Genomic DNA, 61,747 nt, shown 5'->3' on the forward strand with positions numbered 1-61,747 from the left:
TTGAGTCCCCTGAATTCTTATAAAGGATTCAAGGTGATATATGTGGACCTATTCATCCACCATGTGGATCTTTTAGATATTTTATGGTCCTGATAGACGCATCTTCGAGATGGTCACATGTGTGCTTATTATCTTCTCGAAACCTAGCGTTTGCGAGATTACTGGCTCAAATTATTCGATTAAAAGTACAATTTCCAGAAAATCCAATCAAAGCAATTCGTCTTGATAATGCTGGTGAATTTATTTTCCAAGCATTTGATGCTTATTGTATGGCTAATGGAATAAATGTTGAACATCCAGTAGCTTATGTTCACACACAAAATGGGTTAGCAGAATCACTTATTAAACGCCTCCAATTGATTGCTAGACCCTTACTTATGAGAACAAATCTCCCAATTTCGGTTTGGAGGCATGCTATTTTACATGCCGCAGCACTTATTCGTTTGAGGCCAATGAGTTACCATAAGTTCTCTCCTATGCAATTAGCTTTTGGCCAGCAGCCAAATGTTTCCCATTTAAGAATATTTGGGTGTGCGATATATGTTTCCATTGCACCACCTAATCGCACCAAAATGGGACCCCAAAGAAAATTGGGGATATATGTTGGATATGATTCTCCCTCTATAGTGAAGTATCTTGAGATACAAACTGGAGATGTATTTAAAGCCCGGTTTGCAGATTGTCATTTTGATGAATCAAAATTTCCAACATTAGGGGGAGAGAATAAGTTTCCTGAAAAGGAACTTAATTGGAATGCATCATCGTTGATGCATTTAGATCCTCGATCAGGGCAATGTGAACTAGAAGTTCAAAAGATTATACATTTGCAAAGAATAGCAAATGAATTGCCTGATGCATTTTCCGATACAAAGAGGATAACCAAATCTTATATACCAGCGGAAAATGCCCCAATTTGAATTGATGTCCCAGTAGGACAAGTAGCCACTGAAACAAATTCACGCCAGAAGCGTGGCAGGGCAAAAAATGCCCCAATTCGAATTGATGTCCCAATAGGACAAATAGCCACTGAAGCAAATACACGCCAGAAGCGTGGCAGGCCTGTCGGTTCCAAAGATAAAAATCCTCGAAAGAGAAAAGAGGTAAATACTATTCCTGTTAAAAAAGACATAGTAAAGATACCTGCAGTTGTCCAAAATTCTGATATAGTGTTAACGCCAGAAGACGTTCAGGTACCTGAAAATTGTGAAAATGATGAGATCTCAATAAATTATGTCTTTACAGGAGAGAAATGGGACCGAAATAAGACAATTGTCAATGAAATATTTGCATATAATGTGGCATTGAATATCATGCATGAAAATAATGATCTTGAGCCAAGATCAGTCGAAGAATGTCGACAAAGGAATGATTGGCCAAAATGGAAAGAAGCCATGAAGGCTGAATTAGACTCACTTACAAAACGTGAAGTCTTTGGACCTGTAGTCCGTACACCTGAAGATGTAAAACCTGTTGGATACCGATGGGTATTTGTGAGAAAACGAAATGAGAAAAATGAAGTTGTGCGCTACAAAGCCCGACTTGTGGCACAAGGTTTTTCACAAAGGCCCGATATAGATTATGAAGAAACGTATTCTCCTGTAGTGGATGCGATAACATTGCGTTATTTGGTCAGTTTATCTGCATATCATAAACTGCATATGCATTTAATGGATGTGGTAACAACCTATTTATACGGCTCATTAGATCGAGATATCTATATGAAAGTCCCTAAAGGACTAAAGATATCTAAACCATCCAATGAATATTCACAAGGGTTATACTCAGTTAAATTGCAAAGATCTTTATATGGTCTAAAGCAATCTGGACGAATGTGGTATAATCGTCTTACTGAGTATCTGGCCAAAAATGGATTCAAGAATGATGATATCTGCCCATGTGTTTTCATAAAGAAAACTACATCTGGATTCCTTATAATTGCTGTGTACGTTGATGATTTAAATATCATTGGGACTCCTGAAGAGATTCCAACAATTATAAAAACTCTAAAAGAAGAGTTTGAGATGAAAGATCTTGGAAGAAATAAATTTTGTCTCGGCCTGCAGATCGAGCATATAAAAAATGGGATCTTTATTCATCAAACAACATACACAGAGAAGATTTTGAAAAGATTTTATATGGATAAGTCACATCCATTAAGTACCCCAATGATCGTAAGATCTTTGGATGTGAAAAATGATCAATTCTGTCCTAAAGAAGAGAATGAAGATATCCTTGGTCCTGAAGTACCATATCTTAGTGCTATTGGAGCATTAATGTATCTTGCTAATAATACGCGACCCGATATATCATTTGCTGTGAATTTACTAGCAAGATATAGTTCCTCTCCAACCAGAAGACATTGGAGTGGAGTTAAACAAATCTTTCGATATCTTCATGAAACGGTTGATATGGGATTGTTTTATCCCTATGGATCCAAGTCACAATTAGTTGGCTATACAGATGTTGGATACTTGTCTGATTCACATAAAGGGAGATCTCAAACAGGATACCTGTTCACATATGGTGGTACAGCTATATCATGGAGGTCCACGAAACAGACGATTGCTGCAACATCCTCTAATCATGCTGAAATACTAGCAATACATGAAGCTAGTCGCGAGTGTTTTTGGCTGAGGAGTGTGATCCAATATATTCTGTCATCATGTAGACTGATTGATCAGAAAATAGCTCCAACTGTCCTGTTTGAAGATAATACAGCATGCATTGCTCAGCTTAAAAACGGATACATCAAAGGTGATAGAATAAAGCATATTTCTCCCAAATTCTTCTTCACTCATGATCTTCAAAATCAAGGGATAATTGATATCCAACAGATCCGCTCAAGTGATAATCTGGCAAATTTATTTACAAAGTCACTCCCAAAATCCTCCTTTGAAAGATTGGTACATGAGATTGGGATACGCCGATTTCGAGACATCAACTGATGTTGACAAGAGGGGAATACTGTACTCTTTTTTCCTTTGTCAGGTTTTTTCCCATTGGGTTTTTCTTGACAAGGTTTTTAATGAGGCAGTCCCTATCACTAAATGATGTTGTACTCTTTTTTCTTCACTAAGGTTTTTTCCCATTGGATTTTTCTTTAGTAAGGTTTTAACGAGGCAATAATCCTAAATGGTCATCCAAGGGGGAGTGTTGTGATAAGATAGCCTGAGGTGGATGCCCATTTTCCACAAGGCTCATGTTTCCAAAGAGAATCTTATTTAATGTAGTTTGAAAAACTACTATCATATATGCCTATAAATAGAGGCTTATGTCTCTCATGATAACACATCAATAAAAAGTATTTCTTTTCTCTCTCTACGAAGCTTTTCTTTCTCTCCATATTACAAATATATTATTAATATATAAATCATAGTTATTATAGTAGAATTATATTAATATTAATGAATATTAATATTAGAGTCTTTCATTTATATTTCTTTATTTTATCTTTCTTATTTAGTTATTTTATAACAAGAATGAAAATTTTGACATGACATTTCTATATTTTACTAAATCTTTTAATCGAATTAGAGTTTTTATTAGGGCTGTCAAAATGGGCTAAACCCATCGGGCCAGCCCGTTTACTCATTTAAATGGGCGGGCTTTGCCTCTAAAATTAAGCCCGTCTAAATTTCGGGCTAAACGGGCTGAGCCCGATTAACCCGAAAAAAATGACGGGTTAAACGGGCTAGCCCGCGGGCTAAACGGGTGGGCCGTTTAAATTTTTTTTAAAAAAAGTAACACTTTTAGCTAATAGTTCTTTCGATCCGACCCGAAATCCGACCCATCAACTAAAAAAAATATTATTTTTAATGGTTTTTGACCTAAAAGTAGTATTTTTTATCAAAAATATTTTTCAAAAATAAAATAAAATGATAAATGGACTGGCCCGTTTAACCCATCGGGCTTACCATAAACGGTCCGAGCTAGAAAATTCTAGTCCGCGAATAAAGCGGGTTTAAACGGGTTAGCCCGTTAACCAATGGACTTAACGGACCGAGCCTAAATGGGCCGGATTAGCCCGTTTGACAACCCTAATTTTTATAGGTGATACTTACACTACTCTACAATAAATGAATTAGTTGTTTTGGCTAAGAGTAACACCATGCTTGCTTGTTCTATAAACACAGTTAGTCCAAAGCAATCGGTATAATAAACACACCATGATTGAACCCACATTTCTCTTGTATTGTGCTTCCTTCGTCATCAGCCACCACCAGCACCCATCACCACGTTTCTGACTTTAATTTCATTCTAGCTGCCAATATATACAAAAAAAAAAGGAAATAAATATCACGAGTGGTTATTTGCCCAAACAAATATATATACTCCATTAATTATTACACTTAGACAAGTTAATTAAACTATAGTCTATATAATCGAAACAGATGTTGGGCCACAATCATATTCATAGGGTTCAAAGTTGCATGTGCAACCTTGGACCATGGCCTGGTTGGGAGACATAACAGTTCACTAACAACTGTTTTGATGTTGGGAAGTCCAAGATTCGGAAGACATTGTGGTACGCAAAGATATCACTTCATGCACAAAGAGTCATTACACACATGCATGATGCACAAATTAAATTATATCCACACTTCGTCCACTAAATATTGAAATGTCAAATTAATATATTAGTTTTGAAACTCTGTTATTTGATTTTATTTACTTTTAATATATTTTATAAACCATCTCTGCTACTTGTCTACAAAAAGTAGTTATTCATATAAAATACACGTTGAAATATAAAATATACATTAAAAATAAGTTAACAATAATTATCACTAGTTAAATTAAGACATAAGATTCATATCGTATTTAGTAGTAAAATAATATATGTTAATTACTAAATCAATTATTATATATTTGTGTATAAATACATATATTATTTAATTTATTTTTAATTTATATTTTAGTTTAATTACTCTATTGGTCCTTATAGTTTTGCAAAATTTTTAATTAGGTTCCTATACTTTTTTTTCCTTTTAATTGAGTCATTGCACCAATTATTTTTTTTAATTGAGTTCCTATACTTTTTTTCCTTTTATTTGAGTCCCTGCATCAATTTATTTTTTTTAGTTAAGTCCCTATACAATTAAACCAATTACTACCAAGAGGGACTTAATTGAAAAAAAAATTTGGTGCAGGGACCAACTAAAAAGAAAAAAAGTATAGAAATCTAATTGAAAATTTTGCGAAATTATAGGAACCAACAAAGTAATTAAACCTTATATTTTATATTCTAACATATATTTTACACGAATAATAGATATAATAACTAAATTTTTGTGTACACATTACACGATTGAAAAATTTCCACCGTTGCTTGATTGAGATCTATCAAAACCAATCTATGATTACAAAAAGCATGAATAATAATGAGAATTGGGGCGAGAGCGAGGGATATATATTTAAATGAAAATTTCTCTTAAAGTGGAAGGCAAGGCTTGGGTGCAATGACTACCAAGTACTTATTTATTCGTCAACTTTAGTGTAATATAGTTCTCATTCCTCTGAAATGATTTTCATGGCGCTACAATTATTCTCTGCCATGTTTTCCCTCTAAAAGCTTCATCACTTTATATAATAAGAGCTGCTGATGAGGGGACCCTCTCTGTTATATAACCTCATTCTCAGTTTGGCTAAATGTTGGTTTTTTTTCTGTACTAGTAAATATTATTATTTAAGGACCCATTATCACATGGATGAAATGTACAACCATTTTTTGTACTAGTAAACTAAACAACAAATATAGTTGCATCTATCTCTTGGCAATTATATATGATGATGAAGATAAGGGTAGTGAATCCCTGGGTTTGAGGTCCCATCTCCATGGCAAAGACACAAGATGTATATGATTCCATTCGAGTCAACTTTATTGGTTGATGGAGACCGTTGGATCAATACGGTGGTTGAAGCAATGACAGCAAACAATGTATTAGTGGGTATTATATATTATATTCTTGAAAATTAATATTATGTAATGGCCTTCAAACACTAAAGGATAATATAATATATCTAAACACGTGTTATATGATATGGTCAATGATATGTGTAACTTCACACATTTTTTTTTGTTAGTGTAGCAAATGTAATGTATTTCTTCTTATTTGTGTCAAATCTACACAAAAAAGCTGAAATTGGTGAGTATCATGAAACTTTTAACATTCATCATGCATTGTTACAAAAAATTAATTAAAATAACATTGATAAATGTGAGAGTTTTATGAAACCGCCGTAATTTTTACTAATTTTGGCGGTTTTAGCTCTTGTATGAATGAAGGAAGACATTCAGGGCATCCTTGTTTTCATATTTTGTTTAGTTAGGCAGTTAGGTTTGGTCTGATAGATGTACCATTTATTGAGCATAAGTGGAAGAAAAATGGTATGTGTAGAGAATTAGAGATACTATATAGCCTATACCCTACTATATGCTTCAACAAGTGGGGATGAGTTCTATTTTAGTAGTTTCCAACAAACATTCTTGTAAAACTCTTAATTCATAAAAAGTGCATTGACAAAAGTATATTCTATATAACTTAAATCTAAAAAGAAAGATATTAGTATATAGTATGGAGAAATTTTAAATGTTTTTAAAACACTAATATTCCAATGATTTTAGCCATTGATCTTAAGTATAAAAAATATATATTGAAATCAATATTTAAAATTATTGAAATATCATTATTCCAAGAACATTTGAAATTTTTTTCTATGGTATATGTTGTGATAAGAATGAGTATGTGGATGCTATTTATTATGGGCGGCTCATGTTCTCAAGGATAAATGCATTAAAGAAATTTAAAAATGTAAATCTTCCTTCGCCTATAAATAGAGAAGCAACTGAGGAAGAATTATACATATCAATAAACAATTCTCTCTCTCTTTATATTGCAATACTTCTTTCTCTTTTTATATTTCTTTATATTTGTTACCTTTTCTTTTATTTATTTAGTTATTTTATAACAGTATATACTTTTAATGATGGAGAAATGTTGTGTGTTGTAATATAGGCATAGCATTATTGTTGTTGTAATTCTTTGTTGACCATTCAAATGGGTCAACCAGCACCATTTACTGTGAAGGAAGCACAAAATCTAAGGTGAGAAAATGGGTATGAATTGATGTTTGGGATTTGAAATTTCAGGCATGGAATAAGTAGTAACATTGCGCCTGTTGATTGTGAAAGTGTGTTATCTGCCATTGGAGCCTCTATTATTTAATATTTATTTATTTCACAAGGAGGTTATTTATTTATTGTAGCTGATGGGGACAGACAGATATATGAGGTAAAAAAAAACAGAGCAAAAGTTTCCATTTCCAATAATAAATAGTTTGAGAGAGGACAAGTATGCGTGATGCAACCGTTCCCTTCTTTAAAGACTTCACATGAATTCACCCATCCCTCTTTCCCTTCCCTTCATTCTACTATTCTATAACACTATACTAATTTTTTTTTCCCTCTTAAATCTTAATCAACCATCAGTGTCCTTTTCAACCGTTTTAGTAATATCATAACATAATAAATGAAATGTATTTATTTCTAAATACTAACAGGTTTATACAATTTCCCCTGGTGTCTCCAACATAGGACCATGTCCCTAAAAACAGTACTCTAATTACTATATACTATACAAATGTGACACATATAATTAATCAAAATTAAAAATAATTAAATAGGAGGGGAGGGTATGAAGCAGACAGTGCTGAAAAAGTGGTGTTCCAATTGAGTTGTTTGATGGTAGGAACATTTAATAACATTGAATTTTATTAAATTTTGACACATGAAATGCACCTACCAAAACCCCATTGCTATTGCCATATTCTCTTGCCTCCATAGCTTTAAATACAACCATTCTGAATTCATATTTATTACTCACCAACATTCACATATCATAATACCCTTAACCCCCTTTTTTTTTTCTTTCTTAACTTTCATTCAGAAACAAGAAAAAAAAAAGAGATCTAAATGAGAAAGAAAGCACTAATGAAACTGCCACTATCTCTATTCAAAACCAAAGAGGAACCGCCACAAAGAAGAAAGCATCATCATCATCATAATGTTCTTCCATGGCAGAACTTGTTTCCATCTTGCGGCGGAAACTACCCGAACACACTCTCTTTTCGCGGCGGAGACGGCGGGGATTTCTTCAAGACGGTGAACTCTGTGTTCTTGGATCCTGCAGCTACAACCATTGAAGCAAGCATGACGGAGACACCATCAGCAGAATCATGGTTTTCATCGGAGTCGGCAAGCGCGGTGAGCTTGTCGACGGAGTCAGAGGAGTACGACGGCGAGTCTCTGGAGATGGTGGTGCGCGGCGTGAAGAGATCGGAGAGGCTGTTGTTCGAGGCAGGGGAGACAAAAACAAGCTCCATTTTGGAGATGGCGAAAGCAAGTAGTAGCTTGCCGTTCAAGGAAAGTGTGGTTGTGGCTATGGAGTCTGAAGATCCGTACAGTGATTTCAGGAGGTCAATGGAGGAGATGGTTGAGTGTCATGGAGTGAAGGATGATTGGGAGGGTTTGGAAGAGCTTCTTTGTTGGTATCTCAAGGTTAATGGTAAGAACAACCATGGATTCATTGTTGCTGCTTTTGTGGATTTGATTATCACCATTGCTGCTTCTGCTTCTGCTTCTGTTGCTGCAGCAGCTTCTTCTAATAACAACTCAACTTCTTCTTCTTCTTCCTGTTCTTCTTCTTCTTCATCTTCTGATTCTACAACTACTACTACTTATTCTTCTGCTGTTTCTTCTTTTCCTTCTTCTCCCTTGTGTTTATCTCAGGGACACAATGACATTGTTCATCATAAACACCATCATAATGATACTGCTACTACTAGTTAGTTAGTTAGTTGTAATAATAATAATAATCTAAGTGTAGTTTAGTTTAGTTTCATTTTATTTCATTCTCAACCTCGTGTGTATATATGTAGTGCAGGTTAATTACAAAGAAATTTAGTGAGAATTAAATTTTTCAGAATCTTTTTTCCTTTTCATTTTTGAGGAAAAAAATTAAGTAGAAATATAAGTTTAGGCGAAAATTCACGCGAAGTTCTTCAGATGAAATTGATAGTTAAAAACTGTTAAATCACAAATCAGTCAAACCCGTCATATAAGTAAAATATGGAGTATTAATATTATTTTAAAACTTGTCTTAATCCACACACTTTAGTGTCGCTCAATCGATGTGAAGATATTAAATGTAAGATCATTGTTAAGAGTAATTAATAATGAGATTATTCAAATGTGGTTTTTAAACCTATTTATCTCAATTCTATTGTAAAAGCAAAATGCATTCCATAATCATAGATTCAAAATGTGATAGCAGTCGGTTCAACTGTTCAAGAACATCTCTCTCTTTCTTTTCTTTTCTTTTTTTCCCCTTAAGAAAAGGTTGCTATAGCAAAGGGTGTTAATTCAACACCCTTATTGCTATGGGTACATTAATTTGCATAACAATTTCAATGTTTTAGAGTACTGTTAAAAACAATTTATTTTCATGTAAACTAAGTTTTGTTTTTCCTTCTTTGTAATATTGAACTAAATATTTTGATTTGATGCTACTAGTATGTTAGTATGTCCAGTGGACGGAAGCTTCTTCAGTGTTTCCTGGGTATGAGAAGGTACGATGGAGATTGGTCAGGATAATGGGCCCATCAGGCCTGTGGGGTTTCAAAATGGTCCATCTCATCATCTCAGAATTGGGTAAGTTTGTTCGAGATATAAGCCCATTTCCCAACTTGGATGGCTCAGCCTGTTGATTTGTTTTCTTGGGCCATACTTAAAATCATGGATCTCGGCCCCATGTTTGTTCTGATATATCAGGCCAAATATTTGGGCTTCGAATATTTCCGTTAAATAACTAGCTTATTCCCAATTGGGCTTATACGTATGGTACTGCTGTTCTTCATTATTAATCAAAGAAAAAAGAATGTCCAAAAAAAAAAAGGAAAAAGAAATCCCACAACCAAAAACTCAAACAAGTCCAAAAAAAAAAAAAACATCATAATTACACTTTAATTAATAATAATTATGGTTTGTTGAATGGTCAACTCACTTGTTCGCTTAAACAAGTGTCGAAGTTCGAATTATGCCTTGTGCATATAGCAATCCATTGGCTTGGCCAGTGGCAAACCCTTAAATAAAATTTAAATTTGCGATGAATTAATTACTGACCTGTTGAACTAAGAGATACCGACAACCAATAGATTAATTTGAATTATGTATCTAGAAATAATGAGGTTCGGTGCATTTATATTTTGGAATTAAAAGGGTTATTCTCCACAAATCACAAGTTGAAACTATTTTAAATATGTGTCACTATGTGTCACTTTCAAACATAAACAGCCAAAGATCATATATTATTTATTTATAAAAAAAAAATATTCTATTGCCAATACATTACATCACTCTACTTTTTTCCTTATTACTCTTGTATTTTTATAGAGATGTTGCTTACTATTAATTGCATTTTTTCGTTACTAAAAGTATAACTCGATTGAATAAGAACTAATGTGCGTTTTGTAACCAACTTTGTTGTAAGCATCTATTTAATTTTTAGGTAATTCTTCGTTTGTTAGTTTGAATTATGATGGAGGGATCAAAACTCATTACCAAAATTGAAGCCATGATTGAATTGTACTGCGAAAGTACTTTTAATTTTAGGAATGAAGTGATTGATTATTACTACTTAAGAGTTTCATTTGGATTCTTCAAAGCTGTAGTGGCATTTGCTTTAGTTGTTGTATAGAGTAGAGTAGAATAGACTAACGCATTTGGTTTCCGAAAACACATGGCTTCTTCTATAAAGTTAGAGATACGAATCGAACCACATTGTATATAAAGTCACAAACACATGGACATGGCAATTGCCCAAGACGCATTTCTAAACATATTATGATGCTCATATGGTAATTTTAAATTTTTAATGGCGCTACAAGTGGCTGATTTTTTTAGTTATTGACGTTTAAAATGTGTTATATTTAATTATGGAAAAATAGTGTATTTTTTATGGATATGGAGATAATTTTTTTTTAAATTGAAATTCACAAATCGGAGATTCAGTTTTATTTTTGGAAACAAAACTTAGGGTTAGATTTGGGGTAATAGAGAAATTTGAGCCTTAGATTTGTGTGGACTGAAATTTTTTTTTAAGTAATAAGCAAATCGGTGGGTCAATTTTGTGGAAAAAAAATTATAAACCACAAATCTGACCCTCAGATTTGTAGTATAAAAAAAAAATTAAAATTCACAAAACTGTGCCTCAGATTTGTGATCATCCATACAAAAAAAATACACAAACTCTCCACATTATTTAAAAACACTACCACAATCTCAATAATAAAAATAAAAAGTTCGCTACACGTAGGCTCAATTTTTTGTATATTATAAACTAATGTGTGTTATTCAATGATATTTGATTGGTATTGTATATTACTCTGCTATAGGCCTGCTTCAACTTTTTGAAAGAAACAAAACGTCTTTAATGTTTTATGGGAGAGTGACTTTTTTTTTTAATAAACAAAGCAAAACGGGAGCAACGGATTGCACAAATTTTTTCTTTTTTTTTTTTTATATTTTGCATGAAGAAAACGTCAACAATGAATTGTAAGAATTTTTTTTATTATAGGCAAATTGTCGGTGACGTTTTGCTTGAAGATATATTTTAAATTATTTTCCGGTCAAAACGTCGTTGATGTATTGCTTAAAAAGTAAAAATGTTAGTGACGTTCTCTGAAAACGTAAGCGATGTTTTGTGTTGGGGAATAAAAAAAATATAAAAATAACTATAAAAGAAGTTTTGGATTGTGTTAAAACGTAAAAATAGAGTATGAGACTAAAGTTTAAGTGAAGTAATGAGAGCTTTGTTCTACAAAATGTTCTTAGTTTGAGAGAATGAACAAAATTCGTGAGTGAGTGAGTGTGATGAGTGTATAAAATAGAGGGCTATATTAGTTTAAAAATATATTACAATGGTCAGATTTTATCTCACACACATGAAGGTGTGAGTTTTTTATGTGAGAATTCATGTGTTATTGTTGTTCCTTTTTCAATAACATATGAAGGACTTAAGAGTATACTTTCTCAAAGTGTAGATCATCAAGTGCAAAAAAGAGTTATAAATATTCTGTATAGGCAGTCTGTGCTAGTATTTGGTAGTTTCGGTCAATTTCAAATAATGCATGTGACTGATGAAGCTAGTATGCAAAGAATGTTTTTTACCTATCATCAAACTAGAGCACATGCTTCACTTATCGAGTTGTATGTTGAGTTCGAAGAAATCGATGATGTTGACTTTTCAGAACCCAACATAGACTGGGTGGGTTATAATACTGAAAGCAATGAAGAGTTTGAAGGTAATTATGAAGTTGTTGGTCCAACTGAAGATGTAGAGGAAGATGAGATAATGGTTGAAAGAGATGTGGCTGATGTTGCAAATGCACTAACCGGACAACATCCATATGGAGGGCCATCTTTTATGCATGCTTTGAATCTTGATGCCATGCATGCACCATAATTTTCTGAAGTCAATACAGGTAATTTTGTTGTTGTTGTTGTTATTCACTTTTTTAATATTAGTAATATTATTATTTGTTTTGCTTTTATGTTAGTATTTTTTTTAAATTGTTATTAATATTTATTGTTGTCATTATTATTATTAATAATAGAATATTATTTAGATTTATTTTTGTTTTATTATTGGTGTAGCCTCAGCTGTTGTAGCTGCCGGTGAATTCGTCGTTGGAATGGAGTTTAACTCTAGAGAGGTTGTTATTGCATTAGTTAAAAAGTATATCATTCGAAGAGGAGTTGATTACAAGGTATATGAATCAGAACCAACAACATTCTATGCGAAATGCGTACAGTACGGAACAAGTTGTGATTGGCTTATCAGAGTTAGTCTTATGAAAAGACAGTATTGTTGGGTGATAAGGAGGTACAATAGTAGTCACACGTGCACCAGAAGTACTATATCTCAAGATCATGCTAAACTAGACTCTGATATAATTGCAGAAGCGATAAAACCATTAGTTGAAGCTGACCCATCCATAAAGGTGAAGTCTGTCATTGCTAAAGTGCAGTCGAAGTTCAATTACACGATAAGTTATCGCAAAGCATTGTTGGTCAAGCAAAAGGTAATGAAAAAAATATTTGATGGGTGAGAATCTTCATATGAAGTTTTGCCCACATGATTTGAAGCAATGGTTTCAAAAGAATACATTAATAATAATAATAATCAATTATTAATACATAAATAATTTTGTTTTTCAAAACGGCTATTTTAAATTTTAAATAACACTAACCTAACCTAACGCTAACAGTAACTAAGTCACTAACAATAATTAATTTACTAAAACTATCTAACCCTAACACTAACTAACACAGTAACACCTATACTAATGCCGGTACTACTACTAATAATTAATTAACTTACTATTAATTAATAGTAAAATAACCTAAAAAAATTACGAAACCTTAGTCTATCTTTTAAAAATTTTTGTTCATACTTTCGGTTCAAAAAAAAAAATCACTAAAGCATATAAGTATTTACTTAAATGGCTTTGGTTTAGTTGCGGTGACTGATAAATATGGGTACTGCCGTTTTGTTTTTGTGGATTTCTTTATTTTTGGTGGGGTAAGATTGATAATGATGAAAGAGAGCCGTTTTGTGGTGGAACTGAGAAGAGAAGATGAAGAAATAGAAAAGAAAAGAAGCTACTAGAGTTAAAAATCTTCACGCTGTAACAAGGGAGAACTTCTCATCCACGTGTTAATCATGCACACAAAACGTCACTGACATTTTGTGTTTTGCTGAAGAAGAAACTGACGTGGGTGAGATAACGGCAGTGACGTTTTCCTATTGCAGTCAGTGATCCCCACAACGGCGTTATACACATTTTTTTGGACATTTTAGTGGATTATACCAACCTAGGTTTAATATTAAAAATAAAAAACTCCTATAGGTAAATATATTATATCATATATATAAACTCCAATTTTATAATTTGTAAAATAAAAGGATTTTTTTTTCTTTTTAGGGCTAATAGGGTGAATCCACAGTTTTGTGTTTGCGTGCATTTTTTTTTTGTCTATCAAATTATTGGATTTGAATCCTCTAAATTTTGAATTTCATTTTAGAAATAAATATGATCTCTCACCATTTATTTCATAGGTGGGAACTAAGAAAAAATATAAGAGAAAAACCATTCAAGAATGAGAGATCACACTTTAACCTCTAAAATAAAAATTCAAAATTTAAAAGATCTAAATTTCAAATTATTATACTATAAAGTTTCTGAAAATATATAAGAGACAATCTTAAGGTCAATAAATTTTATTATTTTTTAATCAATATTTTAAGTCATTAATAAAATTTATTTAGTTAAATAATTTAATAACATATTTTTAGTCTATATTTTTAAATATTATTGATTAATTATTGATCTTTTAATATTTCTCAATACATAAAAAAAGCATATGAATCAAATTTAAATTAAAATTTTCGAGAATAAAATATAAATAGAAAGTCTTGATAAAAAAAATCTAATAAGCATAATTACCGAAAATATGATTCTCATATTGACTCTTATTATTCACAATTTATTTTGTATGATAGTTATTTATTTGTACCTATGCAATCATTTTGTAATTTTTTTTAACTCGGTCTATTTCTTATCCCACATTATGATTAAAAAAAAAAAACTTTTCACCATCCATTAGACCATTATTACTATTTATGTCATTTCATAGATTATGTATTGTATAGATAGATATAGATAGAAGACAAAGAAAGAATATTTTATTTTATTAAATAATTAAGGTTGACGTCACTCACTACCACTACATCTATGCTTAATTCTCCGATAAACAAAGGTAAATATTTTTCATATCTCGCATCTCTGTTTTTTGGAAAGAGATAGCTTTTCAATAAATTACAAATCAATCCCCCAAACATACTCTTTTTTTTTTCGATCCTTTGTCTATGGTTGCTCCTTTTCTTGACCGTCAAAGAAAAGAAACCAATTAAGGAAGGAAAATGAAAATCCTTGTGAGGAAGGGAGTTTGCATTATATTTTGAGTTCACTCTTTGCATCAAGAAATTAACTTGTCAAAATTGCAAGCTTGTGCATTCGTATCTAACCCAAATTCGTCTTAATCTTTTTTCACACCTATTCAAAGTGATGAATAAAAAAACAGGTAAAGTTTTTATCTTTTTTAGTCCTTTTTTTTTCTCTTTGAAAAGGCAAGGTGGGGGAGTACTGAGAATAAAGAACCTACAAAAGTTTCGCAAGGAATCTTAATCCACACATGATTTGCAAAAAAATAGAGACAAGGAGAAAAGTTAATTAGCAATAATAAAAAAGAAGCAGCTAATTTTGATGAAGAAGAAAGAAATAAAGAAGAGTTGGCTTCACTTGAGCAATTTGGATAAGTGTCTATAAATGTTTTTCCTTCTCAGCAGATTTCCTCTTAGATTTGATTTGATGAGAGATTATATGTAATAGCCGCAATGTGGCAGGAAATACTAGCAAGCAAGCAAGGCAAGGAATGTAAGTAGCTGAGAGACTCTGCAAGGGAGAAAGAATTAGCAAAACCCAAAGGAAACAAGAAGCTCTACCACTCCATTATTTTTTCTTCCATTCAAATAAACACACAAAAAATAAAAAACAAAACCCCTGTCCCCTGTTACTAAAGTAACTTAATTTTTTCAGTTTAGAATTAGAATAATTACTATTACTGTGTTTGTGTTTGAGATAGAGAGAGAGAAAGAAACCATTATTATAATAATAATTATTAGAATGTTGTGGTTTAGTATTAGAATTAGTAATATAAAAAGGCATTCACAAAATCCTAAGCAGTAGTTGGTAGTGCATTGAAGGGGAAGATATCTGAAGAAAGGGAAGCACTTTACAGAAGGAACAAAAAAGACAGAGAGAGAGAGAGAGAGAGAGAGAGAGAGAGATAAACCCCAAAACCCCATTGCCTTCTCCTCTCTGCTGTGATTTCAAAGGATGATTCTTCATATCAGCTCCATTCTGTTAATGTGGCTTCTGCTAAGTTCATTCTCTCCTCCAATCAAAGCTACCTTCAACCTCACCTTGCCCCACCAACACCCTTACCCTGAAGCTGTGGTTCATCAAGTTCAAAGGTAAGCCCTTTCTCAATTCAACCCCAACACATAAACATTGCCATTGTTATGCTAAACCAAAGCCCCATTTATAAAAACTTCATCTTTAGCTGCTTTCTCGAAATCCCAACACTAAAAGATTCAACTTTATAACATCTGGTGCATGGAATTCAATCCTCGCATTTTGCAGGAAAATCAATGCTTCACTTTCAAGAAGGGAGGTTCTCTCGAAAGACCAATCCTCCGCCTGTCTCACCGGAAACCCCGTCGACGACTGTTGGCGGTGCGACCCAAACTGGTCAGCAAACCGGCAGAAGCTCGCCGACTGTGGCATCGGCTTTGGACGCGACGCAATGGGCGGAAAAGGCGGCCAGATCTACGTAGTAACCGACTCCTCCGACAGAGACCCGGCGAACCCCGTTCCCGGAACCCTCCGTCACGCGGTGATCCAAGACGTGCCACTCTGGATCGTTTTCTCCGGCGACATGACCATAGTCCAAAAACACGAACTAATCTTCAACAGCTACAAGACGGTGGACGGTCGCGGCGCCAACGTGCACGTCACCGGCCACGGCTGCATCACGCTCCAATACATCTCGAACGTGATCATCCACAACATCCACGTCCACCATTGCAAGCCCTCCGGCAACACCAACATAAGAGCCTCTCCGACGCACGTGGGGTGGAGGGGAGTCTCCGATGGCGACGGAATCTCCATCTTCGGGTCACGCAAGATCTGGATCGACCATTGCTCTCTCTCGTACTGTACGGACGGATTAATCGATGCCATAATGGGGTCGACGGGGATCACAATTTCAAACAACCATTTCGCGCACCACGACGAGGTGATGCTGTTGGGGCATAACGACAAGTACTTGCCGGATAAAGGAATGCAGGTCACCATCGCTTTCAACCACTTCGGTGAAGGTTTGGTTCAGAGAATGCCACGGTGCAGATTGGGATATATTCATGTTGTTAACAATGATTTCACTCAGTGGGAGATGTATGCAATCGGAGGCAGCGCTAACCCCACCATTAACAGCCAGGGTAACCGTTACACTGCTCCCGCCGATCCTAACGCCAAGGAGGTACTGTTTCTTTAAAGTTTCAATTTTAGGGTTTTTTTTTTTTAATTGCTGTCCTTTCTCGGGAATGAGAAATTATTGATTCGAGTCTCACTGTGCGCACGCGCATGGGTGGCGCGTATAATCACGCGGCTCCATTAATGGTTCAGGTGACGAAGCGCGTGGACACGAATGAGGGGGAATGGAGCGATTGGAATTGGAGGACGGACGGGGACATAATGGTAAATGGAGCATTCTTTGTGCCATCTGGTGGTGGCATGAGTGCTCAGTATGCAGAGGCATCAAGCGTGCAACCCAAATCCGCCGTGCAAATCGACCATCTTACCATGTATTCCGGCGTGTTCGGTGATCCAAGGTACTCTCTCTGCCTCACTAACGGACATTAACTGTCCCTAGCTAGTAATAATGGAAAAAGGTCATTTTCGTCTTTTCAGTATCATCATTATCATTATTGTTGTCATAATTAACAGCTATATCGAATATTGTTATATATATATACACTCACTTTTGATGCTTCTTTCTATACAATACTACCTGGTTTTATGCTACAAAGTAGTGTGACATGGGTTAGGAGAACCAAGATCGGGATTACCAACATTAATTATAGTTAAAACACTAATTAGTAGAAAAATGGGAGGGGAAAAAGTAAGTATTTTTAGTAGCGAATGCACGTGATGATGATAGTAAAGGGTCATTGGACATTGGGAATCTATCTCTTCTATAGGGACTAGCTTATGGGCAGTGACCTTGGTTACAGTTCATTTGTCTTCATTCATTCAACCTTTTTTTATAGAAAGTTCTGATAAAGTTAAGGCATGCATGACCATCACTTTGTAAATCTTTTTTTCCCTTTTACATGATATTTTCACTTGGGTTGTTATTGAGCTCTTTAGTTATTAATTATACCCAACAAATCAAGTATATAGAAAGAGGGAAAAGGCCAAAAAGGACTGGAGTGTCTGGATCACAGCATGTGTGTATGAACAGGGTTGTAGTATAGCCGTATGGGTTGAAAACTGGGTTTCAGGGGTATTATGGGAAGATGGCTAAAAACTTATTCCTTTTTGTCTATCTGCTTTCCAGCAAGTAGAAGTGGGGCCTTGAATTGTATAATATATGTTCTTTATTTTTAGGCTCTTTTGGGGCCCATTTCTGATTAGACACTAACTAGTCATAAAATAAAAGTACCCAATGGCATGGCAATGGCAATGGCAATGTCACCTATTCTTAACCTTTTTCTTTATTGCTATTCAGTCCCTACACTTCTTAGTAAATGTAGTTTTGCATACTAAATTCACATTTTTCTTAGTGTTTATGAATTTCTATCTAGCCAATTAGCAAATGGGACCTATGTGCCAAGGAAATTGCTACATCTTTAAACAGAGAGATTACAATGACCCTTCATCTAAATTGGATTGTGAAGATTTATGGCTTTTGTTTTTTGCATGAACTATCAAACTTACAAGACTACCCTCATTGGCCATTACACTGACAAATCGTTGCTGCTTATTTAATGCTAACTACCTCTTAAGAATTATGTAAAGCCTGCAAAATTAGGAATTTGTTTCTTCCATTCTATACTTTATTGATTGATTGTTCAGTGACCTCCCGTTTTATCAAAATTTCAAACTACTCCCATAATTAATTTATTTCATGATTGACTTTGGTTTGCCTAAATTTGTTGAATCTAGTCATGCATGCTTCTTTCTATCTCACAAATGCACCTTATCTACTCTCCCTTTTTCATGAATGTGCTTTGTCTCATTATTCTCACACGGGTTACACTGCATATTAAAAAGGAACATCTTTTCCTACGTATGATCCACTCACTATTTTCCTTTTAATTAACCTTAATTTAAGGAGGCAGATATTAAGCATTGAAAATCTTCAAAAAGGTTAATAATATCACATCTCTTAGGTGTTCATGACTAGATTAATTAATTATATTCAAATTGGGATGTATTTGCCTTTATTAATTCTTTACTTCAAGTCGAAGCCAAAAACACACATTCACACAATATATGAAATATGATTGATGATTCCATGTAGTGAAGGGTCTAAACAAGATATGACCTAATAATACATAATATAGCAGCCTAGAGTCTAAACAAAACAAGATAATATATATTTGTCTGTGCCTTTTCTTCAAGTTGAAGCCAATGGCATATCTTCTATCTTTTATTTGCTGTTCTTTGATCACTGCTTTCATCATTATTGGTTATATTTTCTTTGTCTATCAATTCAGAGTTTCAAACCAAAAGAAATGTACTTTTCCTTCCTTCCTTTTTGAGTGCTTATGTTATGAGTAAATTATTGACACAGGGACAATGGGGACTTATTTCCCGGTTACACCGGAGGTGGGACCGTGACGAGCGCCACCAACAAGGGTGGAAGCAGTGGTGGGTCCAGCGGTGGCGATGGTGGGGACTTCTTCGGGATGATATTCGGCGGTGGTAGCAGCCAAGCAGCACCACCACCCTCATCAATTCTTGTATTTGTTTCAACATTTTTGTCCCTTTTAATTATTTTCATTTTGGACACTACCACCAACCATGCTATTTTATTATCATTATTATGATCATTATCAAAATACAATCAATTGGAGGTGGGAAAGGGATTCCTTTTATACAATCAAAAAGGATAGAAGGAAAAAAAAAATATATATAGATTATTGTTGCTACAAATTTCTCTTTATTTTTAAAATCAAGAATGTCATTTAGTTTGTGTTCACACAGCTCTTAGAAACACGATTAAAGTTGTATGTATAATTCCATTCCCAATTGTATAAATCCAAATCCTTCTAATTCAAATGCAATTGGTCATCGCTTGCATATCTTTTTTTTTTTTTTCTCTCTAATGATCATAAATATTTTAGAAACTTTGGCTGACCCTATACACTTAAATGTAATGTAACATAGATGAATGATGCAATATCAATAACCACCAAATAATTTTGTATATCCTAAGGTGATAAGGTCCACAGGAACCCATGAACTAAATGGTTGTCATTGTCTAGAACCAAAAGGGAACCTTGCCATGACTCTATTATTTGTATCAAGTCAATATTATTTTCATACCTAATAATTATCCACAATTAGTCATGAATAATAATATTAACGTAATTTGCGTCATTGTCAATTTGTCATGGCTGCCATCCATTGTCAACATTACTCTTTAATTCTTTAATATTATTATTATTATGAATAATAATGCACAATATGTTACAAGTAGTATTCTCAATAATTGTAATCATGCAGCTGATTTATTCTAACATATATATATATATATATACACATAATGGGGTCCTTAGCGCTAACCCTTTTTTATTCTACCTTAATATTTATCACTTAAAGCTGTACTCAAACCTGAAAAAAAGTGGTATGATGCATAGTTATGAAATCAGTGCAACAAATTTGAGTAGTTGCAAGGCAGTGTAATGAAATTCTCGTACCATTTGATTGGGTCTTTGGAGTTTGGAGGATCCACTTCAATCCCATGGGAAAATTTCTCTCAAATTGACCTATTCCCAAGTTGATCTGAAAACAGTGGAAGAGGAAAAGCAATGATAAAAGACAAGATAGGATATGAGTGGTTGAAGCGGCATTTTTTCTCATGGCATGTCAACTTCAGATCCCTCTCTTTATTTAATTTTAGTGTACTTTTTTTTCCTTTTTATTTCTTATCTATGTAATAATAATAATAATGGAATGCTTAACATGGCTTGTCTCCATATAACAAAGACTTTGTCAAAAACCGTCCAATTGGAGAAAATCTTCTTTCTATATATTCATGTGTCTCGGATAAAACATCTTAATTCGAACTAACTCTTTTTCTTTCTTTTTTTTTTCCCTCAAAATAATTAAAAAGAATTGTTCTCATGATTTTATAATAATAGGGTAGGGTTAGAGATACTATTATTGATAATGAAGTAGCTATTCTACGCTTCGAATTCCACATATATATAGTTGTTTGGATCATAGTATGCAACCAAGGATTGGTCCAGTCACCTTTTAGAAAGAAATGTTTCTATTACTCATATGACAATTTCTCAATTTTGTTACTATATATGATAAAGTGTGACCATAATTTTGAGTTATTATGTCAATGAGGTGATAAGTTTCTCATTAAATATACACAAAATATGATCCTATTCCGTCATCAAAATAAGTAGCTGGACATATAATAAAATATTTGTAAGGGAAATTTAAATAATAATAATAATAAAAAAAAAAACATATAAAGAAATAGTAGAAACTTTGGGGGAGGAAGAGACAAATAGACGGTGTAGGGGAAGAGACAAACAGACGCTTACACCTAACGATGTCAAATTTGATAAAATATTCTTCAAATTGTTTCGGGAAAAAGTGTGTAAACTTTGGGTTTGAGGAATGAGTTTAGTTGTAAATAATTTTGATTGTATTATTGAATTTTATATACACAAATTCATCGACATATATGTAGTTATGTACAACAAAATAAAAAATGCTTGTGTTCATTCACGAGTTAAGTTGATTATGATACAGTGCCTAACATGTAGGGTTGAGCTTTAATTTCACACACTTTTTGATAGTATTAGTGTGGCTTTTTCAACAAGCCTTGAATGAAGAAAAGCTGTTAAAAGTTATGTAAACGGATGGATAAAAAAAAAAAAAAAGAGCAAAGAATTGAGCATAGCATAACCCAACAAGAACAAAAGTTTACCCCACTTCTTTTGTTTAGCTCTTTACCTTAAAGAAGACAAACTTTATGTTTCTGAATTCTGATAAAAGGATTCCTTCTGCAGCATTGATGAAAAACATTTACCAGTGTTAGTAATGGTTGTGGGACCCAACATAACTTTTGCAAATCTAATACTATTGTTTCATCAGATGACACATTTTGTCTTTGGTATTGATTCTCATTATAATGCTCTTGATGGTTGGGGTTGGACAGAATCTGCTTACATAATGGGTGTTCTGTTTCTTAAGTTCAGGGCATTGTAAAACAAATTTCATAGACTAAGAACCATTTCTAAAACTAAAACAACACAATTGATTGTACAAGTGTGTAAAAGAGCAATGAAAGATGATAGGTTTGTATTTACAATTAAGACTTCGATAAAGGATTATAATGAATGAAGCAAAGAGCAAAGAGGAACGCATTCAAAGGAAAACCGTGTGACCCTTGTTCAGTAAGGAACAGGGCTCGCAAGCTTGTTAATTTGCACATCTTGTTCACCACCCCTTTTTGTAATTAAAAATAAAATTAGAAGTTCTTCCACTCTAACCTCCAACCTCCAACTATGCAACGGTTTTCGGCACAACAACGTGTTAAAAAGAAGAGTTGCAGCACCAATACATGAATTAACCAATCACGGCTTGCGCAGCCACTGCTTCCAGTTGCTTCCATGTTAACTCCCGCTTCTCCTCCTGTTCTCTTGCCCCGGCTTCCTTCTCCAAGTACCGCCTTTGACATTCTTCAAAGAGTTCGGTGTCCATCTCCATAAACATTTTCCTCACGTTCACTGTTAGTCCATGCACTGCTTGGTTCCAGTGACTTTGCATGTTCCTTTCCAATGCCTCAAAGATTATTGGTAATATCACACTTCGATTCTGAGCTACTAAACTTATAATGTGTTCATTGTTCCACAAGTAAAGTGCTCTTTCAGCAATCTGCCAAGTATACAACAACAATTTTCAGAGACATGTCTAATCACTCAAATAGCATTGTATTTTCTCTGCTACAGTCAAATACTGGAATTTTTCATTAGTTAACCAGGGATGATATTATAATAACTAAGAAATAACACTGTAATGCATAACTAATAAAAATAAAAAACAAGGCCCTAAACTAACGATTGTTGTTAATCACAGCCAGGCCCATTCATTGAAAGAAAAAATTGTAACCAACTAAGGCCAAACTAAGGCATCATATAGCTTACTATTTCCCCATTGGGAAAAACAAATGCAAAATTATCCATATTGCAGATCACATGAGACACTCAAATGTAATGGATAATTCATAGATTCAAGTAATAAGAGATTTAACAGCAGGTCAACAAAAACTCTTCAGACATACTGAATATAACATTACCAACAAAAATGTTCAACCTAGTCCAAAAGTCAATAATAATATAACCCAAAGAGAAACTAATAAACAAAAGGAAAATCTGAGTCAATGCGTGTACTATTTCTTGATCTCTCTCATGGAATGATATCGACCATAAGCTAGTGTATATGTGCCCCTATTTGAGGTTTGAAAATATAAAGATCACACATTTAGAGAGATAATACAGTTTCATCAGTTTATACACTTTAGTGTGACTCAATTGGGTTGGAAGTTGGAACAGATCAACAGAACCAAAAACACTATCTTTCCAAGCTTATGTGAAACCTCTCCCTCTTTCCATTCTAGATACCAATCATACCATAGGCTACCCTCAACTCCTTCTGGCATCAACCATTCTTTTATGCCATAAACCAGTGACTATTATTGCGTATCAACTTATTCATTTGCTAGGATTGTTTATGTAAGTTAACAAAAATCCAACAAAAGTTACATAAAAATATGATAGCAGGCAATAATCCAACATCCAAATAGTTCTCAGCTAAATAGAATATCCTATCCACAAATGCAGAATACAAATGTATGTATGCAATGAGAACATCAACATTATCCTATTTCATAGAAGGTGCATCATATACCATAAAAATAAGTTGTAAGATGCTAACAGACCTGAAAGTGAGGACTATTGAGGCATTGCCCAAGCTTCCTGGAAAGAGAGATCATGCATTTTTGAAACTCAGCAGGTTGAGTTGACTCCAACACCTCTTCTAACTCTCCAAGAAAAAGAACTTCTTTCTGACAATTCGTTACCGGCCAGTACTTCAACATCCCCTTGATGACAGGTTCTGCCAACCTGTTATCTTTCTCAACAAACTGAACAATGCAATAAGCCAATTGGTTATGATATGTGTGCACCGATTTTGGCTTGTGAAGCGGTAAAAGGGCTCGAATTAGGAACAGTTTATGCTCTTCTTTCATAGGCAATGCAAAGCCATTAATGATACTTCCCAGAATCTCAAGAAGCTCAGCTATACCATTATGCCTCTGTGTTTCAAATATGAATCTATAGAACACATTGTTGATGGCTTTTCTTATGAAGGGCCTATGAACCATGAATTTTCCATATATGCGGTGAAGAATGGTTTTCAAATACTCGCGCTCACGCATGTCCTCGGAATCAAACAAGTCAAGCAACTTCAAAACAAAGATATGATCGATATAGCGCTTAGCATTCTTTATATCAGTCTCAGGTGACACAATGTACCTCAACAGAATCTCATACACAAGTTGAAGATGCGGCCAAGAAGGCTCCAAAAACGTGTCATCTTCTTCGGGATCACCGGTTTCAGTCGCCGTGTTTTCATGAGACGCCGGAGGCAAGCATCGGAAGATGTTCGCGGAAATCATCTTAACCAAATCATCTTGATTTTCGGTGAATTTGAAGGAGCCAGATTGGACGATATCAACAAGCTCATAGAGTGTTTGGCGCTTGATTCCAATAGCGGTTGCGTTCTTCGATGAGTCAGAGAAATCACACAAGATGCAACAAAGCTGAATTTTTCGGAGGAACAAGCTAGGGCGTTCGGAAGAAGGAACTTCCCGAAGTGGCGGAAGATGCTCGATTACGAGAGGACCGGGAAGAGGAACGGGGGTAGGAGAGGGGATAGGGTCGGAATTGGCGGCGGCCGGGGTGGCGGTGGCGGTGGCGGTTCGAGAGGCATGTTTCATAACAACTTCGTAGAATTGTTGTCCATTGGAGGAATTTTCATGGTGTCCCGATTTGGCAGATTTTTTGTGGGCGTGGGCGTGGGCGCGCTTGATGATCTTATTGAACATTATTCAGACAAGTTTCAGAAGGATTCAAAATCAGAACGAATTTGAGAGGGTTGCGTTGATGGGAGAAGGGAGAGAAAGGGGGGTGAGGGTGAAATGGAGTCGCATCGAATACCAAAGATTGGAAATTTGGATTGATGGCTAGCTGTTGCTGTTTGGAAGTTGGAACTTTGAAGCCCATGCCAGATGGATTATTGGGATTAAGGTTACTCTCTCTGTTATCACCAATCCATCTTTTCTTTTTAATTATCCATTATAACTGAAATAATCACTTTACGCTATCTTTGTTTCACTATTTTAGATTATTATTTATTCCAATTCTTAGTTCATTAATTAAGAGACATTAGGAGTAAGAGAGAATACCAACATGTACCAAATTTGATACTAAAAGGCATTAATAATATCAAGAGAATAGATCCTTAATTTTTTAATTCGAAAATACGTAAATTCTTGATTAATTAAAAATATAAGAACGTTTTTTATCTTTTAAAATATGAAACATTTAAAATTTTTCATCTAAAATATATAAGAACAAATTAATTGCTAAAAAGACTTAAAAATTTTGCGTTTTAAAAAAAATATATATTTTTGTATTTTTAATTAATCCAAAACTTATTTGTCTTCAACATAAAAAATAAAAAACTTATTGATATATAATTTCAAATTTTTTCCCTTGTTTTTCTTTTATATGTAATGTACGAAAAGTCAATTTTGTATGTTGTGAATTCATAATTTTTATAGAACTCTCATCAAATTTAGCCAATCTACCAATAATAATATTAATATTTTTTGGCTTACAATGTCCAAATAGTTGTATGAACGTTACAAAAGCTCGACAACTGGGTCTCCAGTCATTTGCATGGAAAAACAGCTGCGACAATGCCGTTCGGTCGTAAGGAATAACTATGGTTAACTCTATCATGGCAGTATAAATAACACTGAAAATGTTCGAGTTTGACAAACAAGTAATTACCAGCGAAACACTAGGCTGTTTGTGAAGTAAGTTTCCTGTTTCCCTACGCATTGACATGGGTTTAATAGGACCGTTTCCACAAGAACAAAGTAACACTAACAAGCATCACACGGGTTTAGGGAAGTATATTTCGAAACTTCCATTGCATAGCACAGCAAGGAGGATTAGTAGTTCATCAGATCCTTTTACAATGATATTAAACGGAAATAAGAACGTCATTTAGCAACAGATAGATTTGTACGGTTTTTTTCATATGGAAGATTTATAAACAAGCTATCACTGAACTAGAAATGCCTGAGCTCGTTTTCCTTGTATCAGTTAGACGATAATTACCATCCCTTGGCACCCCCATCACTTTTCTTGCCCCACGAGCCTCCTGCACCCACATACAATGTATAAATCACATGTTTGAGTGTACATGAGAATGAACACTGTGCGATAGTAAATTTCTAAAATTCAAATATTAGATTACTTGTAGAATGATTTGCAGCAACTTCTAAATAATTATGATTCCTAAAACCAGAACATATATCTGGTGTACTTGGATAAAATATTAGTTGCAGTATGATTTGCAGTTCTAAATTATTATGATTTTGTAAACCGGACACAAGTAATTTTGCACTGCAACAGTTTTTTTCATTAACATATAAATCACCAAGGATTGACCATTATTTCTTTCTTACCATCTCCTGGTTGATTCCAACCAGATGATTGTCCCTTCTCATCAGCATTGGATTGACCCCAGCCAGATGACTGACCCTTGTTATCTGCAGCACTGGATTGACCCAGGCCAGAGGATTGACCCTTATCTGCAGCACTGGATTGACCCCAATTTGGAACTCGGTCACCGGTTTCACTCCCTGAGCGAGAATTGGACTTCCAACCATTGTCTTGATTACTGGAGTTAGGTCCCTTATTCCAGCCACCCTCCTGAACATTGGTCTCTCCAGCAGTAGACTTTTTCCAACCAGAACTGTTGTCTCCTTGGAAAGTACCGCCGGCGCCATCTTTAGACTCATTGCTATTCCAACTGCCGCCAGCTGCCCCTCCACTACCTGAGCTCCAGCTCGACCATTGCTTAGTACTTCCACCTCCTTGACTCCAGCTCTGCCCATCCTTGTCACCACCTTCCCGGTTCCATGCCCCAGATCTGTTACTATTCTTCCATCCTTCAACAGTATCTCCGTCCTTCCAGTCAGAAGAACCATCCCCACCAGAATCCCGTCTACTGCTCCAACCTCCAGATTGGTCACCCCTTCCACGGCCTCGGCCCCCAAATCCTCTCTCTGATCCCCATCTGCCACCAGAACCTTCCCCATCTGATCTACCTCTGCCACCAAACCCACCACGATCTCCTCTCCCTGATCCCCATCTGCCACCAGAACCACCAAACCCACCACGATCTCCTCTCTCTGATCCCCATCTGCCACCAGAACCTTCCCCATCTGATCTACCTCTGCCACCAAACCCACCACGATCACCTCTGCCACGAAAGCCCCCACGTTCACCCCGACCACGAAAGCCCCCGCGTTCTCCCCGGCCACCAAAATCCCCGCGTTCTCCCCGGCCACCGAAGTCCCCGCGTTCTCCCCGGCCGCCAAATCCCCTACCTCTACCTCTAAAACCACCTCTGTCTGAGCCGCCTCTACCTTGATAACCACCTCTCCAGTTCCCACCACCAGCTCCTTCCTCAGAATTTTCATTTGGACCATCATTTTCACCACTTGAAGCATTTCTTGAACTCCAATTGCTATTGCTTTTCCAGTTGTTTCCCTGACTAGTATCACCAGATCCAGAATTCCAATTGCTCTTCCCCCAACTAGAATCTTGATTTCCAGCATCAGAACTCCAGTTGGATGTCTTGGTTGCATTTCCAGCACTCCAAGATGAACTGTTTGAGTTATTCTTGCCCCAGTTGGAATTTTGATTAGAATCACCAGATCCAGAATTCCAATTGCTATTGTTGCGATCAGAAGTCTGGTTTCCACTGTTTTCAGAGTTCCAGCTGCTTTTCTTGCCCCATTTGTTTTCTTGATTTTCAGCGTCGTTATGCCCAGAAGTCCAGCTGGAGTTTTTGTTTTCATTACAAGTACTCCCAGAGGAATTGTTATTCCAGTTGCTTTTTGTTCCCCAGCTAGAATCTTTATTACCATCACCTGATCCAGAATTCCAACTGCTTTTGTTCATTTCGGCGGTCTGGTTTCCACTGTTCTCAGAGTTCCAGTTGTTTTTCTTGCCCCAATTGGATTCTTGATTTTCAGCATTGCTATGCCCAGAACTCCAGTTCGAATTCTTATTTTCATTCCCAGCACCCCAAGAAGAATTGTTGTTCAAGTTGCTTTTTGTTCCCCAGCTAGAATCTTTACTAGGATCACTTGATCCAGAATTCCAATTGCTATTTTGCACTTCAGAAGTCTGGTTTCCACTCTCTTTGTTATGTGCATCACCATCTTGAAAAGATTTGGAAGTATTCCAGTTACTTTTACCGCCCCATCCGCAGGGTTGATTTCCATTTGAATCATTACCTTTATTTTTCCATTCATTATTATTGTTGTTATCTGCACTGCCAATTTTACGCTCTGCCTGGCCCCAGCTGCCTCCACCTTTTCCCCAGCCATCAGACTGATCTGGATCAGAAGCAACTGCAATCTTCTCCCCTGCAGCACCCCATGAAGAGTTTTGCTTTGAAGTATTTTTAGTTTCCCAAGAAGTATCTTCTGCACCTGCATATTAACAGAACAAGGACACCGTTGATGAGAAAGTAATTAAACTTGGAAGAACAGCTTGCTAAACATATTGGATTGAGTAATTACCCTTGGAACCAATATCATTTTCTGTAGACTCTGGTTTCTTATTCCACGTACTCCTGCAGATGAATATTATAAGACCAAGAAAAGAAAAAAGGCAAACAGAATTGGGATATAAAATTAAAAGGCAAATAGAATTGGGGTAAAAAATTAACACCCTAATCCAGATGTATGACAATAAATTAACTCCTCACGAATTTCTTAACCATTTGCTGGATTCCTGAAAAATATCTGGATTATATGCAAATATTCCCTTAGATAACGGAAAGCTCCGTGAATAATTTAGGCAGAATATATATTTAATTGAATATAACACAAATGAATCAAGAAGTTTGATTAATATCACTATGAAATAACCTTTCAGCTGAAGTTCCTCCAGCATTCCATCCACCACCACCACCTTCAGTCCCTCCAGCATTCCATGCACCATCACCACCAGCTGAGGTCCCTCCAGCATTCCAAGTGCAATCACCACCAGCTGAGGTCCCTCCAGCATTCCATGCAGCATTGCCAGTTGATTTCCCACCAGCATTCCATGCACCATCATCACCAGCTGATGTTCCTCCAGCATTCCATGCAGCACCCCCAGTTGATGTCCCTCCAGCATTCCATGCACCATCACTACCAGCTGACGTCCCTCCAGCATTCCCAGCTGATGTCCCTCCAGCATTCCATGCAGCACCCCCAGCTGATGTCCCTCCAGCATTCCATCCACCACCACCAGCTGATGTTCCAACTCCATCTAACCAACCTTTAAATATGCCCAGATGTAAAATCATCAAAAGCATGTCCAAAAAAAATGCAATGGTATTATGGTAAATAGACTACCGAAGTGTAATAATCAGACACATCAATCGATACTTTAATCAACTGTAAATAGAAAATGAATGATGTATATTAGAGAATCAGGGGTTCCCACCAGAGCCGCCTTCAGTACCCAGTAGATCAAATGGCTTCAATGAACTTGAATCAGGATCACTGCTGATATAAGAAACGTAAGCAACTACGAACAATAAATTACAGACACAATCAAAGCAATCAGAAAAAAGTAAGTTCAATCAGAAAAAAGTAAGTTTAAACATACAAACGTTTCTCAATCACAGGAATACCTTGTTGACATGGCAGTACTTTTCCCTTGAACCTCAGAAAGGTGCTCACATTTAACTGAACGAAAGAATTCCATGGAAATTGTTATAAATGATGATATAATATTCAAAAATCAAGAAGAAACAACCATAAACACACCTGTAAGAACCCTTTGCTGAGAATCTAGTTTGACAGTAACATCATAACGGCGTAAGGCAATGACACGACAGAGGTATCCCTTCAAAGGACCTATCCTAATTCTCAAGGTTTGACCAATAGTAAACATGTTATCGTTGTCCCCACGATTAACTGCACAAGAGATTGGAAAATCAGAATTCTGAATATATACGACTAAAAAACTAGTCAACAAGTCATGCATCTGTACAGACATTCACGATTGTTCTCTCTTGCTTGCCATGGTTTTTTTGGTGACAGAGGGGATCTTGGTGATGATGGCACATCATCAAAGACTGAACGACCCGGTTCACCATCCTGCATATATGTCAACATGCAAAAACATCAAGACTCAAACGGGGTCATCAGGAAGTCATAACCTATCAGGATACTCGTAAAGTGGAAGAAAAGATTTCAAACCTTTCCAGTCAAATCGTCAACAGTAAGCTTAACTTTCTCACACACATGAGATTTAGAGGTAAAGTAACCACCATTTTCTTCAAGAGATTCATCCCACAAAAAGAGAATCCCTCTGTAGATATGCCTAACAATGCCTTGCCTACCCTGGAAAAATGATATTAAGAAAAAAATTAATGAGGAAAAGAAAAACTCAAGTAGGGCATAGATATCCCAAAATCTACCAAACCAAGACCATTTTGCCTATTAGTAATAAGCATCAGACCTTAGATGGACCATCAAGAACACGGACAGTATCATTAGCAACTATAGTCTTATTGTGCTGATCTTGGGCACTGAATTTCAAATCAGAAAGTCCACTCTTTATTTCTTGTCGTTCGACGGATACAGTAGCAGGCCCATCTGCAGTCTCTTTTAAAATCTATGGCAAAGAGAAGTTAGAGTAGAAATATAGAATTATCTCATAAAAACAGATGATAAAGATCAAAAGGCTGCTATGAGTAACAATTGTACCTTGTATTTATCCTCTTTATCCATGGACACTATTACACCAAATTCCTTCTTGCTGCAATTGCAAAAATCCAGCAAAAAGAATGTAGCAAATGTTAAATTTTTTTTTTTTTTTGGGTGGGGGCTTGTTGTGGTTGGTGTAATTTATATCATATAATATCATCAAAATGGCAATTGCCAATGTAAAACAAGGACTTACCCTAAACACACAAGATCATACAACTCAAAACCATTTTCCACACCAGTACCTGATGAGCTCTCTCCTTTCCCACCTCCCTTATCATTCCTTACAATCCGTTTTTTCTTTGATTCACCATAAAGTTGAGAGAGCCACTCCAAATCTTTTGATTCATTGTTTTCAGATGGTCCAAACTTCAATTGCTCCTCTTCTGTTGGCACCACACCCCACAAATTTAGAGAATCTGGAGATACTTTTTTGTATACATATCCGTCCTTGAGCAAAAGATTATCAAGAACCTCGAAAACCTTGCCAGTGTCACGGTCACGTCTGATTTGTATAACAGGTCGGAATTCGCTGCCAAAGTTATTGAAAAAAACCACATAAGAGAAGTCATCAACAAGAAAGTAAACAAGTTATGAGTACAAAATTTATTACTCAAGTTCACTTGAGCTGATTAATCTTGGGGCTGGTATAGCAGCTTTTTGGCGAGAATACCCTCCACCCTGTAAAAATGAGGAAAATGTTCCATATTTAATTATATTTCTATACACAATAATAGGAGTATAACCTTTTTACACTCAAGCCCATATATTATGATATATCTTAGATAATTAAAGAAAAGTTGAAATAATAAATTGTAGCAGAATATTCAATAGTACACAATGCAACTAGGCCAAATATCATATTGAAAAGATAAAAAATAATGCACGCATTTCAAGATGGATTGCAGGGAAAGGACAGTAGTCAACATCCTGAATTCATAATTTCAACAGGTATTCTATTGTATTAAAGCAAGACACAAAACTCAACAAATTCAATAAGTTTTTCCACGAATTGAAGACTACATAGTGAATCCTCTCCAGTTCAATGGTTATCTATTTCACTATTTTTCCCTTGAACTCACCCCAACAACATGACACAATAAACATATTAGAAGCAGATACAAAATAACTATTAAGTTAAAACCGGGCATCTTCATAACTAAGGATGCATGGAATATTAAACAGAAAAGGGGAGAGAGAGAGTGTGTGTGTCTGTAAATCGTGCTAAAGCAGATCACATTACAAATTTCGCAGCCAATGCTTGTAGATCAATTCTTGGAACAAGCTTCACTGTAACCTTCTTGCGCGTATTATTAACAGCCACAACCTAGAAATGCAGAACAAACAAGGAGAATCAGCATTTTATGAGTCAGATAGCATCGTATAAATCCAAGACATTTCTCCTTTGTGGCACTAGTACCTGTGCTAAGTCCCCCTTGTAGTTACCACTTTTTATGCGAGCCCACATGCCCTCATTAATTTCAACTCTTCTATTTTGAACAGAGAACAGATGAAAAACTTCGTTCCTTGGAACAAGTTGCAATCGACTTACATAGATACCAGTAATCCCTTTACAAGCCTGAAATTGAATGTTGGAAATAACAACAACACAGTATTTAGCCAATGGTAGACACATTTCAACAGTAAACTAATCAAATTCCAACACTATGAGGCTACCTCATGTATATCATATTGCCTTTCAGCTTCAATGTACACAAATCCTTTCGAATGATCTACAGCAAAAGCAGATATTATCTGCAGCTTAGTGCCCAATGCTTTCAATTCAACAAACTTCTGCATCAGACAGAAAGCTGAAAGCCTCTCGCGCCCAACCTGCAACCAAATAATGTTTATGTGCCGTGCAATTTTCAGTCTTACAGAATAACAAAACCCAAGTTTCATGAGACATACAGTGCATTTGACTTTCCAGATGGTTGGAGCGAACTCCTTGACGCCAGAATCTGGATCAATTATTTTGTCATCAAACTCATCTCCAGCAAATGAGACGAACTTAGAATTTTGTCCATAGCGTTCCTCCATCATTCTATCAAATTCTTCTTCATCAATCACCTCTTCTTTGGGGACAAATGGAAGGTTACTGTTGCCTCCCTTAGGTTGTTCATTCATCCTCGGCTGAACAGTGTCAAATTCCTCTTCAAAAAAATCTGTCAGAAAAATTTCAGAAAATCTAAGATTAGAGGGGAAAAACATCCGTTTCTCAAAAATCTAGAACCATTTCTCAGCAAATAACCAAAATGTGAACGAAACAACATAATGTGGCCAAACCCTAGCAATTCTAACGAGAGAACCACGAGCGAATAAAATGTACGAGCATGAGAAAATGCGAGAAGGTAATTCCAATCCCCATACCATCGTCGAAATCGCTGTAGTCGCTGTCATCGCTTTCGTCAAAGTCCTCGGCAGCATCTTCGAAGAACTGAAGAACTCCACGGTTCTTCTTGTTGCGTCCACCGCCGGTCTTGTCATCGTCAACGCCGCGCTTCCGTTTGGCGGCTGAAGCTTTTCCGGCGACCGCTTTCCCCTTTCCCTTGTCTTTGATCGTCATTTCCGATGAAAATGCATGCAGAGAAAGTGTAAGTGGAGAGTGAGGGAGTGTGTGAATGAGAGTATCAAAAGAGTGAGAGAGAGAAATGAATAGAACCAGAAGCAAATGGCATCAGCTGATTTGTTGCATTTACACAATTACCCTCACATAGAACCTGAACGACCAACACCCGGCCCATAATTTTTTTGGTCTTGCGGCCCATAACTCTAAGCCCAACTTGATATCATACCTAACATTTTGTGTCATACACCCAACTTCCTGATAAAACCAATATACATCTATATAAGATCAAACAATCAAAGCCCATTTAAAAGAAGAAGAAAACTAATGACAAAATAAAAATTCTAACAAGCGATTGTATGAAAATTGACGTGACTTAGTATAATAGTTAGCCTATTAGTACGTTTAAACAAATGTCAAAAGTTCAAATCTCGTTTTATACATATAACTCCAATGTAATAATATCACTTTCCAATCTTTTTGAGCATTGAGAAATAAAATCATCACCATCATAAATTCAATGAGAATATCAAATTTCTAGATTTTGTGTGCGTGCCTGTGAGGAAAGAATATGGGAAAAATAGATAATGATGGTTGCACATATTGTGCCCATACAAATCTATTCTGTAATTTGTGTGGGATATATCTAATTATCTATCCTTTTCTTTACACGTACTATATACGGACTAAGTGCAACTATGCAAAAGATGAAACTGATATCTAATTATCTATCATTTTAAGACTTTTCTATATCTAACATGATGACCCATTCATCGATTTTTATTTAAGAAATATCAGGTTTTTCGAAAAGATATAATAATATTTAATTGTTTAAATTGTAATATAAACATCATTTTGCTGATGTTGTGCAGCAGTTCACATGTATGTGCATTAAATACATAGAAGTGTATGCACTACTTTTAGTTACCTGTTGATACTCAATTAAAGCTAATGCCTAATTTCCTACTCTCCTTTTGTGATTGCCATGCATTCAAGTTCATTTGAGTGGAAAGATCACTAATAATATCTCTACAATCTACATCCATTACGTAAACCAAAATAACATATATGACCGTTTTGGCAATGCACATCTTGACTCTAACTCTCTAACCATTAACACATTAACACAAGTACACAACTATGATGGATATGCGAAACAAACTTTGCTATTTTTTTTTTATTGTTTTTCTAAGCTCATTGTTACTAAGAACCGGGTTCACAAAATATTTTAAGTCTGAAAAAGAAATCAATTTAATGGTTAAGTGTTGTTTCGAAATTTATCTTATTTTTTATATAATTAATTAGTTAATTAATTATTGCATTTTAATTAAACAAATACTATTGAGAATAACCTTTAAAATAGAGTTGATATTAGGCACGGACCCAGTTGGAAGAAAGAGGAGGCATTTGTCCTCACAAAGATTTTGATCAAAAAACAAAATTATATATAAATGTTAATATTTATCTTTTTGTTATATTATGGTTATCTCTAAAATAAACAAAAAAATCAACTAAAAAATAATGATAATTAATTTCATGATACTAGCTAATTAAGAATTATTTGGAATACCCGAATACCTTTTAAAATATCAGTCGTTCATTTATGAAAGTATTAAGAATTTAAATTTTATTTTGTATATATAACAATTTATTAAACAATAACACATACTCTTAAATAAAATTTAAATCTACGACAGATTAATTTTTGATCTATTATATTAGAGTCTACAATAAAACAATATATTTATACATAAATTTTATTTTATATATTTTTGCTTTTATTGTTAATTTTTTTTGAATTCATCCCTGATTGATATGACATAGAAAACGTGAAGATATCGAGTGGAGGTTAGAAACTCGTTATTGTACCAAAAATTTAAACAAAATACCATTACATTTTAATTAAACAAAATATTATAAAAAACATGAAGAGGGTGGAGGTCAGAAATTCCTTAATAATATATTTTAAAGTCCGTTTGTAAAATTTTAAAAATTATTTTTTTAAATTTTTATCTTATGAAAAGTAGTTGTATTAATATTTGGTACAATTTTTAAAATTAAATTGTAACTTTTTAAGAAGCTATTAAAGTGTTTATAGAGAAGTTAAAAAAATGATTTCTCTCATAATAAATTTTTTTATCACATTTCTTTTAAAATAAATACTTTTAGAATTAAAAATTAAATACAAAATAATTTATTTATAAACTACTTTTAATATAATTATTTATTATTTAAACTATTTTTAAAAAAAATTAATTAAGTTGTTTAACCAAATTAAATCTTAGTCTATTTTTCAATTTGTTTTTTGTGAAATTTTATTATCACTTGGAATTCTAACATTTTGTTCCTCTAATTTGAGCCATTAATTAGTATATACTCTCCTTTAAAAGTCTTTCAAATATGTGTGGAAAATTATGACTTAATAAGGTATCCGAAAGAGACTTTAAGTATGACTATTGGTTCAATGTGGGCTAGCCGGTTAGACAACTTGAAGAAAGAAAGACAAAAACAATAAAATAAAATAAAAATGTTTATTTATTTTGTACTTTAAGAATACATGTTATATTTATAAATTAAAAATTTATTATTGAAAATATAAAAATTTAAATTTTTAATGCGTTAGTTTTGTATTATTGAATAAAAAAAATTAAAATATTTTATTAATAATAAATTTATTATGTATCTTTAGGATACGTATTAGTTAAATCCAATAAAAAAAATCAGAAGAAGAGAAGGAAGAAAATTCTAAAGCATGAGAGATCACTGTATCAATCTGCGATGCAATAAACTATTAAGATAATCAATTTAATTCTTCAGCCAAAATTCGAAAACAACAAATGTTTGTGTGTGTATGTGTTCTTGTTAGTTCATTCCTATAGCTAGTTAATATATATATATAACTTTCTCTACTTTAAAATTCCTAGATCCAATTCAGTGATTTGATTTGTACTTTAATTTCCACATTGGGGGTACACACAAGAATTTAATTTTCTTTTTCTTTTTCCTTTTAAACATAAAAAGAATATAATCTAATCATATTCATACATCGTTTGTCATATCTTCGATTGATTACTCTAATAAAAATTAATCATGAAATGATCATGTTACATTCATGAGAAGATTATTTTTTCACGCGAGTATATATGTTCACATACACAGGTGGGAAAGGAATTTTCAAACTCATTGTTTATTGAATTTTGGCGTGTCATTATAGATAATATGGCCTCATAAACAGGGCTAGACACAAAACGCTTTTGACTTGTTGGTCTGAACGGATATAAAATCATCATTAATAATGCTGCATCCTTGATGTGAGTTAACGACTCATTAACCACCACTTAACCCGTAGGGCGTAGGCTGCTAGTTAAATATGTGTATAAGAATGGATAAACTACTAATTTTATCCACAAATATTTAGAGCATTCATAAATTTATCTACAAAAAATAAAATTAATCTTATATTTATAAATATTTAAAATGCTGACGAATCAATATTTTTTGTCAATTATTTTTTGTGATTTTTATATAATCTACTTACAAATGTTTAAAGTGCTGATTAATTTATTACTTTTTTGTCAATTACATTTTGTGGATTTTTTAGAGACATTTAAGAAAATTAATATAATGTGTTTTATTATTTTTTTTTTTATCAATAGATTGGACAACCTCCAATTCTAAATACTTTAATAGATTGGACAACTTCCAATTTTAGATACACAATACACTCACACACTCCTACATATAGCTGCTGTCCAGTAAAAAAAAAAGGAAAAAAAAATATTTTGCCATTAATTTCCATATGATTGAAGTAAACTGTAAAAGAGTACAAAAAAACACAACGGTGGACCTACCTGTACTACCAATCACAACAAAAACTCACTAAATTATTTCTTCCTTCCCATGCCGTAGCGGCTTGGGAAACAAAATTACAAAACTATCCTTATGTTTAACTACTACCTAGCATTATGAGCATATGGAGAGATTTACAGCACATTTATACAAAATAAAGTGGGTTTTAATGATTTAATAATATAACATAAATTTAAAAAAAATGTTAGAGGATTAATAAATTTTATAATTTATAATCATTAATTAATTATTATTAATATTTTTAATAGTATAAAATTTTATCTAATAATATAAAATTATTTATTTTTTTTACTAATTAAATATTAACCAAAATTTAATAAAAATACTGACACTGAACTTTTTCAATTTCATATACTTCGGGGGTTTCAACTTTCAACTATTTAAAATAAGACAAATTTCATACTCTTGAGCTTATTCATCCTATCATTTGTTATTAACATGTATAAGCACTTGTGCTCTTTGGTTAATGTTTTTATAACATATTTTACCCTTTTCATTTTATTTAAAAAAATACTAGTAACTATTAAAATTTATTATTTTTTTTATTATCACTTAATTAATAATTTAATTTTTTTAGTTTAATAATTTAATAATATATTTTATTTTTTATTTGTAAATATTAATAATTAATTGATAATCAAAACTAATAATTTTTGTAAATATTTTTTTATTTAAAGTGATTCATTTAAAAATATTTTTATATAAAAATAATAATAAAAATATTAAATAATTTTACACATTCAACTAAACTGTTAATAATTCTTTTTACTAAATTCCAAACCTCTAACACTTGTTACACTCAGTCTTCTTTTTTTTAACTGTTGACTATATCAGCAATACAGTATAACAATATACTAAGAAGAAAAATGAGTTATAAAAACATTTCTACCCGTCATGATCATGCCCCTACTTTAGTTCCCTGTCCATTTTCACGGCCGTTCTGAACCACAGTCATCTCGGCGGCAGCGGCGGTGCCGGGTACCTGAGTCTCCTCTTCTTCCTCCTCCACCTTGTACCTCTTATAAATGTCACCTTTATAGAAGCTATATGTCCTTGCCACCAAAAGAAGCGATACAATAGCTCCAGTAAAAGTAGCTACAGCAATTATAACAAAGGACATCTTGTAACAACTGGTCCCAAGACAATTCAATTCCTGACCAATCTTTCTTTTGATACCAGATTCCGCCAACTGCCTCTTCGCTTCTATGTCATACAAATGCCCGGTGACTCTCACATTAAGCACATACAATCCAATAGGACTCGCCATGCCTCCGAAGTTATACAAAGTTGAATAGTACTTTAAACCAAACAGCTCCGAAACAATGGCAAAAATCAAAGGCCACTGTGCTCCAAAACAGAATCCAATTATGACTGAAGCCACATAGAGACCATTAGGGACATTGAATGCTATTAGCAAGTGTCCAACACAAGACAAGAGAAGAATCATGGTGAACATGAGTGGTCTTGGGAATTTGTATTTTATTAGCACGTGTTCAGAAACAAACCCGGAGAAAACTCGACCGAGATAGTTCCATATACTCACTAGTGACACAAATGTGCTTATGCTTTTCTTTGGGTACCCAAGGGAGGTTCCAATTTGACCCAAGTTGTCGATTGCGGTTAACGTTCCACCACACCCACATGTTCCGGCGAAGAACAATATCAACATGTCTATGCTGAAGAGTGCTTGGAGAATGGTGTAGTCTTCTCCTCTCTCCGGTGGAGTCAAAACATTTTCCCACCATTTAGTTTCTTTTTCCACTCCGGTGACGAGTGCTCTATCTTTATTCTTTCTTTCTTCGTCAGCAGCTACTACTTTTACCTCCGGTAAGGGGTCACCGGAGGAATGCTGCTGGATCTGACGGATCTTATACTCTTCGCCAAAGAGAACAGCGAGAGGGAGGAGGAGAAGGAAGAGAACGATGGCGGCGCTGGCACCGTACTCGGTCTGATTGAAAGTGGCGTTCTTCTGAACTATGATCATAACCATAAGGAATCCGGCGAGGCCGAGGGAGATGTAGAGGAACTTGTAGAAGACGGCGAGCTCGTTGCGCTGACGAACGGGGTTCATGTAGCGAACGGTTCGGAGGAAGAGGAAGGAAATAGCAGCGGGAAGCCAGCCAATGAGAAGAATCAAAGCCTTGGAGTCGTCGTAGTAGAAAGCGTAGTACAACTGCGTGATGATGGCACCGCTTAATCCGACGTAGCCTTTCAAGATTCCGAGGACAACGCCGCGGCTTCGAGGGAAGTTCTTGACGCAGGTAACGAGAGAGCCGGTGTTGGCGAAGGACTGAGAGTTAGCGCCGATGAAGATGTAGAGGAACATTTGCCAGTGCTTGGGTTTGGGAAGCTTTGATGTGACGCAGAGCCATATCATGAAGTAGCCGAAGAAGTTCATGACGGAGCCCATGGCGAGGACCACCCAGGGAGGGGTGATCTCGTTGATTAGGCCGGAGAGAACGCCTAAGTTGGCGCCTAAGTCCTTGAAGAAGCTTAGGAGATTGAGGGTAGTTTGGTCATAGCCGAGGGCCGTTTTGATGTCGTTGGAGTAGAGGCCGAACATGTAAGTTGCTCCTGAAGCTGACATGATTAGGAAGGACGCGAACACCACGAACCACCGCCCTGTTATCACTTGCACGGTTAGGCCTTTCATGTCCGCCGCCGTGAATCCTTTTCCTCCTCCTGCTGCAACCGCCATAGCTATAGATAGTGCTAAGATTCAGATTCAGAGAGAGATAAGAGAGGGATTAATTGGTATATGTGTTGGGAGAAGTGAGTAATGAATATATGGACTGGCTGTGATAGTGAGAGGGACTCTCTTTTCTCATCATTGAGACTCTTTTCTTGACTTAGTTATCATCATACACATACATAGACTCCATTTTTAGGATAAAAAATTGGTGGAAACCATGTATGTTTTAGGCGAAAAGTCAGAAGGAGTCGACTTTACAATTGATTTAGATTGTTTAATTGGTTTGACTAAATTTTTATCTTATAATTTTTAACTATCAACTTTATATAAAATCAACTACACCTGAATTTTAAGTTTTGAAATATTATTATTTGTTGACTTGTACACTCATCTTGGCCCGGGTCGAATTTTATTAGTATGGCCTCGTTCCACGTAAGCATTATTTTTTGTCTTTATGTCAAAGATCTGCATTAAACCTATTTATTGGTTTACTGAAGAAATCAATAATCATACATTATTCAGTATGAGTTATGTAATATATACATTAAAATCAGTCCGTAAAATTAATTATTAATATAAAATAATATAAATATACATTAAAAATAAATTAAATTATATATATTTATATATAAATATATTAATAATTAATTTTATTGATTAATTTTAATATATAAATAATATTTTTAATTTACTACTGATTGAATGCGCTAATAAATAATAATAATGTTAAATAATTATGTCGTTGTAACGTCCTTCGTAAAAATGATGTCATAACATTCTCACGGGATGAACTTTTTCAGTTTTCCTCCTCTGTGAAGTTCAAATTTATGATTAACAAGTTATTGTAAAAAGAAAATTGAGCATCAAGAGAAAACGTCACTATCGTGAACATAAATATGAAGCAGATATGCTTAAGTATTAAGATTCATATCCATAAAAAAATTTCAATAACATGGATATTGTAATAAGATGCAAGAGTAAGCAGCGGGATAAAAGAAAGGGAGAGTGTGTGGAGATAATTTTCATATATGATTGTGATGAAATTAAATCAGCATTAGTATGCATAAATAATATATAATCTTTGTCTTTTTCGTCCAGCCTGTGGAAGCAAGCATCTTTGTGTATGTCCCCCAACTTGTCGACCGACATCTTCAACCTCAACCCGAGGGTGTGCCTTCGAATTATGTATAAACTAACGTGTTAGATAAAAATAATTATTTTGATGTTTTTATGTGAAAATTTTAAAAAAAAAAATATTAGATGGTTAGGTATATTATTAAACAGTTTAATAGAATATTGTTGATATATTTTGATTATAAATTTATTTTTAATATAATCTTAATGTAAAATAATTTTATCTGTATATCTAATTACGTAATGATACATCGATAAAAATAAGTACTTTTTACTTTACTTTGACTATGTGAATAATTATAAAAAAATAAATATAATTGTACAATTATATAAAATAGTTTATATTGTTAGTATATCAAAATTAAATTCTATATTATTATATTTATATAAAAATATTTTTATATAAATATTTTAAATAAATTAGGTTTGTATTTTTTTTACAAATTTTAAAATTTTAAACATATCTTTTTATTAATTATTTTTAGTACCAGTAATAAAAAAATAAAAAATATAAAAAAAATCGCACATATATTATTATAATATATGATCATTATATCTCTTAGTTATTATGGTTATGAACTAAAATTTTAGAGTACATTCAAGAACTCAAAGGATTGAGTTATCTTGAACCCAATTTCAGATGATGATTGATTAGGTATTAAATTTATTTTTGTTTTTTTAAATTTTAAGTAAATTATTACAGCTTGACAAATAATTTATCTCGGATATGACATAAATTCTAGTAAAATAAATAAGATTCTATATTTTTATTATCGTAAATGTGATAGTGTTTTTAATATTATGTTTAATTTATTTTCAAAAAATAAATAATAATAATTTTTTATTTTAAAAAATAAATTAAGTAATATAGATATTAAAATAAAAGACACCATAAAATTTATTTTATAAGAAGATTCTTCTTCATACAAAAGAATAAAGATTTTCATATAGAATGATTTGGCAATGGTTTATAGCAATAGAAATGTTCTGGATACGGATTCAAAGAGTGAAAAAATACTGAAAAAAGAAAAATAATATATTTGTAGATTTTTTTTTAATGATACAAAAAATATATATTTTATATATTATATAAATATGTATGTGAGCATTCACTTTATAGTAAATGGATTGGTTTGTTATTAGAGCATTTAATAGTTTTTTTTTATTTTAGCACTGAATATGTGCTAACTACTAAGTAAGTAATTTATTTTTTGAAAAAGAAGTTTAACGCAACAAGTAAAGTATAGAGGACAATAATACAGAAAAAACAAATAAATTAATGAAAATTAAGCAAAACAAATAAAACAGACATATATGTCTCTTTGTCATTTTTGATATTGCCATCAATAATATAAGAGGTCTGGATCTAACCACTCCTTATAACTCAGAAATGACATGTTGATAATCTCCTCAACCCCTTTTCTTTTATTCTAAAAAATCCTCCAGTTTCGTTTTAACCATATGTTCCAAATGATCGCACAAAAACTCACCATCCATCTCTTGCACTCCTCTTTTCTATTTGAGATCTCAGTCCAATTTTGGAAGTGCTCCTTTACTGTACCCGGACAAATCCATTGCAAACCAACATATGACAACAAAGTACACCATACCTGCCAAGAAAAACTACAGCTAAAAAATAAGTGGTGGCTACATTCAACACCATTGTTACATAAAACACATAAAACATCTTCTTGGTAATGACCCATAATCGACTCAGTCTCTCCTTCATATTGACCCTGTCAGTCAGGACAAACCAAACAAACAACTCCACTCTAGGTGGGACAAGACCTTTCCAAATAATCCTAGTAAAGTTATAGCTTGATATATCCTCCGAGACCATTTCCACCTGCACAAATGAGTTAGTAGAGAAAATTCCTTGTTTATCATTTTTTCAAATAACTCTATCCTCTCTTCCATATGCAAGTTTGACTAACCTCAAAGTTTGGTGAAGCTCGTTCACTAGATTCAACTCTCATTAGAATAGTTCTCTCCTTCACTGGAAGTTTCATATCCAAGCTAACTCATCCCAAAACCCACAATTCCCTATTACTGATATTGTTTGGTTTGAAACTGAGAAGAATCTTGGAAAGATATCTTTTAAAGAACCTCCATGAATTCAGACATCCTCCCAAAACTGAATTCATCTCCCATTCCCCACCTCTATGAGCATATGTAATATTTGTTCTTACAATTTCTTTGAGAATTGTTTCCTTTCATTCTTCAGTACATGGTCGACATGGTGATCCTTTTAATAGTTATGAAATGTTGTTGAAGAGATTTTGTCGAGATGATGCCTAAAAAAATGTCAAATTTTTTTATCGAAGATAGAAAGGATAAACAATTTTGGTGTCAATAATTATCAGCTTAGGTAATTGCTAAACACACATGTCAAGAAAGGATCAGATTGTCTATAATTATTTATAGAGAAAGTTTAGGGGACCAGCACTTTTAGATGAAATCAGTAAAAGAAAAGCGAGTAATTCCACACCATTAGATGAAATCTCACACCATTAAAAACACCAATGATAGATAATTGATGGTTACAAACATTGTTGTCATACTCGCGAGTTAACTCATAAACTCGTACGAGTTTACGAGTTTACGAGTTTAGATAGTGGAATCGAGTTAACTCGGATACAAACTCATTTTTGGGTAGACTCGGGTAGACTCAGGCAGAATCGGTCAAACTCGCGAGTTTGAGGGCGAGTCAACGAGTTTGATTTGGGTGGCCATTTTCGCAAAAACGGCGTCGTTTTGGGCTAAAAAAAAGGAAGAAACTCATACTCAACTAACCACTAACCCTAATTCCAAATGACACTCACTCTCTTCAGTCTTCTACAAGCTCTCGCTTTCTTCTCCAAGCCCGTCGTTCGCCGCTATCCACCGTTGTCTGCGCCGCCACGCCGGAGGTCGGACGGATCCCTCGCCTCGCCTAACAGTTTTCCTCGTGGTACATCGCCGCCACCAGCCCACCACCCACCACCGTTCATGTCCACTTCTCACTTCCTCGGTTAAGTTGAAGACTAAAGGTTCCTCGTGGTACATCGCCGCCACCAGCCCACCACCCATGCCGAAGAACTCGACGATTCACGGGACGCTATTCCTCGCCTTTAATCAGCGTTTGTCGCTCCTGTTCTGCATTTCTTTCTTTTGCACTGCCGATCTACTTTTGCTTCGCTTCGGCAAGGGGTTTCAATCACCGATCCGGTTTCCTGAGCTAGCTGCCTCTCTTCTTTTTCGGTTTTGCCTAAGCTTCCTTCTCCAAAGTAATTTTTTTAAACAAATTTAAATATCAATAATTTTGGTATGAATTTTGCCATTTTGGTTTTGAACTTTTGATATTAACTTTTTAAATTTTTTTAGTTTAATTCTGGTGCGATGAATGATGAAATATGGATTAAAAAGCCATACACATAATCGGTTAATGATATTTGATGAAAAAAATTAAACTGATGCTTTAATAAGTTAGTAATGTATCAAAAAAACTAAAATGTGTGGTTTAATTATTTGTTCTAAACTATTGATATCAATAGACAATAGGTTGATTGGTTCTGGACTTCTAACTAGTTACTTAGTTAGTTGTTTTTTTGTTAATGAATCTGAATATGTGAAATACTAAAATTCTAAAATGTTAGTGTTAGTTTAGTCTATTCTTAATTATTGCTTCTTGTAATGTTAGTGTTAGTTTACTCTGAAATATTGTTACTTGTAAGTGTTAGTTATGAATTTATCAACTTTGATTGTGGTTAACTTGGCAATTGAAATCTGAAATTTGAATTTGTTATTTATCAACTTTGATAAATTTGTAACTGAATCTGAAACTCTGTATTTTAGTGGATAACTCTAAAATAATTTCTAATTATTATTTAGAGATGGATAAAGATAAGTGGATAACTTTGCTAAATTAATTATTTGGTTTGTTGATTTAGGGACAAAAATACAAAATGTTTGAGAATATTGGTTCAAGGACAAGGTCTTCGCTTCCTAGTATTCCTAAACCTACTGATGCGTGACCATCTTATACCATTTTTCTAGTTATTTTTATATTATTTTGAGTTAGATTTTATTTAATTTTACTTGATTTTTGTGCAAAAATCACCTTTGGATGCTACTTTGAGTTTTTTCTATGTTTTTATGATTTTTAGGTGAAATTCGGAGCAGTTTGAAAAAGCCTGAAGCAAGAAAGGAAAATGCTGGCAGCACCCTCCCTGGGCGCTGAACGCCCACCTGGTGTTTGGCGCCAGCAGGAGGGCACAAGCCAGAGACACACGCTTCCCTTCTTGGCGTTCAACGCCCATTTTTGAAGTTGAACGCCAGCAGCAGCCCATTTCACACCTCTTTGGGTCTCCAAGTGCATTTAGCACCTAGTAGTCTTATTTTATTTTCTTAATGTAATTTTTAATTATAAAAAATATCTTTTGAGGTCTAGCATTTATTATTTAGGTTAGTATTTAAAGGAAAAGATTAAGGTTCGAACATAATCTTCTTCCTTCCGCACTTTCAAAACTCTATTTTTTCTGTACGTTATGAGCAACTAAACCTCCTGGTTAAGGTTAGGAGCTCTATTTATTTCTATGGATTAGAACTATTATTCTTCTATTTTGATATATGTTTGATTCAATTCTAAAGTATTGTTTTTGTTCTTAATCTTATGAACTGGGTGGAACGAGAGTATGACCCTTTTCTACATGAGTTCTTGTGATTTTCGAGAGAGTTATCTCACTTGAACTACAGCTTGAAAACACTCATCCTAAATTGCTAATTACATGAACTAATTGGGATATGTGACATAAAATCCTGTTAGCTTTGGGTAATTAGGATTTTTGTGGCGCTAAACTAGCTTTCTGAACTTAACCCTCTAATTAGAATTGAGTGACCACGAGAGTGGTGTTTGATGAGGATTAGAGGAGATTAAATCACTAAGAGATTAGGGTTTAATCATTTATGGTTTGCCATAGAATGAATCATTCATTGTTAAAATAGTTGGTAAGACGTTTTGATCCGGAAAAAGTAAACATCTCTGAAACTTTAACTATTTTCTCACCATTTTTTACACCAAACTCTTAATTTCATTCTTTATTTGCTTATTTATTGTTCTATGCAATTTCAACCTACAAAACCCTTTTTTTTTATTTGTCTGACTAAGTTCAACTGGACAATCATTGCTTGTTCAGTCCGACAATTCTCGTGGGATCGACCTTCATTCACTTGAGGTATTACTTGGATGACCTGGTGCACTTGTCGGTTAAGTTGTGCTAGTTCTAATTTCACCACCACATACACCTACTATTTCTAGGAGAAAAAGTACAACTGAAAATACAAGTGATATAGGATGGAAACATGGGATTGATGTTCAAGGCAATGGTAAAAAAGTGAAGTATAATCATTGCTCAAAGACTATAAGTAGAGGAATTTATAGGTTCAAGCATCATCTTACCGGTACTAAAGAGGATTCAGAGTCTTGTGCTTTAGTACCTGAAGAAGTTAAGGCTGTGATGTTGAAAGTCTGTCTGGAGGCTAAAGAAGCATGAGTTATAGAGAAACTCAATTAAAGATAGCAGTGACCAATGTTGATGAAATGCTTACCGAGTTTAAGGCAAAGTGGAAAAGAATTGGTTGTTCAATCATGTCAGATGGATGGACAGATAAAAAAAGGCGTAGTATTTGTAATTTCTTGGTAAACAACCCTAAAAGAACAGTTTTTCTTTATTCATTGGACACTTCTAACATATCAAAAACAACGGATAAAGTTATCAAAATGCTAAAAGATGCTGTAGAATTTGTTGGCGAAGAGATTGTAGTCCAAATTGTTACTAACAATGCTGCTAATTATAAGGCTGTTGAAAAAAATTAATGGAGACAAGAAAAAATTTGTACTGGACACCATGTGTTGCACACTGCATTGATTTGATATTGGAAGATTTTGAAAAGAAGTTAAAGGTGCATAAAACAACCATAAAAAAGGAAAGAAAAATCACCACTTTTATCTACTCCAGGAGTATGCTCATTAGCATGTTAAGAAATTTTACAAAGAAAAAGAACTTGATTCGGCCAGGTGCCACAAGATTCGCCACTGCCTATTTGACTCTCACTTGTCTTCATGATAATAAAGGAGTATTGATGACTATGTTTACTTCTGATGCTTGGAAGACAACTAAGGTTGCATCAACGCCTGAAGGAATAACAGTCCAAAACATGGCCTTGGATAGTAGGCTATGGAAGAATATTGTCATATGTTTTAAGGATGCTACTCCTCTCATTACACTCCTTCACTTGGTAGATTCATATGAAAAATCAGTCATGGATTTTATCTTTGAAGGCATGAAAAAAGCCAAAGAAACAATTAAAATTAACTTCGGTTGTGTTAAAAAGAGGTAAACTTGACTAATTGAAAACTTTAATATTTGATTATCAATGTATAATGTTACCATGTTTTTTTATTATATTCAGATTTTTATTTGATTTTTTTTATTTTTATTCATTTGCATTGTTATTTTTAGTTATGAACTTATATGGAAAATTATTGATGGAAGGTGAAAAAGCCAACTGCATAGGCCATTGCATGTTGTTGCGTATTATCTTAATCCTCATTATCACTATGAACCTAATTTTATGGTTGATGATGCTGACATTAAGATTGGTCTATATAGTTGTTTGAAAAAACTGGTTCCTAATTAACCAGGAAGAAAGGAAAAAGATTGGTCTACAACTTCATAACTTTTATTATGTTAGAGGCCTCTTTGGCAATGAAACTGCAAAGAGTAGTAGGAAGATCATGCTACCTGCTGAGTGGTGGGACTTTTATGGCGATAATTGTGCAGAACTAAAGAAATTTGTTATCCGAGTTCTAAGCTTAACTTGTAGTTCATCTGGTTGTGAGCGTAATTGAAGCGCATTTGAAATGGTGATTCCTATAACTATTCTTTATTTATTTTAATTTTAATTTTTGTATATTTATTAACTATTGGTACTATATATTTTTAGGTTCATACAAAGAGAAGAAATCGGTTGCATCAAAAGAAAATGAATGATTTAGTGTATGTGATGTATAATTTGAAGTTAAAGGGTAAGCAAATTAAAAAGACTCCAAAACTTGAATTTAATGCAGTGTATTCTAATGATGAGTGGATAACTGAAGATGTTAATGAGAATCTCGCTGAAAATGTTGAGCATCCACACTTGCCAACTAATGACAATACTAATGATGATCCAAATAGTAATGAATTTGCTATTCCAAATATGAATAGTAATGAATTCAACATGGGTGAGGAAGGTGAGAATGAGTTCATTGGGGATCCACAACAAAATTTAATGGAGGATAAAGATGAATATGTGAATGATGATGATTTTGTTGGCCGTGTCGAACCTGAACCTGAAAGAAATGATGTTTCTGATGAAGATGGTGAAGATGATGATGTTGATGCCATGGAAGATGAAGACATTGGAGGATTTTAGTTTTAGAATTTATTAGAACATTTAATTGTTGCTTTGTTTTCTTCTTTTGTTTTTTGGTTGTGTTATATGAAGTTTTGATTGTGTGATTGTGTGTTTTATGTTGAACTAGATACATACTTGTGAAGGATTTGAATATGTATGTGATCTAAAGTACTTATTGTAATTGTAGTATTATGTTAATTTATTATGTGTTTTAATGTTAAAATTATTAAGTTTGAATGTCTATATTTGAGGAAATATATATATATATATATTATACATGATATATATATTTTTTATACAAAATATATAACAGGTAAACTCGTACGAATTTACGAGTCGAGTCTAGGTCAGCTCCATGAGTTTATCTAGACTCACGAGTTTGACAACCTTGATTACAAATCACAAAACTTACTGACCCTTAGCGCTCCTCTTGTTTATAAAATATAAGTTTCATAGAGGATAAAAGAGTTAAAAATTATATTAAAAAAATATTCCCACACTTTTATCCTAATAAGTTTCTAAGTTTGTCTTGAGTACATTTATATAAGTTTTTTTCCATTCTTTTCTTAGTCAATTTTTTTTTTGCAAAGTTTAGGTCTTTTCATGTTATTTTATTAACGAGAGTTGCTACACATTTAAATTTTTTTGATAATTAAATCCAACTAAATTGATCTAAACTCAACAAAAATCTGTTTCATTAGTAGAGCGTGAATATACGCTCCAACTATGTAAACATTTATGCTTTTTTTTTCTCTTCCTCCTCCTTCTACTTCTTCACGTTTCTCCTCCTCTTTTTTCGTATTCCTCTTCCTTCTTTTTCATGTTCCTCCTCCTTCTTTTTCATGTTCCTTCTTCTTGGTTTTATTCCTCTTAAGAGAGTAAATCAAGAAGAATTTTGAGAAAATGAAATAAGAAGCAAAAGTTGAAGAAAAAAATGAAAAAGAATAAAAAGGCAAAACGGAAGATGAGGAGGATAAATTTAAGTGAAACGAAATCAAATGACCTAAATTAAACTAAAAAATGAACCGAAATTTTTTAAGGAATAAAAAATTAGGTCAATACTTAACAGTAACATCAAGTGAACCTCCGTTAATTCATAAATAAACCGAAATTAGTTCAAATTGAAAAAAAAAACTAATTAAACAACTACACATGAATAAGTTCAGCAAAATTCAAGTAAAACGAAACCAAATAATCATAAATTAAACTAAGAAATGAACCAAAATTTTTTAAGGAATAAAAATTTGGGTAAAAAATCCAAATGAGCCAAGGGGAGCTCATTTTTACCTAAATCCGCCAAAACAAATTTTAATACATCAATCCACCAGAATACATTTTTATATAATTTGAATCAATAGGATTCGAATTAGCTTTGCACATAATTCGAATTGATTCAATTCGAATTATGACCAAATACTCTTCCCACGTAGTTCGAATCAATTAGATTCGAATTAGGCATGCAAGGTTCGAATTATATCAATTCGAATTACATAGAGCACGTGGCTTAGGGGAGTTCGAGTCGAGTTGATTCGAATTACTTTCATATTGTAATTCAAAGTAATTATCCTTTGTGGCATATACAGTGATTATTGATAAATTATCTTTCAACCAGAGTTTTAAAGTTCGAATGAGATCGTCAAATTTAATTGATATCTCTAATACGGTCGCTAGAAAATCCTAAAAACGAGAGAGCTCAAAAACTGATAGAAATTTGTGATATATTAGTTAAAAATGATAGTAATTGGTGTGTGAAAAGAGACACCAAGGTACTTTATTTTATTTTTTTATCTTTAATTGCTCTTAAATTATTTTTCAATTATTATTCAGATAATAAAAATCCTAAGATGATAATTATTGACTCATTGTTTTTATGATTAACTAATATTTTGGTTTGTTTTTGTTATATAGTTATAAAAGGGTACGAGGGTTGGTTATCTGAAGAGGAATATCATTGTTGATCTGACTGAATTTTAAGAAAAATACTAGGAAGAAAATCTTAAGAAGAAGAGAGCTGAAAAATTAATAGATGTGCTCGTTGAAATGGGAGATTGAAAGCATACGAACAAATTCAAAATTCTAACCTAATTTATTGGAAATGGTGATTGGATTTGAGAGGAATTATGGTTTTAAAATTGGAGAAGAAGAGGTGTATTTGGTGCAGATTATGAAAATGACACTACTATCAAGTTTCAAGAGAAACATCGCATCAATTGAAAAAAAAGAGAAGATAATGTAAATCTTGGAACTCTGGTAGAAGAATAATTTATGAATAATCACGGTATATGTCACAAGGGGTAATTTACCCTTTATTTTAGAAATGGTAGAGTAGAATTCACCTATTTTTATTATGTAATAAATTTATGTCTTAATTATTTAGCTTACTAATATTTTTTACTAAGGCCCAGTTTGGGTAACTAACTTAATTAAGTTCTTTTTGATAAAATAACTTAAACAATAAATGACTCTGTTAAAAGTAACTTATAAATAAGTTATTTTGTGTTTGGATTTTTAACTCTAAAAGTGCTTATTTTAAAGAAATGTAATGAAAAGTAGAAGTATTATGAGAGAAGTCATTTTTTTTAACTTCTCTATAAGCTCCAAAATAGCTTCTTAGAAAGTTGCAATTTGGTTTTGAAAATTGCACCCAACATTAATACTACTACTTTTCATAAGTCAAAAGTTAAAAAAAGCTACTTCTAGAGTTTTCCAAACGGGCCCTAAACCAATTTAATATTATACTCTCGAGTCTTTGTATCTTTTAAATTAGATTTTATATAATTGCCACTATATCTATTTTTTAAAAATCATTTATTTTTTAATATTAACATATTTAATATTTATATTATTATATAAAATAATAATAATGACTTACGTAACTATGTTTTAGTAATTACATTCTGCATTTTAAATTTTTTAATAAAAAATACTTATTTTTTTTAATTTATATTTTTAAAATTTTTTTATAAAAATATTTTTTAAAGACTTTGATACATTTCGAATTATTTTGAATTGCAATATGAAAGTAATTCGAATCAACTCGATTCGAACTCCCCTAAACCACGTGCTTTATGTAATTCGAATTGATATAATTCGAACCTTGCATGCTTAATTCGAATCTAATTGATTCGAACTACGTGGAAAGAATATTTGGTCATAATTCGAATTGATTCAATTCGAATTATGTGCAAAGCTAATTCGAATCCTATTGATTCGAATTATATAAAAATGTGTTCTGGTGGATTGATGTATCAAAATTTGTTTTGGCGGATTTGAGTAAAAATGAGCTCTCCTTGGCTCATTTGGGTTTTTTACCCTAAAAATTTGGTTAATACTTAACAACAGCATCAAGTGAATCTCAGTTAATTCACAAATGAACTGAAATTAGTTTAGATTTGAACAAAAACTAACTAAACAACTACACATGAACAAGTTCAGCAAATTCAAGTGAAACGAAACCAAGTGAACCTAAATTAAACTAAGAAATGAACCGAAATTTCTTAAGGAATAAAAAATTTGGTCAATACTTAATAGCAGCAACAAGTGAACCTCAGTTAATTAACAAATGACCCGAAATTAGTTCAAATTTGAACAAAAACTAACTAAACAACCACACATGAACAAGTTTAGCAAATTTAAGCGAGACGAAACTAAATGAACCTAAATTAAATTAAGAAATGAACCGAAATGTTTAAAGTAATAAAAAAAAGTGGTCAATACTTAACAGCAGCATCAAATGAACCTCAGTTAATTCATAAATGAGTCGAAATTAGTTCAGATTTGAACAAAGAGTAAAAAAACTCAATTATCAACAAAAACACATCGAATTCATTTCTAGATTCAAATGAATCTCAAATAAACTAAGAAATGTACCGAAATTATTTAATAATGGTACCAGAGAAAATCAGAATCAGTAAAGATGTTAGCAAAATGTTAGTAATAACGATAACAAAAGAGAAAGATAACGAAAAAGAAAAAGAAAAAGAAAAAGACGCAGCATCAGGGAGGAAGAAGAAGAAGCAACAGCAATAAACGTGCGCACATAAATTTAAAATACTTAGTTGAATTTGGTTAGGATTATAACTTGGATATAAAGATTTAGTTTTTATTAATTTGTATTTGCTATTTGTTGTTAAATTTTTTGAATTTTGGTGAAGGATCTCTACGAGTCCATGCACTACTCTAGAATTCTGCAAAGTGTATTTTGAATGCGTAATTAAATCAACTTATTTTCATTTCCATTCTTATGATTTTGCGTATTTTATGATTTTCTTTTCATTGAGAAAGAATGAATTTTAATGCACATATATAAAACTAATACTTGTAAGAGGAGTAAATTTTACCGTCAGATATTAGATTTGAATAATAATTTATGTTTTATTTAATTTCATTGTTTGCTAAACATGAAATCTGGACAACATTTCCTAATTAGAAAATAACACTATTGATAATAGCACACTTTTTTTTTAATTAAAGATAGGAGACTCGAACCCACAATCTCTTAATTGAGTATGAAAAAATTATGTCATTTAAACTATAATTCATTGGCTATAGATAATGGCACACTTGGTCTACCCTTCTTGTATTTTTTAATTTCTTTTTATACCACTAGGTATCTTATTCATGCATGTGCTTTCATAATTAATTAATTATTCTTCATATCCTACATCTAAGGATTAACCGTGTCTGGGTTTTAGTTGTATATATTTTTCTTATTTTTTAAAATTATCCATGTCTCCATACTTTCTTTCTATAAGCCATTTTCATGAAAAAAATTAATTTTTTCCTTATATACCTAAACACATTGGTTATTCATGCATATTTCTTTATGATATTGATGTAGTATATACATTGAACCTTTTTAGTTCTGTAAAACAACCTTAAGTGTGCATGATTTTTTTTATTGGCAAAGAGTAAATTTTAATGCACATAAAAATGATATTTTCTACCTAAATATGCTAGTTATTCATTACTTTCTTGATTATTAATTTTCTTAATTTCTAAGGCATCATCATATCGCATGATGAGTATATATTTTTAGAAAGTTATACTATGTGTACACTAAAATTAGTCACTAAAATCAGCCATCAGTATAAAATATATATTAAAATACAAATACACATTGAAAATAAATTAAATCACACATGTATTTATATATAAATATATTAATGGCTAATTTTAGTGACTAATTTTAATGTACAAATAGTATTTTTATTTTTTAAAATAGGCCAGGTTCACAAGTGCTAAACTCTCATAATGTGCAGTCATATAATATATTGCAAAAATGTTATTTGTATATTAAAATTAGCCATTAAAATTAGTCACTAATGTATTTGTGTATAAATACATACATGGTTTATTTATTTTCAATGTGTATTTGTATTCTAACATGTATTTTATACTTGTGACTGACTTTAATAGCTGATTTTAATGTACACGTAACATAGTCTAATATACTGCTGTACAATCTAATAGCCAAATATCAGCAAGTAATTTATTGTTTTCATGATCAATTGCATTTTAGGTGTACAAAATATCTTCATTATCAGAGGTATTCGCAACACAACTGTAATACCCAAACTTTTAGCACTTTATGATTGTACTAAAAATTCGAACGTTACTTAACCAAAACTTTGATTAAGAAAACGAAAAGAGACTTTATTTTAAATCACTTAATCATAAAAGTATATATATATATATATTCACATAGTTTTATATACATAAACTCATTCAAAGTTCCTCATAATACAAGTCCCACCCCTCTAAAAACTAAAATAATAAACGACGAGGGGAAAATAAAATCTAAGAACTTAACTCGTAAACATAATCTTCTATACTCCTATAGCTCCGCACTAAACCTTTGCACCTGTAGCTGAAAGGGGTAGAAATAGGGGTAAGAATTGGGAAGTTTTTAGTAGGATTGGAGTTAGAAGTTAAGTTCGTCTCATTAAATTTTCAATCAATAACAACAATAAAAAAAGTACAATCCAACTCAATAATTACAGAACATAGAATTCAATCACAAGCACACACAATCATAGAAAATACAATTACAAATAAATATACGCAAACAAGTATGATGCATGTCTGTCCTACGACTGATGATATCATCTGTCATTTATATAGCCAACCCAACATATCCTGGTAGCTAACTGTGGACTGAAACACCCATTGCGGAATAAGTGGGTTTGAGTTACAATTCCCTTGCTACTACCCAGACGGGTATTTAAAAGCTCAACTTGGAGCAAGTGAAATAATTCACTAGTGCTGCTACTACCCAAGCATCACAAACACTGACCTGAAGCAAGCGAGACGAACCATAATTCTTACTACTATCCAGTTTTCTCAAACTTACATTCATTCAATTAATAATCAATCATCATTATTATCAAATCTCAAACATTGATCGAGAGCAAGTAGGACAAACCTCAATCCTTATTACTGCCCATATTTCTCATTTAAAAATTCATTATCATATCAATTCTTTTATAATCATTTAAAATTCTAAAATTAAACTTAGTTTTCATAATTCTCATTTCTCATTTCATACCCAGAGCAAGTGGGACTAAATCACAACCCTTGCGTACTACTCAGGTATTTTTCAAATATTAAAATCTCTCTTTAAAAACAATTCAAATCTATTTCTCTTTCGTTAAACTCTTTTACTTGATAAATCAAATTCAAACATAATACTTTTCTCGATAAAACTCAAAACATAATCATTTATTTAATAATTCAAAGTTGGCTAATATAATTTTTAAAGCCTTTGAAAATCTATTTTTACTCCCAAAATAATCAAAAACACCCTAGATAGCTTTTTCATACGTAACTGAATCAAAATCTCAAGCAAACAACAATAATTCAACATAAACTCATTCAAACTCAAACAATAATTAATCAAACCAACGTTCACTTATCAAATTCACATTTAATTATTATCAAATTACTAAAATCCTACTTCCGTACGAAATCAAAACAATAGAAACTTTGGAGAAGCTTTATGACCGAACTGTTGAAGAAGAAAACGTCAAAAATCGTCTAATTGGCCGAACTCAAGAGGAAGAGTAGCTACATCACCGTTATCTTCTACCGGACAAAAGTAATGCCAATGTGTAGAAAAAAAATACGAACACTTTTATTATATTAAATTTTTTATTGGAGTTATGGATCTCAAAAAATTGAGCGCCGAAAATAGAAAGTTCTATAGTTCTTCTTACGGTTTACTCTCTCTTATTTCCTTTCCTTATGGTTCGGTGACACTAAAAAACAATGAAGCAAAACTTAGTAATATATGTCACATATATATATATAGAGTAAAGTATCGTTTTTGTCCCCAACGTTTAGAGTAAGTTCTATTTGTATCTCTAACGTTTAAATCATCCTATTTGTATCTTTAACGTTTATAAAAGTGATTCAATGTTATCCTATTATCAATTATACTAACAAATTAGATTATATTTTTCAATTATTCTCACTTGGAGATGTATTCATCATTCTCAATTAAGTCTCACTTGGATGAAGTCGATTTTAATATTATACCCACTATTTATGTTTAGATTCAATTATGTCCCTAAAAAAGTGAATTATGTAAATGTTGTAGGAATTAGTTTCAACATTTGATGAGCTATTTTTCGGAGTAGATTATCGATTCTATCCCAGACATTTGTATTCTAACTTTAAGAAAAGATTTTTAAAACTCAAACTAAAGCGCTCATGATATGTAATTGATGGCAGGATAACATTGAATCACTTTTACAAACGTTAGGGATATAAATAGGACGATTTAAACGTTAGGAACACAAATAAAATTTATCCCAAACGTTTAGGACAAAAACGATACTTTACTCATATATATATATATATATATCTTGGCCTTTGGCCAAAGAAAAGAAAAAATTTTTGTATCTTATTGTGAGTACCCACCTGCAAATAAATTGGCTTGTTGTTAGAGCATTTAAGGATTTCTCTAATTTTAGCACCTAAGATGTGTCAAGTAGGTTATTTATAATGAAAAAAAATCATATCTGTTTTATTTGATTCCGTACAATCCCTTCGGGAATTATTTTCTTTCATTTTTCCTAATTAAGAAAACAACACTATTGATAACGGCACACTTGGCCTACTCTTGTTGCCACACTTGGTCTACCCTTGTTGCATTTTTAAATTTCCTTTTATACTACTAGGTATGTTATTCATGCATGTATCATGTATGTTTCACTTATTTCATGCATATGCTTTTATAATTATTCTTCATATGCTATACATCTGAGGATTAACCATGTATGGGTTTTAGTTGTATATATTTTCCTTATTTTCCAAAATCATCCACGTTCCCATACTTTCTTCCTCTAAGCCATTTTCATGAAAAAATTAATGTTTTCCCTATCTACCTAAACAAACCGTTCGTTATTCATGCATATTTCTACATCCTATTGATGAATATACATTGAACTTTCTTGGTACGGTAAAATAACGTTATTCAATTAATCATATTAGTTACATATTAAAATTAATTATCATCAATATAAAATAAATATTAAAATAAATTAAATTATATATATATATTTATATATAAATACATAATAATTAATTTTAGTGTGTAAATAATATTTTTATATTTAATTTGTTTGGTCAAAACTCTAGACTGTTTTTTATTTTTTAATGATATTTAAGAAAACATATATAGCAGGATGTAATTATAGTCTTCAATTCAAACATTTCCCTAAAATTATTGCTAGGCCTTATCCAACCATAAGAAAACGAGAAAACTCACATTAAACTATATCAATTACTACCGTAAGAAGACAATTATTTTCTTCTTTTTTTTTGTCATTATTAATTGCTCAAAGTAGGATATGGATAGGAACTAGCTAGAAAGAAGGGCACGTCACTTTGTGTATGTGAGAGAGAAAGTGTAAATTTCCATTTTCAATTCAACATAGTAAATGAAAACTGAAAAGTATACAACACGGAAAATTAAATTAAAGGAAGCAAGAAAGAAAATGTATAGCAGAAATAACACTCAAAATGTTACAATATTGTACTTTCTATATCACCGGTAATTGGTTTGACCATATCAATATACCATTACGTTAATTTTGATGTACATTGATGACATTTTGTGTTTGTCCAAAGTACCTACCTAATTAGATTGATGATGATGACCATCTTGATGCCCTGTCTTGGCACCACCGTTCTCCTCCACGACGACCAATTGGGTCTCGGCGGCGGCCGGTTCCCGGTATCTCTTGTAAATATCCCCTTTGTAAAACTCCCTAGTCCGGGCCACCAAAAAGAGCGAAACAATGGCACCAAAGAAAGTAGCAGCGGTGATAATAATGAAGGACAATCTAAAACACTTGACACCAACACAAGTCAATTGGTCCCCTGCTTTTCTCTTTAGCCCCAACGCCGCCAATTGTTTCCTGGCTTCTTTGTCATACAAATGACCAGTGATCCTGACGTTAAGAACATACAATCCAAGTGGACTCGCCACACTTCCAAAGTTGTACAGAGTTGCATAGTATTTGAGACCAAATAGCTCGGAGATTATGGCAAAAAGTAAAGGCCATTGCGCACCAAAGCTGAAACCAATGATCACGGAAGCTATGTAAAGACCATCCGGTACATCGAAAGCTATGAGAAGGTGACCAACACAAGACAGTAACAGAGTCAAGGTCAACATTAGAGGTCTTGGGAATTTGTATTTCTGCAAGAAATGCTCTGAAACAAACCCGGAGAAAACACGTCCTAGGTAGTTCCAGATACTCACTAGTGACACAAAAGTGCTTATGCTTTTCTTTGGGTATTTCAGAGCGGTTCCTATTTGACCAAGGTTGTCAATTGCGGTCAACGTTCCCCCAATCCCAGAAATGCAGGCAATGAACAGGATTAGCATGTCAATGCTGAAGAGTGCTTGCAGGATGGTGTAATCCTCACCTCGTTCCGGTGGATTAAAAACATTCTGCCACCATCTTGTTTCTTCTACTGCTACTACTTCCGATTCTTTCTTGACTTCTGCGTTGACTTTTTGACCCTCGGTGATGATCTTCACCGGAGAAGGGTCCACCAAGGCAAGCTTCTTGGCCTCCCAGATCTTGATCTCCTCCAAGACAACAATGGCGACAGGGAGGAAGAGCAAGACAATAACAATAGCAGCGGTTACACCAAACTCGCTCTGAGTGAAGTCAACCCTCTTCTGGATAATGATCATGACGAGAAGAAAGCCAGCGAGTGCAAGAGAGATGTAAAGAAAGTTAAAGAAGACTTTGAGCTCGTTAGGCTGACGAACCGGCTTCATATAGCGAATGGTTCGGAGGAAGACGAGGGAGATTGCGGCGGGAAGCCAACCAATGAAGAGAATCAAAGCCTTGGTATCATCATAGTAAATGGCAGAGTATAACTGAGTTATGATGGCTCCGCTGAGTCCAACGTAGCCTTTCAAGATCCCCAAAACGACGCCGCGGCTTTCTGGAAAGTTCTTGACGCACGTGACAAGAGAGCCGGTGTTGGCGAATGACTGAGAGTTGGCGCCGATGCAAATGTATAAGCACATTTGCCAGACCGCTGGTCTGGCGATTCTTTTGGTGACGGAGAGCCAGATCATGAGGTAGCCGAAGAGGTTGAGGATTGCGCCGATGGCTAGAACCACCCAGGGTGGGGTTAGCTCGTTGATGAGGCCGGAGAGGACGCCGACGTTGCTGCCAAAGTCCTTGAAGAAGCTGAGGAGATTGAGGGTGGTTTGGTCGTAGCCGAGGGTGCTTTTGATTTCGCTGGAGTAGAGGCCGAACATGTAGGTGGCTCCGGCGGCTGCCATGATTAAGAAGGAAGCGAACACGAGGAACCAGCGGCCGGTGATGACTTGGAGGCTGAAGCTCCTCACGTCTGCCCATCCTTGAAGTGTGGCCATGTCTTCCAGTTCAACAACTGATGAAGAAGTTGGCGTCTGCTGTTTATTATAACTTTATAAGCACATGACTTCAAGTCAATATATAGCTGTGGGTTTGGTAACATGAGTTTTTAAGAAGATGGGTTATGCTACACAAACACTTACTCAACATGAATCAAGTTTGATTTTTATTATTATTCAAAGGATAAACTACACAAGTTTAGAAAACCAGTTCCAGGAGGTGCAGTCAATTTGAACGAGTTTTTAAAATGTTTTAAATTAAAAATTAATTTTAAAAAGTTCCAATAAAAATTAAAATAAAATAAAAACATCTAAAAGAAACCAATCTAATTTTATTTTGTTACATTTTGAATTTGTTTTATTATGAATTTTTAAAAGAATTTTAAAATTTTAAAATAAATCTTTAAATAATTTTAAATATTTGTTATTATTTGATTTTAGAAATTTTTTTATTAAAAATTAGATGTTTCTCAATAATAATTTGAATTGACGTTTTCTCTAAAAAAATAAAAAAAAAAATACTAGTGAACTGCAGTTAAAAGAGTAAAAAATTTTGCAATTCTTCTTTTTTTATCTCTATGAGTTTTATGCTAATATTAGAAACATCATTTATAATTTTATGTACATAATATCTATAATTATACTTTGATTATATATAATATTATCTAATTATTCCAATCATAATTAGTCAATACAAAATAAAAAAAAATTTAAACTGATTTGACCTAATTTTTATAAGTTTAATTTTAATGCGTAAAATATTTTACACCATCATATAATTATAATAATTTTTTTTAAAAATTATTTATACGATTAATATAAAAATAATTATTTTTATTAATGTATCATTATGTAATTAAATATATAATAAAATAATTTTATTTTGACAATAATATATCAAAATTAAATTTAATTTCTATTACCAAATAATTTGAGAATTTTTTTTTTTACTAATAATGTGAGAGTTTTATATGCATGGTGATGAGATCGTGGGATTTAAAAATGATTTTTTATCATCTAACTTTAATAAAAATTCAATTTAATAAAAGAAAAAGGAAAATAAGTGCATCCTGATGATCGAATAGAGGAAATAATGTGTAACTTTGATAAGCTTTTAGGATATAAGTATAATTTATCCTAAACAAAATATGACCATTATTATTTTGATTAGCTTATCATATCGTCAATTCGTCATTGTGATTATATCATCACCATCATTATAATGGATAGGGCTAAGCGAATCGAAACTACACATGATGACGTGGTGTATTATGAATGTTAGCCTGTAATTAATTTTTGCCTATTAATCTCATATATACATATAGAAGAAATTAATTAATAATAACGGTTCATACCTTAACCTAAAAATAGAGCAACAAGTAGAGGTGTTCGTGGTGCGGTTTGGTTCGGTTTTAAGAGAAAAAGTCATCCGATTCGAACGCTTAATTTATGTGCGGTGCGGTTTGGATTGGATTAAGTTTTTTTGAAAATTCGATCCGATCCGATCCGATTACAAGCGGTTTGGATTTGCGGTTTTTTAAATAAAAAAATTAAATACATATAACATGTCTTAATATCAAATTTTAAATAATCAACAATGACATAACAAGTCTTAACATATCTTAAAAAGCCAACGATAACATAACAATAGAAATAAAATTATAGGTTAATTAAAATAAATAAATAAATAATATTTTAATCATAAAATATTTATTAAATAATAATAATAATACATGAATAATAGAAAAATGTATAGAAAATTGAACATGTTATAAATATAATTGTAAATATAATAATAAAATAATAATATTATAGCACATTGTGCGGTTTGGATTGGATTGGATCGGTTATGAAAAATAGATCCGAAATCCGATCCAATCCAGCGGTTTGCAAAAAATAGAATCCAATCAAATCCGAATTAGTGCGGTTTTAATCGGTTTTCGGTTTGGATTGGATTGGATGAACAGTTTAATTTGGATCGGTTTGGATTTGAACACCCCTAGCAATAAGGATAAAAAGTTTATTTAATAAAGATAGTTTTTTTTTATCTGACATTTTTAAGAGGTTGGACGCAAT

General features: G+C 33.3%; 6 protein-coding genes across 7 annotated transcripts; 2 read left to right on the forward strand and 4 right to left on the reverse strand.

The window, feature by feature from the left end:
* Positions 1-6,865: 6,865 nt before the first annotated feature.
* Positions 6,866-8,984, forward strand: LOC112780116 (transcription repressor OFP13). Its single transcript, XM_025824454.3, has one exon. The coding sequence runs from the start codon at positions 7,973-7,975 to the stop codon at positions 8,846-8,848; it is 876 nt and encodes a 291-aa protein (XP_025680239.1). The 5' UTR covers positions 6,866-7,972; the 3' UTR covers positions 8,849-8,984.
* Positions 8,985-14,880: 5,896 nt separating this feature from the next.
* On the forward strand, positions 14,881-20,049 carry LOC112776539 (probable pectate lyase 18). The gene is made up of 4 exons (XM_025820739.3): positions 14,881-16,154; positions 16,324-17,221; positions 17,368-17,573; positions 19,541-20,049. Exons 1-4 carry the CDS (start codon positions 16,018-16,020, stop codon positions 19,794-19,796), a joined length of 1,497 nt encoding a protein of 498 aa, XP_025676524.1. The 5' UTR covers positions 14,881-16,017; the 3' UTR covers positions 19,797-20,049.
* Positions 20,050-22,094: 2,045 nt separating this feature from the next.
* Positions 22,095-25,376, reverse strand: LOC112776540 (serine/threonine protein phosphatase 2A 57 kDa regulatory subunit B' beta isoform). The gene is made up of 2 exons (XM_025820740.3): positions 23,933-25,376; positions 22,095-22,869 (listed from the first exon to the last, which is right to left on the reverse strand). The coding sequence occupies exons 1-2, from the start codon at positions 25,097-25,099 to the stop codon at positions 22,561-22,563; spliced, it is 1,476 nt and encodes a 491-aa protein (XP_025676525.1). The 5' UTR covers positions 25,100-25,376; the 3' UTR covers positions 22,095-22,560.
* An 807-nt stretch (positions 25,377-26,183) lies between these two features.
* LOC112776538 (uncharacterized) lies at positions 26,184-34,160 on the reverse strand. 2 transcript variants are annotated; one of them, XM_025820738.3, is made up of 18 exons: positions 33,437-34,160; positions 32,978-33,231; positions 32,744-32,899; positions 32,487-32,645; positions 32,310-32,393; positions 31,680-31,747; positions 31,263-31,598; positions 31,067-31,118; positions 30,819-30,974; positions 30,557-30,700; positions 30,352-30,454; positions 30,122-30,271; positions 29,986-30,040; positions 29,796-29,854; positions 29,234-29,627; positions 28,883-28,935; positions 26,753-28,792; positions 26,184-26,445 (listed from the first exon to the last, which is right to left on the reverse strand). In XM_025820738.3, the coding sequence occupies exons 1-18, from the start codon at positions 33,630-33,632 to the stop codon at positions 26,399-26,401; spliced, it is 4,506 nt and encodes a 1,501-aa protein (XP_025676523.1). In that variant the 5' UTR covers positions 33,633-34,160; the 3' UTR covers positions 26,184-26,398. The 2 variants fall into 2 exon arrangements, with proteins under 2 accessions (XP_025676523.1, XP_025676522.1); XM_025820737.3 differs by having other exon boundaries at positions 29,796-29,857.
* A 4,087-nt stretch (positions 34,161-38,247) lies between these two features.
* On the reverse strand, positions 38,248-40,550 carry LOC112776882 (protein NUCLEAR FUSION DEFECTIVE 4). Its single transcript, XM_025821156.3, has one exon. The coding sequence runs from the start codon at positions 40,198-40,200 to the stop codon at positions 38,401-38,403; it is 1,800 nt and encodes a 599-aa protein (XP_025676941.1). The 5' UTR covers positions 40,201-40,550; the 3' UTR covers positions 38,248-38,400.
* A 17,113-nt stretch (positions 40,551-57,663) lies between these two features.
* Positions 57,664-59,867, reverse strand: LOC112779344 (protein NUCLEAR FUSION DEFECTIVE 4). The gene has a single exon (XM_025823590.3). It carries the CDS (start codon positions 59,669-59,671, stop codon positions 57,905-57,907), a length of 1,767 nt encoding a protein of 588 aa, XP_025679375.1. The 5' UTR covers positions 59,672-59,867; the 3' UTR covers positions 57,664-57,904.
* Between the last annotated feature and the right edge of the window lie 1,880 nt (positions 59,868-61,747).

The sequence above is a fragment of the Arachis hypogaea genome, chromosome 19 (genome assembly GCF_003086295.3).
Source record: "Arachis hypogaea cultivar Tifrunner chromosome 19, arahy.Tifrunner.gnm2.J5K5, whole genome shotgun sequence".
Taxonomy (NCBI): Eukaryota; Viridiplantae; Streptophyta; class Magnoliopsida; order Fabales; family Fabaceae; genus Arachis; species Arachis hypogaea.

Excerpts from the sequence above, each read along its gene's own strand:
- LOC112780116 (XM_025824454.3), top strand. The coding sequence starts at position 7,973 with ATGAGAAAGAAAGCACTAATGAAACTGCCACTATCTCTATTCAAAACC.
- LOC112779344 (XM_025823590.3), bottom strand. The coding sequence starts at position 59,671 with ATGGCCACACTTCAAGGATGGGCAGACGTGAGGAGCTTCAGCCTCCAA.
- LOC112776540 (XM_025820740.3), bottom strand. The coding sequence starts at position 25,099 with ATGTTCAATAAGATCATCAAGCGCGCCCACGCCCACGCCCACAAAAAA. Across the intron at positions 22,870-23,932 it reads TCAATAGTCCTCACTTTCAG|ATTGCTGAAAGAGCACTTTA; the intron begins GTCTGTTAGCAT and ends TATACTTGGCAG.
- LOC112776882 (XM_025821156.3), bottom strand. The coding sequence starts at position 40,200 with ATGGCGGTTGCAGCAGGAGGAGGAAAAGGATTCACGGCGGCGGACATG.
- LOC112776539 (XM_025820739.3), top strand. The coding sequence starts at position 16,018 with ATGATTCTTCATATCAGCTCCATTCTGTTAATGTGGCTTCTGCTAAGT. Across the intron at positions 17,222-17,367 it reads CCGATCCTAACGCCAAGGAG|GTGACGAAGCGCGTGGACAC; the intron begins GTACTGTTTCTT and ends TTAATGGTTCAG. Across the intron at positions 17,574-19,540 it reads GGCGTGTTCGGTGATCCAAG|GGACAATGGGGACTTATTTC; the intron begins GTACTCTCTCTG and ends TTATTGACACAG.
- LOC112776538 (XM_025820737.3), bottom strand. The coding sequence starts at position 33,632 with ATGACGATCAAAGACAAGGGAAAGGGGAAAGCGGTCGCCGGAAAAGCT. Across the intron at positions 32,900-32,977 it reads TCTGGAAAGTCAAATGCACT|GTTGGGCGCGAGAGGCTTTC; the intron begins GTATGTCTCATG and ends ATTTGGTTGCAG. Across the intron at positions 30,975-31,066 it reads ATAAAGAGGATAAATACAAG|ATTTTAAAAGAGACTGCAGA; the intron begins GTACAATTGTTA and ends TCTTTGCCATAG.